The sequence below is a fragment of the Amblyraja radiata genome, chromosome 21 (genome assembly GCF_010909765.2).
Source record: "Amblyraja radiata isolate CabotCenter1 chromosome 21, sAmbRad1.1.pri, whole genome shotgun sequence".
Lineage (NCBI taxonomy): Eukaryota > Metazoa > Chordata > Chondrichthyes > Rajiformes > Rajidae > Amblyraja > Amblyraja radiata.
The window spans coordinates 964,983-1,037,071 of record NC_045976.1 but is presented as its reverse complement, the minus strand read 5'-3'; positions in this window follow the sequence as shown (position 1 = coordinate 1,037,071).

Here is a 72,089-nt window from a genome sequence, read left to right as displayed (position 1 = left end):
CTTATATTTTGAGCTGAATGACTCGCCGGACATAGCAAGAGGTATACTCTGGGAAGCTTCAAAAGCTTATATTAGGGGCCAACTTATCTCTTTTGTCTCCAACCTGAAAAGAGCCGAGACGTCCCAAATGGCAGACCTGTTACGAAAAATAAAGGACATTGATGATAAATACGCATCTGACCCAGACCCTAATTTTTTATAAAGAACGCTTTAGGTTACAAATAGACTTTGACCTCATGTCTACCAATAAAGCCAAGTTACGACTGATTAAATCTAGGCAACACTTTTTTGAATCTGGGGATAAAGCTGGGAAGCTTTTGGCCCATCAGGCCAGAACCGAGGCGACTTCACGGCTAATTCCAGCCATTAGATCCATCTTAGGGGAGATTCATACCGATCCTCTTAGAATTTGCTAAATTTTACGCTGAGCTATACGCTTCCGATTGTCCTCCCACTGCAGATGACATGTTCCGTAGTATGACGTTTCCCCGAATTGACGATGAAGCCACGAAAGTCTTGGGTGGTCCCATAACTGTCACTGAGGTCCAAGCAGCCATCACATCGCTGCAAAGCGGAAAGTCGCCCGGCCCTGACGGCTTCACTGTAGAATATTACAAAGCTTTCTCTGCTCTCCTCGCACCAGTCCTGAGAGATATGTACAATGAGGCGTTTTTACATCGTCGCCTACCGCCCACCGTGTCGTTGGCTACTATCTCCCTAATTCTTAAAAAGGAGAAAGATCCTCTGCTTTGTAGTAGCTATAGACCAATTTCACTCTTGAATGTGGACCTCAAAATCCTCTCTAAAGTTCTTGCGCTCCGTCTTCAACAAGTGATGCCCTTTATTATCTCATTAGATCAAACAGGGTTTATGCCAGGCCGACAGTCCTCCCACAATACTAGGCGTCTCCTTAACATCATCCATTCACCAAGTAGTGAGACCCCGGAGATAGTGGTCTCCCTCGACGCCGAAAAAGCTTTCGACAGGGTCGAGTGGAAGTACCTATACGAGGCGATGGACAGGTTTGGCCTCGGCAATAGTTTCATCCATTTGGTCAGTCTACTATACTCGTCCCCGGTGGCCTCAGTACAAACAAACGACACACTGTCGCCCCACTTCCCCCTTCGGAGAGGTACCAGACAGGGTTGCCCGTTATCACCACTTCTGTTTGCTGTCGCGATAGAACCCTTGGCGGTTTGGTTACGCTCAGAGAAGGGCTTTAAAGGTATCACACGGTTTGACACAATTCATAAAGTCTCATTGTATGCGGATGACCTGCTCCTGTACATCTCGAATCCAGTCAGCTCTCTCCCTGTGATTATGAATATTTTAGAACGGTTTGGGGTGTACTCTGGTTATAAGCTTAACTACCAAAAAAGTGAATTATTACCGATTAACTCATTGGCTAAACAGCTCCCTCGCTCTTTAACCTCATTCAAATGGGCGGAGGAAGGATTTCGCTACCTCGGCGTTTTTATCACAATAACTATATTTGATATGTTCCGCACAAACTTCCTGCCTCTGGTTGAGAAAGCTGAAAGAGACTTTGACCGCTGGTCAGTCTTACCGTTATCCCTCGCGGCCCGGATAAATCTGGTCAAGATGGTCGTCCTACCCAAATTCCTGTACTTTTTCCAGCATGTTACTATATTTATCACTAAATCTTTTTTTGATAAATTAGAAAGGAGAATATCTAAATTTTTATGGGGTAGCAAACCGGCCAGAATTCGAAAGACGCTACTACAGTCTCCTAAGAGTGACGGCGGTTTGGCACTTCCTGACTTTAGGCGATACTACTGGGCTGCTAACTTGCAAAAAATCCTGTACTGGATGAATGATGATTGCGACCACATACCGACCTGGGTACACATGGAAAAGGCGAGTTCACATCTCCCGTTGCGGTCTGTCCTATGCTCTCAACTCCCCCTTTCTATAACATCTGCGGGTGCAGGCCCAATTGCGTCCCTCTCGCTCAAGATATGGAGTCAATTTAGGAAAAACTTTGGTTTACAAGGCCCTTCCATCTTGACCCCACTGCTTAAAAATCACATCTTTAATCCTTCAAGTACAGACTCCGCATTCAAAACCTGGCATAGTAATGGCATCAGTAGTATCAAAAACCTATACAAGGATGGTATTTTTTCGTCTTTTGCGGAGCTTTCGTACAACTATAGCCTCCCAAACTCCCACCTTTTTCGTTTTTTCCAGATTAGGAATTTTGTGAAGAAGATATTCCCCCATTTCCCAAATCGTCCCCCTGAAACCCTGACCGATTCCATCCTAGCTCTAGATCCCAACCGGAAGAAATACATCTCTTTTTTGTACAACTTGTTAGGGTCGGTTATATTGAAACCTCATACCTCATTAAAAGCTGCGTGGGAGGGCGAGCTGAATATGAAACTAACAGACCAGCAATGGGACTCTGCCTTGGATTTGATCCATTCTTCCTCCATATGTGCCCGTCATGGCCTAATCCAATGCAAAGTCCTTCACAAAGTCCACTACACAAACGCAAGATTATCTAGAATATACCCCGCTGTTAAAGACACCTGCAACAGATGCAATCAATCCCCTGCCAACCATAGTCATATGTTTTGGTCTTGCCCTAAGCTAGCAACCTTTTGGAGGAGTGCTTTCGACGTGCTAAGCAGAGCCTATGGCCAGACTATTCCTCCAAACCCACTGTCAGCTATTTTTGGTATTCCCCCCAACACCAACCTCTCTGTTGCGTTGAAGCGGGTCCCGGCTTTTACAATCCTGTTAGCCCGGAGACTGATTTTGCTTAACTGGAGACTTACCTGTCCCCCGACACACGCCCGCTAGATCAAGGAGGTGCTCTACAACTTAAAGCTTGAAAAACTTAGGTTCTCTCTCAAAGGCTCGACCAAGACATTCCTAGATACATGGAACCCTTTCCTGGAACTTGTTAACTCTCTTAACTTGTTTCCGGACTCGGAAGAGGACTGAGTGTCCTCTATCACAGCTCTGTCTTATTGCAGCTGCTATCCCCTCAACCCCTCCCCCCCCTCCCTCCCCACAATTTAAAATTTTTTTTTTTATTTTTATTTATTTTTTATTTTATTCCTTTTTTCTTTTCTTTTTCTTCTTTTTTTTTAAATTTAAATTTTTATTTTTTTTATCGTATTTGTGTGGATGTGTACGTATGTGAGTGTTGTTTGTTCCCGGGTGGCGAGGGTGGGTAAGGGTAAGGGTAAGGGTTTTGAGGGTCGTTTACATACTGTTGTACAATTATGTCCTGATTATCACTGTCTGTTATCATTGTATGTATGCAAATTGCTGTTAAATTCAAAATTCAAATAAAAAGATTTAAACTGAAGAGTGACTGGGGGGGATAAATGAGGGAATTGAGATGTTGGGGGATCTGCACCGTTAGACTGCACAGTGGCGCAGCTGCCTTACAGTTCCAGAGACCCGGGTTCGTTCTTAACAACGGGTGCTGTCTCGCTGGAGTTTGTAAGCACTCCCTGTGACCGCGTGTGACTGAGGTGAAAAAACACTTTTTCACTCAAAGAGTTGTGAATTTGTGGAATTCCCTGCCACTGAGGGCAGTGGAGGCCAAATCACTGGATGGATTTAAGAGAAAGTTAGATAGAGCTCTAGGGGCTAGTGGAATCAAGGGATATGGGGAGAAGGCAGGCACGGGTTATTGATTGGGGACGATCAGCCATGATCACGAATGGCGGTGCTGGCTGGAAGGGCCGAATGGCCTCCTCCTGCATCTATTTTCTATGTTTCTATGTTTCCCTCCCTCCTCCCCCCCCTTCTTTCCTCCCTTCCTTCTATATCCCCGATATCCCCGATCACCCTATATCACCCAATATCCCCGTCGACGTCAAGCTCTCTCTTGACCAATGTCTGATTAGTCCCTGCTTTTCATGTGATTATTTCTGCACCAGACGTGCAACCATTTTAGTAATGGAGACTTGTAACCGAATTCAAACGCACAACTCGCTTTACTTTGTCAATACTGGTGTCATGTATTCAGTTCAAATCTCGCCGCACACTCCGGTTTCCTCCCACATTCCAAAGAAGTACAGGCTTGTTGGATAATTGGCTTCTGTAAATTGGCCCTACAGTGTAGGGTAGAACTTGTGTATCACCTATCATTTGTAGGCGCGGACCCGGTGGGCCGAAGAGCCCGGTTCCACGCTGTATCACTAAACTACATTGAACTAAATTAAAAACACATTAGAATAGGAGGTCGTGGTGTAGATCGGCCATGGTCATATTGAACGCACGGCGTTTTTTCCACCATTATTTCTACGCCGACGATGTTGCACCAAATATCGCCTGGATCTGATGAGTTCTGTCAATTTACTGATGGCTTGAGTTTGCTCAATTAGAGATTCAGCATTAACGTTACAACATGTAAATATATTTATTGTAGTATCGTATATTCAAAGTGCCATTCGTGACTATATTTGTGGCGTCATCAGTCAGACTGGCACACCGGCTACCCTTGACATCTTTAACACTGGGAGAGAGGGAGTAGTTTGGTGACGTCATGAATACGACTGTATTTTAATGCTAACTGTAATCGTTACACCAGGAAATGGTCAGGAGTTAACGAATTAGAGTGAACCATAAGAATCATTTGAAAAAAAATAAAATAATTTGAACCCTTCTTATTTTAACACATGAAGTGTTCTGAAAATATGTTGGGCATGTTGATGGCCCGACTACAGCTGAAATCTAATGACCCACTAACCATTACTAAGGCCCTGTGGGAAGGTGCAAATGGACAGGACAGAACCGAATATTTGGCTTTTTATAAACATGTCCAATGAAAAGACGAAAAGTGAAAATAGGTTGGACGGTTCAGCTGAAAATAGGACTGGTATATTGCAATATTGAAGGATTTAGGCTCGGAAATTCAAGGATCCAGAACATTTATTCAGTTGATATCAGGAATGCAGTGGCCATGTCTTGAAAATTGACGAGACAGTGAACAGGAAGGAAAAAGGGAGAATCTTAACCCTGTGTGAAGAAAACAACCTCTTCCTTAATGTCAGCAAGGCGAAAGAGTTCGTTATTGACTTTTGGAAGTGTGATGGTGTCAATACTCCACTTGGTATCAATGATGCCAAAGTGTAAATTTATGATAGGTTCACGTTCCCGGACGTATAACACACGTCTCTCCTGGACAAACGGCATTGGAAGGACAGCCACACAAGCAAGTCAACGTCTCTTCATCCCCAGGATTTGGCATGTCTCCAACGACTCTCGAATGCTTCTGCAGCGGCACGGTAGAAGGTGTACTATCAGATTGCATAATTTCTCGATTTATATACGATCGTTGTAGTGTCATATGTACACAAATGTTCGAGTAACGTTAGACACACATTGATCCAATTTAAAATTGTATACAGATTATATTATTCAAGAACAAAACTAAATAAAATCTTTCCAAATGTCTCTCACATCTGTGATAAATATTTAAATTAAGACTGGACCCAAATACAGAATTGATTATTTTCGGAGTAAGGGAAGCCTGTTCTGAACGAACTATATTTCAAAGATGTTTCCTAAACTATGGTTTGTTATTGGCAAAAAAACATACTTAAATTCTGTAAAAACGCTCCTATCCCAACGTTTAAAATGTGGATCACAAATATGTCGGAAATATTACATCTCGAGGAAATGAGACTCGTTCTAGCAGGAAAACAAGAACAATTCTTAAGAATATGGTCACCTTTTATTGATTTGTTACAAGTATAATATGGTGCAGCATAACCCCAGAAAGTTATTGTTTCAGAACTAGGCGATGGGTGTGAATCGTTATGAATTAGGCACATTCCCTCTCTTTTTTGTTTAGCTCTACCTTCTTTGGATTTTTTACTTATTTCCTTTCCCTTCTTAAGGCCCTCTTCTCATTTGGGGTCTGTTTTCTTTTCTTTTTCTGTTTCTATTTTTTCTCTCTCACATTCTCAAGCACGCAGTCATCATCATTCATTTAACGCCAACTACTGCGGACTACACTTCACTACTATCCTCATTCTTCTCTTCTTTCTCTTTTCTCTTTTTCTATTACAGCTTAAAGTTTAAAAAGAAGAGAAATTGTCCAAGAAATGTATTACGTTGCAAATCTGACATGTATGGTATCTCCGTTGGATATATGTGAGGAAAGTTTCTAAACAACAGGAACCCTACGATTAAAGTTAAATCTTGGGGAAGAAAAAAAAAGGAAGGTCCTTAGTTCTTGGTTCTTGGGTCCTCCAAAATATTCCAACTGGAATTTAAACTGGAGGTGGTGAAGGGAGGGATTAAGCCAGAAAGGGTATAAAGAACACACACTATAGAATTTGACATAAAACATCCCCACACAGCAGAATCAAAGTTTCCCACTGTGTGGGAAGGCACCAAAGTCAGTCTCTTCCTCCACTTCAGCGGCATGGACACCAGAGTCAGCCCCCTCCTACCGGAGTCGGCGGCTTCCAAAGTCCGCAGGCCGCGCCGGGTGGAGACTGCTGCTGAAGACCCGCTGCAAGGCGCCCCAGGACTCCACGATGTTGTTCAGCGCCGCCCGCGTTGGAAGCTCTCCGCACCAGAGCTCAACGATGTTGGAGCAGCGGCCCAACGCTCCGGAGCTCCAAACGGCGACCCAGGTAGGCATCGCCCGCTCCGCGGTGACTCCAGCGCTGCGCCGCCGCTGTAGCAGCTCAGGTCCGGTTCCCGGCAGGAAAGGCCGCTCCGATCCAGCTGGTAGGCCGCGAGGTGGGGGGCGAGGACGCGACTCAGAGAAATAGTCGCGTCCCCGCCAGGAAGAGACTGGGAAACGGTTTCCCCTTACCCTGCCCCCCTCCCCCACATAGAAAAGTTAAAATTTCCCCCAACACAAAACTTTAGACTAACTAAAAATTTAAAAAAAGATTGAAGCGCCCCCCTCCGTCAGGTAACAGAGAAATTGATCCATGGTGCATTTCACCCCCACAAGTAACCGTTGTATCATGAGGACATAGACATGCTCCGTACAAAAGCTTATTGAAGAAGTTTGTTCTTGCTCACAAGGTTTGCTAAGGCCTTTAATAAACTGGCTTGTTCCATAGACTCACCACTGATCTATGAACTATTTTATTTTTTGCCTATGCCTGGCTGAGTAAAGCCCGATATAGGGTTCGGGAATAGTACAACATTCCCTCCTTCCCTCCCTCCTTCCCCCTTCCCTCAACCTTCCCTCCCCCTTCCCTCCTGCCCTCCCTCCCTTCCTGTCCTCCCCTTTCTTTTTCTGCAGTTGTACAGGGCTCTGGTGAGACCACGTCTGGAGAATTGTGTACAGTTTTGGTTTCCTAATTTGAGGAAGGACATCCGTGTGATTGAGGCAGTGCAGCGTAGGTTCACGAGATTGATCCCTGGGATGGCGGGACTGTCATATGAGGAAAGATTGAAAAGACTAGGCTTGTATTCACTGGATTTTAGAAAGATGAGGGGAAATCTTATAGAAACATATAAAATTACTAGACTAAGTGGGCCCATGTTCACACAGAACGGCTGGTCCCCCAACGCAATATTCCACCTCTCCATCAATTCCAATCTTGGTAGCCAGTGGGGGGGGGGGGGGGGGGGGGGGGGAGGCTTCTGGAGCGCTGGTATGGGTTCTTGGGGTGGCAGCTCAGTCCCTCAAGCCTGATCTGCTGGCAGCTCAATCACGGCTGGTGGGCTGGCAGTTGACATATGGCTATTCCTTGAAATTCCATTTCAAGCAGGGTGCAAGGCCACCAAATTCAAATACATTTCCCTACCATTTCAAGCAGGGTGCAAGGCCACCAAATTCAAGTGCTGTTTCTTACCACTTTGGACAGGGTGCAAGGCCATCAATTTCAAGTGCAGTTTCCTACCACTTCAAGCAGGGTGCAAGGCCACCGAATTCAAGTGCAGTTTCCTACCACATCAAGCAGGGTGCAAGGCCACCGAATTCAGGTGCAGTTTCCAACCACTTCAGACAGGGTGCAAAGCCACCGAATTCAAGTGCAGTTTAATACCACTTCAAGCAGGGTGCAAGGCCACCAAATTCAAGTGCAGTTTCATACCACTTCAAACTGGATCCAAGGCCACCAAATTTAAGTGCAGTTTCATACTACTTTCAGCAGGGTCCAAGGCTGCCAAATTCAGTGCAGTTTCATACCACTTCAAGTAGGGTGCAAGGCTGCCAAATTCAAGTGCAGTTTCATTCCAGTTCAAGCAGGGTGCAAGGCCACCAAATTCAAGTGCAGTTTCATTCCATTTCAAGCAGGGTGCAAGGCCACCTAATTCAAATGCAGCTTCATACCATTTCATGCAGGGTGAAACCACCATAAAATTACCACAAAACCACACAAAGCACCAAACTCACAGTTCAGTAGACATTCAGTGTGTTCAGTTGATTCACAGCTAAGACAGTCGTGACCTCTCCCTCCCCCATCATGCAGAGACTGAGGCACACCCATACTTCCGGTTATTATAACCCCTCCCCCTCCCATCGGTAAAGGTGTGGCCTTCATGGCGTGATTGACAGGAGAGAGGTTCTCAACTGAGTAAAATGGCCAAAAGTCACAGCCGTAAGTGATAGCGTTTTATCTAAAACCAATATACAGTGCAAACAGGAAGTAAGTACATTTGCAGTAGTGCCTTTTAACTTCAAGCCAAAGCACCCAAACCACCATTTGCAGTAAGTAGTGCCTTTTAACTTCAAGCCAAAGCAACCAACCACCATTTGCATTAAGTGGTGCCTTTTAACTTCAACCCAAAGCACCCAAACCACCATTTGCAGTAAGTAGTGCATTTTAACTTCAAGCCAAAGCACCCAACCCACCATTTGCAGTAAGTAGTGACTTTTAACTTCAAGCCAAAGCACCCAACCCACCATTTGCAGTAAGTAGTGCTTTTTAAATTCATGCCAAAGCACCCAATCCACCATTTGCAGGCAGTGCCGTTTTACTTCAAACCAACCATATTTTCATTTTCAAACCAAATTAAAGCGACTCACAGTTGAGTAGACATGTGTTCAGTGTTATTCAGAGCTCAGAGAGACGTGACCCTCTGGCTTACTCCATCTTGCAGAGACTAAGTGAGGCACGCCACTTCCTGGTTTTATAGTCCCTCACCCTTCCTCCAACAGGGGCAACAGAGAGAATGGCGATTTTTATTTAAACATTAATATCTCTCTGATTTTTCATCCATGAGAAAAATATTCTGGTCCAGGAAGGCGGACGTGGGCTCTGAGTGAGGTGGCCAAAAATGACAGTAGTGGGTGGCGGCGTTCTCTCGGAAATCGAACCACAGTGGGCCAAAAGCGGCCAAGATGAGACTTTTAGTAATATAGATGAAAGGACTGGCCAAGCTAGATGCAGGAAAACATTTCCCAATGTTGGGCGAGTCCAGAACCTGGGGCCACAGTCTTAGAATAAATGGAAGGCAATTTAAGACTGAGGTGAGAAAACACTTTTTCACTCAAAGAGTTGTGAATTTGTGGAATTCCCTGCCACTGAGGGCAGTGGAGGCCAAATCACTGGATGGATTTAAGAGAAAGTTAGATAGAGCTCTAGGGGCTAGTGGAATCAAGGGATATGGGGAGAAGGCAGGCACGGGTTATTGATTGGGGACGATCAGCCATGATCACGAATGGCGGTGCTGGCTGGAAGGGCCGAATGGCCTCCTCCTGCATCTATTTTCTATGTTTCTATGTTTCCCTCCCTCCCCCCCCCCTTCTTTCCTCCCTTCCTTCTATATCCCCGATATCCCCGATCACCCTATATCACCCAATATCCCCGTCGACGTCAAGCTCTCTCTTGACCAATGTCTGATTAGTCCCTGCTTTTCATGTGATTATTTCTGCACCAGACGTGCAACCATTTTAGTAATGGAGACTTGCAACCGAATTCAAACGCACAACTCGCTTTACTTTGTCAATACTGGTGTCATGTATTCAGTTCAAATCTCGCCTACACCTCTGATGCATCAACGGTCTCTAAAGAACTCGAATGCTTCCAGGTTACTATTGTTACCTTGATATCCATAAAATTCCTTTGTATTTACCTTGATCCCGTTGTCCATGGATCCTCGCGACGCCTCTGGTCTTTTCTAAATTGATCTAATAGATAGCGACAGTAAATAGTGAACAGTGGAACCTGAGAACAATATTATCACGTGGCACTTTCATTTTCTGCTTCTAATTGGCAATTGGTCTGATTGCTTCATTTTAAATCATCATCGTAGGCACCAACAGAAGGAAGCGCCATATTGGCTCCAACATATATGTTAGATTGCAACCTTATTGCAAACACGTGAAGGAGATCATTTCCGTGACAGACTTCAAAGGAACCGAAAATTGGTGCACGCATCTATTTCCTATAATACATTTTACTGCTGTGCAAATTGTTCTGCCTTTTATCTTTAATTTTAAAGGAGAGTATCATTTCGAGTGCGGACTGTCCTGCATCGAGCAAAGTACTCACACGGGATGCCCTATTCGTTCTAAGATAGACTACAGTTGGGTTCCATCATTCGTTTCCAGGGCCGATATTGATCATCAAGCCTCCTTCTGCCATATTTAACGGACCTTCTCTTCACTGTGCATCTTCTCTGACCACCCTTCTCTTCGCGCCGATTCTCTGTAACCCATTTCTCTCTTCCTCTTCCACTCTGCCCATTTAGACAATAGACAACAAACAATAGACAATAGGTGCAGGAGTAGACCATTCGGTCCTTCGAACCGGCACCACCATTCACTGTAATCGTGGCTGATCATCCACAATTAGTACCCCGTTCCTGCCTATCCCCATATATCCCCATAGACTCCGCTATATTTAAAAGGTCAATCTAACTCTCTCTTGAAAACATCCAGAGAATCGACCTCCACGAGGCAGCTAATTTCACAGATTCATAACTCTCTGTGTGAAAATGCATTTCCTTATCTCCGTTCTAAATGGATTACCCCTTATTCTTAAATTGTGGCCCCTGGTTCTGGACTCCACCAACATCGGGAAAATTTCCTGCCAGTAGCATGTCCAAACCCTTAATAATCGTTTATGTTTCAATATGATATCCTCTCATCCTTCTAAATTCCAGCGTATACAAGCCCAGCCGCTCCATTCTATCAACATATGACTGGCCCGCTATCCTGTGAATTAACCTTGTGAAGCTACACTGCACCCCTTAATAGCAAAAATGTCCTCTCTCAAATTTGGAGACCAAAACTGCACACAATACGCCAGGTGTGGTCTCACTAGGGCCCTGTACAACTGCAGAAGGACCCATTTGCTCCTTTTCTCAACTCCTCTTGTTATCAATGCCATCATGCTATTTGCTTTTATTTCACTGACTGCTGTACCTGCAATGTTACTTTCATTGACTGATGAACAAGGACCCCCCAGATCCCGTTGTACTTCCCCTTTTCCCAACTTGACACCATTTAGATAATAATCTGCCTTCTTGTTTTTGCCATCAAAGTGGATAACCTCACATCTAATCACATTAAACTGCATCTGCCATGCATCTGCCCACTCACCCAACCTGTCTAAGTCACCCTGCATCGTCACAGAATCCTCCTCACAGTTCACACTGCCAACCAGATTTGTGTCATCTGCAAATTTGCCTATGTTACTTTCAATACATTCATCCAAATCATTAATATATATTGTATATAACTGCAGCCCCGGCACCAAGCCTTGTGGTACTGCCTGCCATTCTGAAAGGGACCCGTTAATCCCTACTCTTTGTTTCCTGTCTGTCAACCAATTTTCTGTACTCTACCCCCAATACCGTGTGCTCTAATTTTGCCCACTCCTATGTGTGACTTTATCAAATGCTTTCCAAAAAAGTCCAGGTACACTACATCCACTGGCTCTCCTTTGTCTATTTTCCCAGTTATATCCTCAAAAAAATCCAGACTAGTCAAGCATGATTTCCCCTTCGTAAATCCTTGCTGACTCGGACCGATCCTGATACTGCTATCCAAATGTGCCGCTATTTTATCTTTATAATTGACTCCAGCATCTTGCTAGCCACCGATGTCAGGCTAACTGGTCCATAATTCCCCGTTTTCTCTCTCCCGCCTTTCTTAAAAAGTGGGATAACATTAACTACCCTCCAATTCACAGGAAATGATCCTGAATCTATAGAACATTGGAAAATTATCTACATTGCGTCCATGACAGGCTAGATGCAGGAAGGACAGGCTAGATGCAGGAAGATTGCTCCCGATGTTGGGGAAGTCCAGGACAAGGGGTCACAGCTTAAGGATAAGGGGGAAATCCTTTAAAACCGAGATGAGAAGAACTTTTTTTCACACAGAGAGTGGTGAATCTCTGGAACTCTCTGCCACAGAGGGTCGTCGAGGCCAGTTCATTGGCTATATTTAAGAGGGAGTTAGATGTGGCCCTTGTGGCTAAGGGGATCAGAGGGTATGGAGAGAAGGCAGGTACGGGATACTGAGTTGGATGATCAGCCATGATCATATTGAATGGCGGTGCAGGCTCGAAGGGCCGAATGGCCTACTCCTGCACCTAATTTCTATGTTTCTATGTTTCTATGATTTATTTTCCTCTATGTCACTGTTCAGTACCTGCTGTCTACAATTCCCTTATCCGCCCTGTGATCTCTGCACCACTTTCCCTGATTCCCTTCCTTCTTTTCCCACCATTATTTGTCCCACGCCTCGATGCATCTTACATTCCTCTCTTCTCCGCTCCTTGTTAACCCTGCACCTGTTTGTGCCGTTCAATCGTGGATAATTGCTCCAACATGTTCTTTCTTCATTCAATGATCAATTATGGAATTTGGCGCCGAGATGAAAACGTTGAGTATTTTGAAGAGAGAGGCGTTTGTATCCAGACTCAACAGACCTCTGGTCATTAGGGGGAGAGAGCGGGAATTGTATAGTGGGATCGTGCACGGCAAATAGATATTTAAGGAGCAGACGTCGGAACAAGTCAAATCGCCAATGATTGTATATACATCTATGATCTGGTATAGTGCTGTTTATAATAATATCACACTGTGGTCACTAGGCTATCGTGTGCACAGAGATGTGTTCAGTGCTATTTGTTAGTCCGTTAAATATTCGTTATCATTCTTGTTCTTTAATTATAATCAACGCACCTGGGCAAAATCTGATTTACCACACGGGAGACGACACGAAGTGCTGGCGTAATTCAATGGTTCAGGTAGTATTATTGTGAGAGACGAATAAGTGATGTTGCGGGTCGGGACCCTTCCTCGGATCGATTGGCGTACGGGGGCGGGTGTGGAGAGGGGGGGGGGGGGGTGTTGGTGGGGCGGGGGGGACGTGCACGCCAAGAGGGGCTTGACAAAGCTTGGCGACTGGTAGATAGATATACGTCCGGGATTTTATTCAAAGGCATTTTGTTGGGTAATGGACAGAGACCAAAAGGTCGGGATAAGGAGAGAAGAGTTTGCAATTGGGAAGCCAGAGGAAGGGATGTAGGTGACCTGGAAGGAGGAAAGGAAATGTATGCGATTCCAGGTGGGGCATGGAGAAGTTTGTGGGGAATGTTGGAGAATTCAATGTTCATATCGTCAGATTGTACGCCACCCAGCGGAATAAGAGGTGCTGTTCCACCACCTAATGACATGTGGCCACACTTTCGTAATGGAGGGGACACAGCACAGGAAGGCGAGTACTGGAATGGGAAGATAATTTAAATAGGTTGCAATTCATAGTAATTGTTGCTCAATCTACGTTTGGTTTCGTCAATGTAGAGGGCGACGTACCTCGAGCACCGAATGGATATTATATGTGTTTGGCGCAGTGGTCAGCGTAGGAATGGGGAGGAGACGTAAAACGGTTAGTATCCGGGAGATCCAGTTGGTCTTGATGGACCTTGCCCAAGATCTCGCATTCATGCTTCCTTTAGCCTTCCCCCTCCCATTGTATTACTTCCGTTGCCTTCACAATTCTCACCTCTTCTATCGTTATCTTACATATTTTGTCGTTTCATCTTTGACCTTTTTCAAACCATATGGTCTTCAATCCCACCTCCCTCACCAGTCTCCAACTATCACTCGGAAGGTACACAAAATGCTGGAGAAACTCAGCGGGTGCAGCAGCATCTATGGAGCGAAGGAAATAGGCGACGTTTCGGGCCGAAACCCTTCTTCAGACCATTGTCCTGCCCCACCTCTTTTCCTGTTTAATCCTCCCACCGCCACAATCAGTCTCATGATTGGTCCGAACCCGAAAGGACACCTGTCAAAGTTCCACAGAGATGTTTCATGTTCTACCGAGATACTCCAGCACCTTGTAAACCAACATTTGCAGTTCGTTGTGTCTACATTTTACCAGGCGGCAGCCCCCTAGTGGGACATTTTCGTTCATTACCAGGACATGCTATATCATTGTCCAATTGACTACAAATTCCTCGGGGTACACATCTCGGAGGATCTGTCCTGGTCCCTCAACACCTCCAAGCTGATCAAAAAGGCGCAGTAGCGCCTTTACTTCCTGAGGAGGCTCAAGAAAGCTCACCTGTCCCCCTAGTTCCTGACCAACTTTTACCGCTGTACCATCGAAAGCATCCTGACCACCTGCTTCACGGTATGATACAGCAGTTGCACCGTAGCGGACAGGAAGGCACTACAACGGGTGGTGAAAACCGCGCAGTACATCATCGGTGCCCCGCTCCCTGCCATTGATGCCCTCCACCGAAAACGGTGTCTGAGACGGGCCGGAAAGATCATCAAATACCCCTCCCACCCCAACCATGGACTGTTTGCCCTCCTCCCATCAGGGAGGCGGTACAGGAGCCTCAGGTCTCGTACTAGTAGGATGAGGAACAGCTTCTACAACAATACTATCACGTTGCTGAACTCGGAGTCCCGCCGATAGATTTCTCCAGTCTCTCCGTCCACATTGTTTGCTTATTCTGTATTTTTATTTCTATATTGTACTATTACTACGGACTGACGCTAAACTGCATTTCGTTGTACCCATACTTGTATTTGTGCAATGACATTAAAGTTGAATTGAATTGAATTGAAAAAAAAGAGCTCCCTGGGAAGTATCACTAAGGAGCGTGTATTCAATTGTCAGTTATTGAGCGGAGGGAAACTTATGGTTCAGTTCTAGCGATCAAAGTGGGTTTTGGTCAAGAATGATTTCACCACTGCTCCTCATCGATATATCAGAGAATGAGCTGTATTTTATCACTAACTGTCCTGGACAACGAGATGTTTCACTGAGAATAGCAGAAGCTGTAGAATTGCATTCAATGTGTGTCACAAATTGCCGTCTATGACCAGAAATAATTGCTGTACCAGGATAATCTATCACCGTGTTATTGGAAATAAAATGTGCAACCAATCTGATATGAACTCCTAAGCAGAGAAGATAGATGTACGATTGTGATCGTCCGTCAATGTAAACGTGAATTAGATTTATGTCAATAGTATAACGGATGAACAAAATCAGTGCCCGTCACCAGTTCGATGTTGCACATTGGTGTTTTGTGTACGGCACTAGATACATTCCGAGAACCCCTCCCCAAATAGCGCGTATTAATGAAGGAATGGATATGTGGCGTTTCAGGCCGGGACCCTTCTTCAGACTGAAATGTCACGATCCGAAATGCTGCCTGACCATTCCCTCAGCAGATGCTGAATGGCCCGATATATTCCTCCAGCACTTTGCAGTTCGTTGTATCTCATATTTATTTACTATAGCTCTATCTTCAACACCACAACCCCATCCAACGGCTCTTTAAATCTATCTATCTGTCTGTCTGTCTGTCTGTCTGCCTGTCTGTCTGTCTGTCTGTCTGTCTGTCTGTCTGTCTGTCTGTCTGTCTGTCTGTCTGTCTGTCTGTCTGTCTGTCTGTCTGTCTGTCTGTCTGTCTGTCTGGTCGGTCGGTCGGTCGGTCGTTCGGTCGGTCGGTCGGTCGGTCGGTCGGTCTGTCGGTCTGTCTGTCTGTCTGTCTGTCTGTCTGTCTGTCTGTCTGTCTGTCTGTCTGTCTGTCTGTCTGTCTGTCTGTCTGTCTGTCTGTCTGTCTGTCTGTCTGTCTGTCTGTCTGTCTGTCTGTCCTACCACTTTCAGGAGACATTGCACCTTTTCCCTTCGGGTCCCCTGCCCTATAACACTCCCCATGGCCCTGCCACTCACTGTGAGGCTGTGCCCCAGTCTGATTTCGAACAGTGCAAATATCACACGTAACCGAATTTAATTACATTTACCTATGTGATTCCAAATAATGGTTTAACGTATCCTTTGAGTTCTCCATATTGTTTGTGGTTGCAGTCTAGCCTCCATTTCATTCAAATACCCCCTATTTCCGTCCTTGGCATCCTCCATTTCCAAAATAAGTTCACATCCAAAAAAGAGCAGCAGCACCTAGTTTACATTTTGGGTCGCATAAAAGCATAAAACTGCATGACGCTGAATTATCCAATCCCAAGTGGACCCCCGACTCCCTATCTTTCATGTATCCACCAGTCCAAACCGACTGTACACAAAATTGCTGGGGAAACTCAGCGGGTGCAGCAGCATCTATGGAGCGAAGGAAATAGGCGACGTTTCGGGCCGAAACCCTTCTTCAGACTGATAGGGGGTGGGGAAAGAAAGAAGGACAAAGGGAGGAGGAGGAGGAGCCCGAGGGCGGGCGGATGGGAGGGTGGGAGGAGACAGCTAGAGGGTGAAGGAAGGGGAGGGGACAGCACGGGTTAGCCAAATTGGGAGAATTCAATGTTGATGCCAAGGGGACGCAAGGACCCCAGACGGAATATGAGGCGCTGTTCCTCCAATTTCCGCTGTTGCATACCAGGGCATCGGAAATGTCCTCGTTCTTCAGGGAACGGGGATTCCCCTCCGCCACCATAGATGAGGCTCACACCAGGGTCTCATCCATACCCCGTCACACTGCTCTCTCTCCCCATCCCCGCACACGCAACAAGGGCAGAGTCCCTCTGGTCCTCACCTTTCACCCCACCAGCCGGCAAATACAACACATAATCCTCCGCCATTTCCGCCACCTCCAACGTGACCCCACCACTCGCCACATCTTCCCATCTCCCCCCATGTCTGCCTTCCGCAAAGACCGCTCCCTCCGCAACTCCCTCGTCAATTCTTCACTTCCCTCCCGCACCACCCCCTCCCCGGGCACTTTCCGTTGCAACCGCAAGAAATGCAACACCTGTCCCTTCACCTCCCCCCTCGACTCCATTCAAGGTCCCAAGCAGTCGTTCCAGGTGCGACAAAGGTTCACCTGTATCTCCTCCAACCTCATCTACTGCATCCGCTGCTCTAGATGTCAGCTGATTTACATCGGTGAGACCAAGCGTAGGTTGGGCGACCGTTTCGCCGAACACCTCCGCTCAGTCCGCAATAACCTACCTGACCTCCCGGTGGCTCAGCACTTCAACTCCCCCTCCCATTCCCAATCCGACCTCTCTGTCCTGGGTCTCCTCCATTGCCAGAGTGAGCAACAGCGGAAATTGGAGGAACAGCACCTCATATTCCGTCTGGGGTCCTTGCGTCCCCTTGGCATCAACATTGAATTCTCCCAATTTGGCTAGCCCGTGCTGTCCCCTCCCCTTCCTTCACCCTCTAGCCGTCTCCTCCCACCCTCCCATCCGCCCGCCCTCGGGCTCCTCCTCCTCCTCCCTTTGTCCTTCTTTCTTTCCCCACCCCCTATCAGTCTGAAGAAGGGTTTCGGCCCGAAACGTCGCCTATTTCCTTCGCTCCATAGATGCTGCTGCACCCGCTGAGTTTCCCCAGCAATTTTGTGTACCAGTCCAAACCGACTGCTCCCTAAGTTCTACCACCATCACTCAAACACCCCCTGTCACCATACCCTTTTCCCATTCTTGCTGCACTCAGCCCCTATCCCCCAGTCTGCATTTCTCCTTTATCTGGATTATGTCCCCTACCTCCTGCTCCCCTCTACCCATGTCCCGCCCTCGAACTTCACGTGTCACATTATCTCCTCTCCTTACCCGACAACATTCTGACTTTCTTTCAACTCCAGCCATTTCATTTGCTTAGCGCAGAGGCCAATGCAATCCCACTCGCCAGTACCCCACTATCACTTGCCAGGCTTTGTTCCGCTCACACGTTTCCCTGTTTTACGCCCCTAATCCAATCAATCTTGAGAAGGATCCCGAGGCAAAAACGTCGCCTGTCCATTCCTTCCCCAGTTCCTCCAGCACTTTGTATTTTGCTCAGTCTTGAGCGGACGCAGTACAACTGTGTGTGATTTTGTGTAAAATATATATTTAAATGTATAAATTATTATATCCCTCCTATACATTAGTATGAAGAAAGGTAATTCCCGAAACGCCACCTGTCCACCCCTCCCGGATTTAATTTTAGGTTTATGTTTATTCGAACCTTGTGTTCACAGGTACAGCGAAAATATTGTATTGAGTGAAATCCAATCTAATCAGATAATACTCTAATGAAATACCATCAAGGCAGTCTCAGGTGCAAAAGTTAGAGCGAACGGAAAGACAAAGCAAATGGTAGTGTACCTGAGTTCCTCCAGCAAATTGTATTTTCACCAAGAGTTAACCAGAGATGGAATGACAGAGCGCGGCAGTGAATCGCGGGACCAAGGTAAGAACTGCGATATTTTTATGAGAAAATCAGGAGGAGGCATGCACATCACATTATCTGTAGAGACCGGTGAAATTATTAAAGTTCACTTTGCTTCAAACAGATAACAACGCAAAAGTTAGTCACACAGTAACGTGTTTATTTCGCCAGGCGGATGTGGGAGGACAGCTCTCACAATATGTAAATACAGATTACAGATTCCCTATTTTTCCACACACAGAGATAATGTTTAATCATATTTATTTATACGCAAATAAACGGCAATTCAGCTACAGAGCATTGTCCAACCTTTTGCCTTGGCCATATATGGTTAAAATCAGAGGATTGACATGTTCTTCCGATAGAGGAAAGTTTAGCACATATATGGATGTGCTGAAGCTGCTATACTTTTGCAGATTCAAGCACGCTGTTTCTTTGACCTCGTAGATTAATTGTTTGTACATTACAGTCTGTAGAGTAGAGGGTAAGACCTTTGTTGTCTAAATATCTTTCTGATTGTTTATGTCATAGAGCAAAATGTCTAATGTGCTGTAATCTCGCTAGTGTTTATATTATTGGACAAGACACCTAGTGTTTTTCTGCAGAATTCTCGCTTGTGTAATAGGAGAAAGGGTAAGCATTCATTTTTTAACTTCTAAATCTACAGCAGAATACATTTTGTAACCTAAATCTTTAAACGTTTTTAAAACCACCGATCACCCTTTAGGCAGAAAACAAACGGGAACCATTGAATTTACTGTTTTTTACTAGGTTAACAATTTGCAGAAAGGGATATTTAACCGCACCTCTCAGCTGCGCTCGGAACTTACTCTGCGTCACGGCGTAAATCCCTGTGTTTGTGCAGCAACTGAGTAGCTGGAGCATGGATCCCAGTGGTCTGAGATAACCAGGAAAAACAACATTATAATAGCCCAAATACCACATTCTGGTATGAATGCAACTCACCATAAACGTTGACCACAACGCTATAAAATTCCCCGAAACTACAAACAGTAAAATAATAGATATCCTTCGACTCTCCATTTCTGGGTCTCTCTGACACTGGAGGTCGCAGCGATCCCGGAGTCTCCGCCGGGCTCTGCTGAGCACTACAATATTCCTGATGGTTAAAATATTGAGCAGCAGAATCAAGACAAATGGTACTCCGGGTGTGAGAATGTGATGGACGGTCTCTGCTGTCGCCCACATTGGGTTATGAATATTATACATCGGTACGATACAAAACCAAGGGATATTTGAAAGTAAGTATATAGGTGACATCATAAAATACCAGAACACATTGGACAGACAGCTGAGCACGGTCACCGTCCCCAGCACCAGCGCCGCTGTTCTCTCGGTGCAATATTTTGTCTTTAGATTCAGGGAGCAAATAGCCACAAATCGATCGAAGGTGAAAGAGACCGTGAACCAGACAGAACAGTCCGTCACTGCATAAACTACCACGGCGTGGATATTACAGACATGGATGGATCGCAGAAAATAAAAATGTTCCTTAAAAGCAATGGGAATGTGCCTCAAAATCAGGTCGAAAATTACAATCAGGAAGTCAGCCACCGCCATGGCCACCAGGTAACGAGTGACACATTTGGAAAGACCGCACTTTCCCCGGGAGAGGATCACAATCGTCACAAGAATAAATGGAAATAAGTAAATAAAAAAGCAAATTAATAGATTGATAGATATTCTCAATTTTCATACACGCGTTGAGTAAGATATTGTTAAACACAACACATGTAATTTAATATGCATCATCGCGTGATGAATGCAAAAGGTGCAACACAGGTACCAAAATATTTTACCGATGTACGACATTTACTCTGGACTTTCGGTGCCCTTTTCTTATGTCAAGGCTGAAGAAGGATAATACCCTCCGTGACTTTCGGCACTCATATCGTGCAACGGCGACCTTCTTAAAATACAGCCTGACAGCAGATACACCTTTCTGCAATAAAACCTGACAATGCTCCATGTGTTCGATATTTTCCCGATTAAATATCCGCCATTATTTTCTTTTCGTTTGACATCCCAGTAAATAACCTGAATAAGTGCGTTGTTCTTCATGGATATCCAATTGGCCGAATCCACAATGTCTAACCACTACATCTGCGGCAATTCCTCTCTATCTCTCTCTTCAAACCGCCTTATGAAGTCCTTCTGTACGGAATTCTATGGCTTTTTCATGTTGTAATACTTACGAAAGTGACGGAAGTCTTACCAGGAATAGACTCTATGGCGAGCAGCGGATAATACATCTTTTGAAAATCAAAGAGCCAAAGAAGTATCTGTAATCTCGATGTCCAATCTCTATCCATTCTCCCTTTCTCTGTAATATCAGAAATTGCCGTTTGACTGGATAAGCTGCTGCCGCGGACAACGTCAGCAGTAACACAGACTAATCCTGTCTTCTTAAAGGGTGCAGGGTGTCTGCGAAACTTGCATATTCAGTCCACTGGGACCGAGGTGATTGACGTCAGTAAGTGTCTGTGAACAAACAAGCGTAGATAATCCTTTTCACGCATGTTCCCTGCATCTTGTGTGTCCAATCGCTTGATAATTGTATATGTTTCTATAAGATCCCTTTTCAATTTACCACCATTGCTGGGGACTTCAATAGGGCAAACCTAAAGAAATCACTCCCTAACTTCCACCAACAAGTCTCCTGCTGCACCAGAGGACCAAACACCCTCGACCACTGCCACACCACCAGCAAGAATGCCGATCGCTCTATCCCTCGCCCTCACTTCGGTAAATCCAACCATACCGCGGTGCTGCTTCTTCCTGCCTACAGGCAGCAATTAAAGAGTGCACCCCCAGATGTGAGGACAGCACAGAGCTTGTCCGGGGGGGGGGGGGGGGGGGGGGGGGGGCGCGTGGTGGGGCAGAGGACCAACTCCAGGACTGTTTGGAGTCTGTAGACTGGGCAATGTTCAAGGACTCGGCAACGGACGTGAATGAATACGCCACAGTCGTTACAGACTTCATTAAAAAATGTGTGGTGGACTGCATCCCTACAAAAACCTCCCGAGTGTTTCCCAATCAGAAACCTTGGATGAACTTTGAGATCCGCACTCTTCTAAAGACCAGACACCGGGCATTCACTTCCAATGATACAGTGGTCTACAAGAAGTCCATATACGACCTTGGTAAGGCCATCGAAAAGGCCAAAAGGGACTTCAAGCTGGAGGATGAGACAGATGTTCGGCAGCTGGCGGGGCCTGAATGCAATCACCTCCTACAAGGCGCAATCAGGAGGCAGCTCGAATGTCGGCGAAACATCACTCCCTGACGAGCTCAATGCGTTTTACGCACGTTTTGTTCGGGAGAATACTGATGTGCCTTCCCGATCCCCCATTCGCCGTGATGGTATTTCAGTCTCAGTCACAGGGGCCTATGTCAGGAAATCCTTCCGAGGGGTAAACCGTCGAAAAGTGCACGGGCCTGATGGTATACCCGGTCGTGTTTTAAAAACCTATGCGGACCAACTGGCTGGAGTTTTTACCGACATTCTCAATCGCTCACTTCTGAGATCTGAAGTTCCCATCTGCTTTAAAAGGGCATCAATTATACCGGTGCCCAAGAAGAGTAAGGTGACGTCCCTCAATGACTATCGACCAGTGGCACTAACGCCGGTGGCGATGAAGTGCTTTGAGAGGTTGATCATGGCGCAAAGCAACTCCTACCTCGACAAAAACCTGGACCCACTGCAGTTTGCTTACCGCCACAGCAGATCAATGGTGGATGCGATCTCGCTGGCCCTCCACTCAGCTCTGGACCACTTGGACAACAAAAACTCATATGTCCGGCTGTTATTCATTGCCCGGCATTTAATACAATCATTCCCTCCAAGCGGGTTACCAAACTCACAGAACTCGGTCTCTTCGCATCCCTCTGCAATGGGATCCCCGACTTTCTCATTCACAGACCACAGTCTGTTCGAATTAGTGGAAAGGTGTAAGCCTCGATAACAATCAGCACGGGGGCACCTCAAGGCTGCGTGCTCAGCCCCCTGCTGTACTCACTCTATACTCATGACTGCGTAGCCGGTCATAGTGCGAACATCATCATCAAGTTCAATGATGACACCACTGTTGTAGGACGTATCACTGATGGGGACGAGTCAGAGTATAGAAGTGAGATCGACCGACTGACCAAATGGTGCCAGCACAATAACTTGGCCCTCAACACCAGCAAAACCAAGGAACTGATTGTGGACTTTGGAAGGGGTAGGATGGGGACCCACAGTCCCGTTTATATCAACGGGTCGATGGTAAAAATGGTCAAGAACTTCAAACTCCTGGGCGTGCACATCTCTGAAGATCTCTCCTGGTCCGAGAACACTGATGCAACTATAAAAAAAGCACATAATCGCCTCTACTTCCTGAGAAGTTTACGGAGAGTCGGTATGTCAAGAGGACTCTCTCTAACCTCTACTGGTGCACAGTAGAGAGCATGCTGACCGGTTGCATCGTGGCTTGGTTGGGCAATGGGGAAAATGGAGGAGGACTGGCCAAGCTCTGTGCCTTCCACCACAGTGATGAATGCTGTGGTGGATGTTTGTGTAAAAAATGTATTGTGGTTGTGTTCTTTATTATTGTACCGCTGCTGGCAACCCAAATTCCACCGACCTTGGTTGTGTGGCAATTAAATTATTTCAATTATTTCAATTTGAGCGCCCAGGAGCGGTAAAGACTACAAAAAGTAGTAAACACTGCCCAGTCCATCATCGGCTCTGACCTCCCTACCATCGAGGGGATTTATCGCAGTCGGTGCCTCAAAAAGGCTGATAGCTTCATCAAGGAACCACACCATCCTGGCCACACTCTCATCTCCCCGCTATCTTCAGGTAGAAGTTACAGGAGCCGAAAGACTGCAACGTCCAGGTTCAGGACTAGCTACTTCCATCGGGCTATGAAACTCAACTCAAACAAATCTTTGAACATTAATAGCCCATTATCTGTTTATTTGCACTTTATCTGTTTATTGATTCATGTGTGTATATATTTATAGAATGGTATATGGACACACTGATCTGTTCTGTATTCAAGCCTGCCATAATCTGTTGTGCTGAAGCAAAGCAAGAATTTCAGTGTCCTATCTGGGACACATGACAATAAACCCCTTTGAATCTTGATATAGGATCGGAAATTCAAGGATCCAGACATATTTATTCAGGAGATAACAAGAATGCAGTGTGCGTGTCTTGAAAATTGACGAGACAGAGAACATGAAGGAAAAAGAAAGAATTTTAACCCTGTGTGAAGAAAACAACCTCTTCCTTAATGTCAGCAAGCCGAAAGGGTTCGTTGTTGACATTTGGAAGCGTGGTGGTGTCCATACTCCAATCAGGATCAATTATGCCAAAGTGTATTGTCGATTGTCTCTTGCCTATTATCTATTGTATAAATTGTTGATAGGTTCAAGTTCCCGGACGTATGTACATCCGTCTCTCCTGGACAAACGGCATTGGTAGGACAGCCACACAAGCACCTTAACGTCTCTTCGTCCCCAGGATTTTAAGGATTTGGCATGTCTCCAACGACTCTCAAATACTTCTGCAGCTGCACGGTGGGAGGCCTACTAACAGATTGCATAATTTCTCGGTTTATACATTATCGTCGGAAATTGAGAATAGTTTTGGATGTAGCACATTCCAACATTCAGACTGGAATCCCCATTATTAACTGCATGTGGACTTCACGCGGCCCCGGAAACGCAGTGAACAAGGTTAAAGGTCCGTTTTCAAAGCATTAACTCATTTCCCCCTCCTATGAGGCAGAAAATGCAATAGTTTGAAAATGTGTACGATCAAACTCAGAAACAGTTTCATTCCTTCTGTTAGAAAATTCCTCCACAATCTTCCAACAGGCTTGTGTGTTGTCTCAATCTTCAACCTACCTCTTTGCGGTCTTTGGACATCTTCATCGGGAACTGGAATACTGCAATGGCAATAGACTATATTTTGTATTCATTAATGTTCCTATTTGCTCCACATGTTGCACCTGTGTATAGTTTGAATTTATTAATGTATGATCCGTTTTAAGACTAAATACTTCCTTGGAAAACAAAAAGTGATTTTAATTGGAAATGTAGGTGCAACATCAACAACGAAAATAAAATACTTCTGTGATTATATTGAACAGGAAGGAGATGGCTAAAATAATGTAGTGAGCATAGGGTATTACTAGCGGGATACAAGGCAAATGTGGATACACGAAACATGTTTTAATTGTAACAGGCATCACTATATTACAGATGTACAGAGTACAACAGATGGTTCTGTATCAAAATGTGGGGATCAATCCACAAAATCCCCATTCACGAGGAATAACTGGAGTCAGAAGATCATTCTTGAGGGTGAACCCATAGAAACTACCCAGCCCTGACGGAATACCTGGCCGTGTTGTTGCGACCAGCGGAGTCCAACTGGTTACGGTGTTTCGGAGATATCCATCCTCTCATTATTGAGGTCTAAGCTACAGGCATGGATGACTCATCATCCGTGGCATTATCTTCCGTGGCGATTAAGTGCTTTGAGACGTTGGTAATGATGCATATATATTCCTAACTCAGCCAGGACCTGGACCCACTGCAATTTACCTACCATCACAATAGCTCATGATTCTACACTGGATCACTCGCATGATAAGAACGTGCACGTCAGGCTGCTGATCATCGACCACAAATCAGCTTCCAACACCGACACCAACTATAGATATTACCAAACAGGGAACTGGGGTTCTGCTCATCCCCATGCATGTGTATCGACAGATATAATCAGTACAAATTGAAAACACACTTCGTCCTGGGTAACCACGAGGACAGGAGAAACTTTAATTTGTGTACAACACTCAGTTCTTACAAATGACACTGCAGCCAAACGGTGGTTCCAAATCCGTCTTTAGATTCGCCGACGATATCGCGATTGTTTGATAAATCACTGGGCAACAAGATGGTAATGGAGAATCTCTTCGCGTTGAGTCAGAGCTGTAATCTTGAATTTGAATTCGGCCGGAACTGAAAATGTCTGATTAGAAGCCGTGCGAACGTTTATTTCTGTCCGAACCTTGAATTATCCTTGTCTACATAAACATTTGTTAAAGTAACCTTGAAGCATTCTATCGGTTTAATTTAGTTTATTTAGTTTAGGTTATTGACAGATGTACCGAGGTATCGTGAACACCTTTTGTTGCGCGCTAATCGGTCAGCAGAGATACAATGCATGATTGCAGTCGAGCTATTTTGAGCGTAGAGGCACGTGGTAAGGGAATACCTCTTAGTGCAAGGTAAAGCCAGCCAAGTCCGACCAAAGATAATCCGTGACAAAAATGAGATAGATCGTAGTTCCGCGGTTCTTTCTGGTTATGATCGGATGATTCAATTCCCTGAGAATAGCCGGGAAGAAACTGTCCCCGAATCAGGAGGTTTGTGTTTTGAGACTTTTATACATTTGTCGTGTTGGATGTGTGGAGGCCAAGGCGCAATTCGTCCTTCATTATAACCATATAACAATTACAACACGGAAACAGGCCATCTCGACCCCTCTAGTCCGTGCCGAACACATAGTCTCCCCTAGTCCCATATACCTGCGCTCAGACCATAACCCTCCATTCCTTTCCCATCCATATAACTATCCAATTTATTTTTAAATGATAAAAACGAACCTGCCTCCACCACCTTCACTGGAAGCTCATTCCATACAGCTACCACTCTCTGAGTAAAGAAGTTCTCCCTCATGTTACCCCTAAACTTCAGTCCCTTAATTCTCAAGTCATGTCCCCTTGTTTGAATCTTCCCTACTCTCAGTGGGAAAAGCTTTTCCACGTCAACTCTGTCTATCCCTCTCATCATTTTAAAAACCTCTATCAAGTCCCCCCTTAACCTTCTGCGCTCCAAAGAATAAAGCCCTAACTTGTTCAACCTTTCTCTGTAACTTAGTTGCTGAAACCCAGGCAACATTCTAGTAAATCTCCTCTGTACTCTCTCTATTTTGTTGACATCCTTCCTATAATTAGGCGACCAAAATTGTACACCATACTCCAGAATTGGCCTCACCAATGCCTTGTACAATTTTAACATTACATCCCAACTTCTATACTCAATGCTCTGATTTATAAAGGCCAGCACACCAAAAGCTTTCTTTACCACCCTATCTACATGAGATTCCACTTTCATGGAACTGTGCACAGTTATTCCCAGATCCCTCTGTTCACCTACATTCTTCAATTCCCTACCATTTACCATGTACGTCCTATTTTGATTTGTCCTGCCAAGATGTAGCACCTCACACTTATCAGCATTAAACTCCATCTGCCATCTTTCAGCCCACTCTTCCAACTGGCATAAATCTCTCTGTAGACTTTGAAACTCTTCTTCATTACCCGCAACCCCTCCTATCTTAGTATCATCTGCATACTTACTAATCCAATTTACCACACCATCGTCCAGATCATTGATGTACATGACAAACAACAGTGGACCCAACACAGATCCCTGTGGCACCCCACTCGTCACTGGCCTCCAACCTGACAAACAACCATCCACCATTACTCTCTGGCATCTCCCATTCAGCCACTGTTGAATCCATCTTGCTACTCCACCATTAATACCCAACCATTGAACCTTCTTAACCAACCTTCCATGAGGAACCTTGTCAAAGGCCTTACTGAAGTCCATATACACAACATCCACTGCTTTACCCTCATCAATTTCCCGAGTAACATCTTCAAAAAATTCAAGAAGATTAGTTAAACATGACCTTCCAGGCACAAATCCATGTTGACTGTTCCTAATCAGACCCTGTTTATCCAGATGCTTATATATATTATCTCTAAGTATTCTTTCCATTAATTTGCCCACCACTGACGTCAAACTAATAGGTCTATAATTGCTAGGTTTACTCTTAGACCCCTTTTTAAACAATGGAACAACATGCGCAGTACGCCAATCCTCCGGCACTATTCCCGTTTCTAATGACATTTGAAATATTTCTGCCATAGCCCCTGCTATTTCTACACTAACTTCCCTCAATGTCCTAGGGAATATCCTGTCCGGACCTGGAGACTTATCCACTTTTATATTTCTCAAAAGTGTCAGTACTTCCTCTTCTTTGATCCTCATAGTTTCCATAGCTACTCTACTTGTTTCCCTTACCTCACATAATTCAATATCCTTCTCCTTGGTGAATACCGAAGAAAAGAAACTGTTCAATATCTCCCCCATCTCTTTTGGCTCTGCAGATAGTTGGCCACTCTGACTCTCTAATGGACCAATTTTATCCCTCGTTATCCTTTTGCTATTAATATAGCGGTAGAAACCCTTCGGATTTACTTTTACCTTACTTGCCAAAGCAACCTCATATCTTCTTTTAGCTTTTCTAATTTCTTTCTTAAGATTCTTTTTACATTCTTTATACTCCTCAAGCACCTCATTTACTCCATGCTGCCTATAACTATTGTAGATATCCCTCTTTTTCCGAACCAAGTGTCCAATTTCCCTTGAAAACCATGGCTCTTTACAATTTTTACGATTTCCTTTCAACCGAACAGGGACATAAAGATTCTGTACTCTTAAAATTTCACCTTTGAATGTACTCCATTTCTCTTCCACATCTTTCCCATAAAACAAACTGTCCCAATTTACTCCTTTTAAATCCTTTCGCATCTCCTCAAAGTTAGCCTTTCTCCAATCAAAAATCTCAACCCTAGGTCCAGTTTTGTCCCTCTCCATAATTATATTGAAACTAATGGTATTGTGATCACTGGACCCAAACTGTTCCCCAACGCATACCTCTGCCACCTGACCCATCTCATTTCCTAACAGGAGGTCCAGTACCGCCCCTTCTCTAGTAGGTACTTCTATGTATTGTTGCAAAAAACTATCCTGCACACATTTTACAAACTCCAACCCATCCAGCCCATTTACAGAATGTGTTTCCCAGTCTATGTGTGGAAAATTGAAATCTCCCACAATCACTACCTTGTGCTTACTACTAATATCTGCAATCTCCTTACATATTTGCTCTTCCAATTCTCGCTCCCCATTTGGCGGTCTATAATACACCCCTATAAGTGTTGCTACCCCTTTCCCATTTCTTAGTTCCACCCAAATAGCCTCCCTAGACGAGCCCTCTAATCTATCCTGCCAAAGCACTGCTGTAATATCTTCCCTGATAAGCAATGCAACACCTCCACCTCTTGCCCCTCCAATTCTATCACACCTGAAGCAACGAAATTATGCTGCTGGCATTACGGAAACAGCGTGAGGTTAAGGGTTAATAGAATGGTGGTTGGTTTGTGTTATGGTCTGGGTTGCGACCACAATTCGCTGCAATTTCCTGCGAACTTTGATGAAGCTGCTCCCAAACCAAGCTGTGATGCATCACGATAAAATGTTGTTTATGGTGCATCTATGTAGCAATGTTACAAAATTTTGAGATTTTAAAAATCAAGTCTGTAATTTATCCCATCAGATAAAGCATACAAATAAGTTTAATTTGACACCTAATTCACTTTCATATCTCAAGTATTTAAAAAGTTATGGCCATTTTCATACTGGGAAATGAGCATCTTGTTCCCTATTGATTTTCTATGGACATAACAAAAAAGCTGTGATCGTGAACAGTCAAAAGCCCATAACTTTCTTAAAAATTAAGAGAATTGAATGAAATTTTCAGTTATCATAGATTGAAGCATTCTGAAACAAATATAAAATAATCTTACTTGGATGACCTGAAATTAAAGCATATAATTAGTTAGTTACCTAATTGTAGCTAATTTCAGACTTCAATTACTAGATCTAAACATCTATCCATTTCTTAATAAATGATTACCATTTTTAAATAGCCTAAATGTCCAAATAATATTCACAAATAATTCACAATAAAACATGATTTTAAAATCTCATTTACATTAATTTATAGGCCAAATGGAAGGAATTTAGTGTTTAATTGCTGTAAATAAATGTCCATTTAAATCAGCTTTCCAGTGGGTCCCTGTGGAACGCGCTGGTTTAGAACGTTCACATTGCGGTAGATTTGTGCCCCAAATGCCGAGAAAAATACTGCGGGATATAATGGGCCCAAAATGAGCTTTCTCGCAATATTAAACTTTGTATAAAGGGATCTTTAGAAGCCCTTTTTAATGTAAAAATATACAGCCAACCTTCTGTGGTTTGCTTTATGAGACCCTGCGGTTGCTGGCGGTCGCGGGCTTAGAGATTGATTTTTAAACTACTATAACTATTATTCAAGGCCTTTAAACCTAATAATAGCTTTTGCGACGGGGTCTTTCAGCGATTTTTCGTTAATAATTAACTAGGCTGAACATTTTCGATTGGAACAGCTTAGAGAAAATCGCGTTTTAAACCCGCCCCCTCTAAACGGCGCCAAAATCGCGCACACCCGCAACGGCAGATTTTCACCGACGCTTCAGGTAGGCTTTGCAACATACCTAATCTATGGTGGAGTCGTTTCTGAATACAGCCAATGCTACAGGACGGTGGATACTTTAATCTGTAGTTAGGAAGTGTTGGTTTTGGTCCGGAGGTGTTCGGTTGTAGAGTTTCGCGGAAACGTAACTGAACAGACATCCAAATTCTGTACTGATTGGAGGGGTAGCTAATGGAACTGTGCATGGTTAGTCTCAATCTCATACACGACATGAATATGCTCAAATACGCCAAACAGATGCGCGGGGGGTGATTGACAAGGAAGTGTGACGGTGTGAAAACAGGGTAAAGGGAATGGAGATCAAGAAACATGTGGAATAGATCATTATGGACAAAGCAAATAGATAAAATGTAGTCAGAGACAGTAAGACTGGTCGGAGAACTGGGAAGAGGGATGGGGTGGAGAGAGAGGGAAAGCAAGGGTTACTTGAAGTTAGAGAAGTTAGTATTCATATCGCTGGGTGTAAGCTGCCCGTGTGAAATATGAGTTGCTGTTCCTCCAATTTGAGTTGGGCCTCACTCTGACAACGGAGGAGGCCCAGGACAGTAAGGTCAGGGTGAGAATGGGAGGGGGAGTTCAAGTGTCCAGCAACCAGGAGATCAGGGAAGTTTAGGCGGACTGAGCGGAGGTGTTCAGCGAAACGCTCGTTTGGTTTCACCGATATATAGGTCCACGCCTGGAATAGCGATTACAGTAGATGAGGTTGGAGGTGGTGCAAGTGAACCTCTGTCTCACCTGAAAAGACTGTCGGGGTCCTTGGATGGAGTTGAGGAGGAAGGTACAGTTACATCTCCTGTGTTCGCTGGGGAAGGTACCTGGGGAGGGGCGTTTTCGGTGGGGAGGGATGAGTTAACAAGGGAGTTGCGGAGGGGACAGACTCTGTGGAAACCGGAAAGGGGTGGAGATGGGAAGTTGTGACTAGTGGTGGGATCCCGTTGGAGGTGGCCAAAATGTCGGAGGATTGTGTGCTGTATGCGACGGCTGATGGGCTGGAAGGTGTGGACTAGGGGGACATTGTGCCTGTTACGACTATCCATGCCACTTATACATATTCTCCAAGGATGCTGCCTGACCCGCTGTTACTCCAGCATTTTGTGACGCACCTTGGTAAACCAGCATCTGCAGTTCCTTGTTTCTACAATGCTGTTAAGGGAGTTGCCATTAATTGTACATCTCCCCCTTACATTTGACCTCCCAAAGTGTAATACCTAACACTAGCTCGAATTAAATACCATCTGCCATTTTTCCTTTAAATGTTTTGCTCATTTCCTTTGAATTTCTTGCGAATACTGACCACGCATGCCGCTTTTCATGTGATTTGCCTTACACTTCACTACTCCTATCTGAAACACTCCATCTCAGGCAATGTCCTCTGCAGAGCAATCAGATGTATGGTGACTGGAACTCTACATAACATTGGACTCACCATTAAAGGACACAAAGATCATAAGTGATAGGAGAAGAATTAGGCCATTCGGCCCATCGTGTCTACTCCGTCATTCATTCATGGCTGATCTTTCTCTCCCTCTCAACCACATTGTCCTGCCTTCTCCTCGTAACCCCTGACACCTCTGACATCAGTACTAATCAAGAATCTATCTATCACTGCATTAACAATATCCATTGACTTGGCCTCCACAGCCATCTGTCCCCATTAAATCTTCCCCCCACCCTCACCTTAAACCTATGTTTCTCGATTCTTTTACACTGAGTAAAATACTTGTTACGTCTACCCTGTCTGTCTCAAGCAGAAACGTCATTATTATCTGAATGGTGGCCGATTAGGAAAAGGGGAGATGCAACGAGACCTGGGTGTCATTGTACACCAGTCATTAAAAGTAGACATGCAGGTGCAGCAGGCAGTGAAGAAGGCGAATGGTATGTTTGCATTCATAGCAAAAGGATTTGAGTATAGGAGCAGGGAGGTTCTACTGCAGTTGTACATGGTCTTGGTGAGACCACACCTGGAGTATTGCGTAAAGTTTTGGTCTCTTAAACTGAGGAAAGTCATTCTTGCCATAGAGGGAGTACATAGAAGGTTCACCAGACTGATTCCTGGGATGTCAGGACTTTCATATGAAGAAAGATTGGATAGACTCGGTTTGTACTCGCTAGAATTTAGAAGATTGAGGGGGGATCTTATAGAAACTTACAAAATTCTTAAGGGGTTGGACATGCTAGATGCAGGAAGATTGTTTCCGATGTTGGGGAAGTCCAGAACAAGGGGTCACAGTTTAAGGATAAGGGGTAAATCTTTTAGGACCGAGATGAGGAAAACATTTTTCACACAGAGAGTGGTGAATCTCTGAAATTCACCGCCACAGAAGGTAGTTGAGGCCAGTTCGTTGGCTATATTTAAGAGGGAGTTAGATGTGGCCCTTGTGGCTAAAGGGATCCGGGGGTATGGAGAGAAAGCAGGTACAGGATACTGAGGTGGATGATCAGCCATGATCATATTGAATGGCGGTGCAGGCTCGAAGGGCCGAATGGCCTACTCCTGCACCTATTTTCTATTTTTCTATGTTTCTATGTCACCTGTCCGCGTTCTCCAGAGATACTGCCTGTTCTGCTGAGTTACTCCAGCACTTTGTGACTTTCCGTGCATTAACCAACATCTGTAGTTCTTTGTTTCTACGTGAAAACCGCTCAATCAGCATATCATTTAGAGTCACAGAGTGATACAGTGTGGATACAGGCCCTTCGGCCCAACTTGCCCACAACCGGCCAACATGTCCCAGCAACACTGGGCCCACCTGCCTGATTTTGGCCCATATCCCTCTAAACCTGTCCTGTCCATTCACCTGTCAAAATGTTTCTAAAACGTTGCGATAGTCCCTGCCTCATTGTATTTAAGAGGGAGTTGGATATAGTTCTTAGGGCTAACGGAAACAAGGGATATGTTAGTCATAGTTCTGAGGTAATTCAGCAGGTCAGGCACAATCACTGCCTTCGTCACCTGTCCATGTTCTCCAGGACAGGTCTGAACAGCTGCATTACTCTAGCACTTTGATACAGTGCAGAAACAGGCCCTTTGGCCCACCGAGTCTGCACCGACCAGCGACCCCCCCCCCACATTAACATTATCCTACACACACTAGGGACAATTTACACATACACCAAGCCAATTAACCTACATACCTGTACGTCTTTGGAGTGCGGGAGGAAACAGAAGATCTCGGAGAAAACCCACGCGTTCACGAAGAGACCATAGAAACTCCGTACATACAGCACCCGTAGTCTGAATCGAACCCGGGTCTCCGGAGCTGCAAGTGCTGTAAGGCAGCAGCTCTACCACTGTGTCACCGTGTCCTTTTGTGTAAACCTGCATCTGCCATTCCTTGTTTCTACATTGGAGTAATATTGGGGTTTTTCCAATCTGAAGGTGGTGCAGCGGTAGTTGTTGCCTTACAGCGCCAGAGACCCAGGTTCGATCCAGACTACAAGTATTATATGCAAGGAGTTTGTACGTTCTCCCCATGACCTGCCTGGGTCTTCTCTGCGGGCTACGGTATCCTCCCACACTCCAAAGACGTACAGATTTGGAGGTTAGTTGGCTTTGGTAAAAGTGTAAATTGTCCCTAGTGTGTGTAGGATAGTGATAGTGTTCGGGGATCGCTGGCTGGTGCGGACTCGGTGGGCCGAAGGGCCGGTTTCCATGCTATATCTCTAAACTAAATTAAAAGGCCCCCCAACCCAAAATATGACTTACCATGACCTTCTGATTTACTCCAGCATTTTGCGTTCTACACAACATTGGACACCATTAAAGGACACAAAGTTCTACACAAAATTACAACATCTGCAGTTCCTTGTGTCTCCAAGTTATTCCAGAAACTCCCTAGCCTGAAATTCTGTTTTCTGTTGTCAGCAGCTCCCCGCGTTACAAATGACCTGAAATCCAACATCCTAAATGCCCCCATGCATTTGTCAAGCTAATACTAATTAATATAATGTTTCACAGTATTCTTTAATAACTGTGCATAATATATATACTTTGGTTTAGTTTTTACAAAGTCTTATGGTGCTTATACAATGAAATAAAAGAATTATAGCAAGTGTAAGTATAATTATATAATATGGGTTACTTTGGAAAAAGGATGTTCCTGACTTTTTAGACAGTTCTTGGGAAGATAACTTTATTGTTACCTGCACACGGCCTGTATTTTACAAACATTTTACTTCTTTACCTGTGCTGCCACCTTCAGGAATATTTGTTCATCCTATGTTCACATCCAATTTGTTAATGTACAGGACACACATCAAGGATCTCAGTGCCAACCCCAGTGATAGACAAAATATGTAGGAAGGAACTATACCGAAGATAGACACAAAATGCTGGGGCAGCTCAGCGGGTCAGGCAGCATCCCTGGAGAAAAAGAATAGGTGACGTTTCGGATCGAGTCTGAAGAAGGGTCTCGACCCAAAGCATCACCCATTCCTTTTCTCCAGAGATGTTTCCCGGCCCACTGAGTTACTCCAGTATTGTGTGTCTGTCGCCACTGGAAGACCTCTGGACTCAGGCTTCCAACCACCATTACTCTCTCTCCTTTCACCAAGATAGAACTGGATCCAATTTGCCAAACTTCTTCTTGGGATCCCATAGGTTGTAAAACGTTGAACCGGACGTCACTGAGGGACCTTGTCAGGTGCCTTCCTGAAGTCCATATAAACGACATCTCACGTGTACATGCCCTCAACAAGGGTATGTTGTCCCTTCAAAACATTCAGTTAAATTAGTTGGACAGGATATTCTCCCCAACAAAGTCTTGATGACCCCCTTCCCATCGACGTTCAAGATAATCCCTTCCCACCTTTGTCCAACTTCAATTCCTGCCCACCAACATCCAATGTCTTCCCACCTACCTCACCCGCACTTCAACTGTTTAATAACTTTCAGTTTCCAGGCCCCCATTCGCTTATCTTTCCATGGACATTCAGTTACTCTACTCCTCTATTCCCCCATCTGAAAGTCCTTAGGCCCTCTTTTTCTTCCTTGAACAAAGACACAACCAATTTCCCATTCTACTCCGCATAGCGGAACTTGGCCTCACCCTCAACATCCTCTCCTTGACACCATCCACTTTCTCCAAACCAAAGGCGTAGCTATGGGCACTCGCATGGAACAGCTGTGCCTAGCTCTATGTGGTGTAGTGTATGATGAACAATCCCAGTTGACGGCGTAGGGTGGCCCTGTCTCTGATCTCCTTTCCATTGACGACTGCATTGGGGCTGCCTCCTGCAGAACATTAACTTCACCACGAACTTCCATCCTGAAATAAATCTGTACTATCTTGGATACCTCCCTACCCTTTCTCGATCTCTGTCACCATTCTTGGTGATAGACTATTGACTGATGTCTATTGCAAACCTAATGACTTCCCTCCCTGCCTCTTGCAAAGATGCTACTCTTTTCTCTCAATTCCTCCGTCACCGACATATATGCTCCAAAAATGAGGTGTTCCATACTAGGAATGAAGTTTAGTTTAGTTTAGAGATACAGTGCGGAAACACTCCACATCGACCAGCGGCCACGCACATTAAGTTCAAGTTCAAGTTCAAGATCAAGCGAGTTTATTGTCATGTGTCCCTGTATAGGACAATGAAGTTCTTGCTTTGCTTCAGCACATGGAACATAGTAGGCATTTACTGCAAAACAGATAAATGTGTCCATATACCATAATATAAATATATACACACCTGAATAAGTAAACTGATAAAGTGCAAATAACAGAAAATGGGTTATTAATAATCAGATTTTTGTCCGAGCCAGGATTAATAGCCTGGTGGCTGTGGGGAAGTAGCTATTCCTGAACCTGGTTGTTGCAGTCTTCAGGCTCATGTACCTTCTACCTGAAGGTAGCAGGGAGATGAGTGTGTGGCCAGGATGGTGTGGGTCTTTGATGATACTGCCAGCCTTTTTGAGGCAGCGACTGTGATAAATCCCCTCGATGGAAGGAAGGTCAGAGCCGAGGATAGCATGGGCAGTGTTTACTACTTTTTGTAGTCTTTTCCACTCCAGGGCGCTCAAATTGCCGAACCAAGCCACGATGCAACCGGTCAGCATGCTCTCTACTGTGCACCTGTAGAAGTTAGAGAGAGTCTTCCTTGACAAACCGACTCTCCGGAATCTACTCAGGAAGTAGAGGCGCTGATGAGCTTTCTTGATAATTGCATTCGTGTTCTCGTACCAGAAAAGATCTTCAGAGATGTGCACGCCCAGGAATTTGAAGCTCTTGACCCTTTGAACCATCGACTCGTTGATATAAATGGGGCTGTGGGTCCCCCTCCTACTCCTTCCAAAGTCCACAATCAGTTCCTTGGTTTTGCTGGTGTTGAGGTCCAGGTTATTGCGCTGGCACCATATGGATAGTTGCTCGATCTATCTTCTATACTCTGACTCATCCCCATCAGTGATACGCCCCACAACAATGGTGTCGTCAGCGAACTTAATGATGGAGTTCGCATTGTGACTGGCTACGCAGTCATGAGTATAGAGTGAGTACAGCAGGGGGCTGAGCACGCAGCCTTGAGGTGCTGCCGTGCTGATTGTTATCGAGGCTGACACATTTCCACCAATACGAACAGACTGTGGTCTGTGAATGAGGAAGTCGAGGATCCAATTGCAGAGGGATGCGCAGAGGCCCAGTTCTGCGAGTTTGGTACCCAGCTTGGAGGGGATGATTGTGTTAAATGCCGAGCTGTAATCGATGAATAACAGCCTGACATATGTGTTTTTGTTGTCCAAGTGGTCCAGTGGAGTGGAGGGTCAGCGAGATAGCATGCACCGTTGATCTGTTGTGGCGGTAAGCGAACTGCAGTGGGTCTAGGTTTCTGTCGAGGTAGGAGTTGATTTGCTCCGTGATCTACCTCTCAAAGCACTTCATCACCACCGGCGTTAGTGCCACTGGTCGATAGTCATTGAGGCACGTCACCTTACTCTTCTTGGGCACTGGTATAATTGATGCCCTTTTAAAGCAGGTGGGGACCTCAGACCTCAGAAGTGAGAGGTTGAAAATGTCCGTAAAAACTCCAGCCAGTTGGTCCGCCCTGGTTTTTAGAACACGACCGGGTATACCATCAGGTCCAGGTGCTTTTCGGGGGTTCACCCCACTGAAGGATTTCCTGACGTCGGCCTCTGTGACTGAGACTGAAATGCCATCACAGCGAATGGGGGATCGGGAAGGCACATCAGTATTCTCCTTATCAAAGCGTGCGTAAAACGCATGGAGCTCGTCAGGAAGTTTCGCCGACCTTCGAGCTGCCTCCTGGTTTCGCCTTGTAGGAGGTGATTGCATTCAGGCCCCGCCACAGCTGCCGAACATCTGTCTCATCCTCCAGTTTGGAGCAGAAGTCCCTTATGGCCGTTTTGATGGCCATACCAAGGTCGTATCTGGACTTCATGTAGACCACTGTATCATCTGACATGAATGCTCTGTGTCTGGACTTCAGAAGAGTGCGGATCTCAAAGTTCATCCAAGGTTTCTGATTGGGAAACACTCGGAAGGTTTTTTGTAGGGACGCATTCCTCCACACATTTCTTTACGAAGTCTGTAACGACTGTGGCGTATTCGTTCAAGTCCGTTGCCGAGTCCTTGAACATTGCCCAGTCTACAGACTCCAAACCGTCCTGGAGTTGTTCCTCTGCCCCCCCCCCCCTCCCCACACCCCCCCCGACCCCCGACCAGCTCTGTACTGTCCTCACCTCTGGGGGTGCGCTCTTTAATTGCTGCCTGTGGGCAGGAAGAAGCAGCACCGCGGTATGGTTCTGATTTACCGAAGTGAGGGCGAGGGATAGAGCGATCGGCAGTCTTGATGGTGGTGTAGCAGTGGCCGAGGGTGTTTGGTCCTCTGGTGCAGCAGGTAACCTGTTGGTGGAAGTTAGGGAGTGATTTATTTAGGTTTGACTGTTTGAAGTCCCCAGCAATGGTGGTAAATGCCTCGGGGTAAGACGTCTGGTGTTTGTTGACCACGGCCTGCAGCTCCTCCAGTGCCAGACGGACGTCTGCCTTGGGTAGGATGTAGACCGCGGTTAGGATAATGGAGGTGAATTCCCCTGGGAGGTAGAAGTGACGGCACTTCACCGCCAGATGTTCGAGGTGTGGAGAGCAGGAGTTGGACAGGACTGCCACGTCTGAGCTGACCATGAGGCTCCTCTCTCCCTTTTCCAGATGCCTGCGTACGGTCCATACGGTGGATGGAGGACCCTTCAGGCTGGACCACTGAGTCCGGGGAGCTGGGGGTGAGCCTTGTGTCTGTGAAACAGAACACAGAGCATTCCCTCAGCTCCCTTTGATAAAGCAGCCTTGCCCTTAAGTCCTCCACTTTGTTTTCAAGGGACTGTACGTTGGCCAGTAGGATAGTAGGGAGAGGGGGCCGAAGTCCCCTGCGCTTTATTCTGACCCGAAATCCTGCCAGTCGGCCACGTTTTCGGACACAATGGAGGCTTTCACTTTGTTTCCAGGTACTGTGTTTACTGTGCTGGTTCTGCGGACCTGCGCTGGAACGGGGATTCCCTCACAGACGGCAGCTCCAGCTCCGCAACGAACGGGGGTTCCCTCAAAGTCGGCAGCTCCAGCTCCGTTGTTCCTTGGAGATCCAGCTCGCCGGCTCTGGGGCTCATCCCGGGGTCTCCAGGTACCGTACCTGGGTTCCTCAGTCGGGTCGGGTGATTTCCAGACAGCGTGGGAAAATTTAAAGTCCGTGCTGCCCATCTGCACCACCGTGTCTCTCATTCGTTAGTGAACGTGGGTCTCCCCCTCCTTTCATAGATGAGGCCCTCGCACGTGTTTCCTGTGTCCCGTAGATCTGCTCTTGCTCCCCCACCTCCACCCACCCCCCTCCCCTCAGTCACAACAGGGACAGTGCCCCGGTGGTTTTCACCTTTTACCCTCAGCATCCTCCAATATCTTCGCCAACTCCAGCGGGATCCCACCACTAATCACATCTTCCCTTCACCGCCCCTTTCCCCCTTCCTCAGAGACTGCTTCCTCCGCAACACCTTGGTTAACTCATCCCTTCCCACACAAACCACCCCCTCCCCAGCTACCTTTCCCTGAAACCGCAGGAGATGCAACACCTGTCCCTATACCTCCTCCCTCGACTCCATCCAGGGACCCCGACAGTTCTTCTAGATGAGACAAAGGTTCACATGTACCTTTTCTAATCTCGTCTAGACTCGACGACCGTTTAGCTGAACACTTATGTTCGGTCCACCAAAGCCTGCAGGATATCCCAGTTGTCCAACATCTGGGTACTTTATCTCAACATGTTATCCCAACATTTCAACTCCTCTTCCCATTCCCACACTGACCTTTCTGTCCTGGGCCTCCTCCATTGCCAGACTGAGGCCCAGAGCAAATTGGAGGAATATTTTGCTTGGGCAGTGGTTTGAACGTTGTCATCTCTAATTTTGAGTAAGTTCTACCAACACTGTCATTCCCCCTCCCACTTTTCCCCTTTCTTCCACCCTAGTTTAACCAGTTCCACAATTTACCACAGTGTAACCCTCTTGCGATCGCACCTTCCCTCGCCAACAATGGACCTACCAGGGCATCACCCTGCCTGAGGTCATTTGTTGGCGGCCCTAATTGGTCCTCGCCTCCAGCTCTTCATCCCCCCCCCCCATCCCCCTACTTTCATTCTGAAGAAGGGTCATGACCTGAAATGTTATCGATCCTTTTTCTCTAGAGTTGCTGCCTGACCCCCTGAGTTCCTCCAGCACTTTGTGTCAGTTCCTGATGATCATTCTTGATTCATTCTGTGCCTTTGGACTTGCCCACCAGGGGCGCCAAACGATTGGCCCCGTCAACAGTCTGTTTGTTTTATCGTCTTTTTTTAATTGTTATTGTTTTTAATAAGTTACTGTAAATGATTCTGCAAAGAGTAGGAGTAAATGGGTCCTTTTCAGAATGGCAGGCAGTGACTAGTGGGGTACAGCAAAGCTCAGTGCTGGGACCCCAGCTATTTACAATATATATAAATGATCTGGATGAGGGAATTGAATGCAACATCTCCAAGTTTACGGATGACACGAAGCTGGGGGGCAGTGTTAGCTGTGAGGAGGATGCTAGGATGCTGCAAGGTGACTTGGATAGGTTGGATGAGTGGGCAAATGCATGGTAGATGCAGTATAATGTGGATAAATGTGAGGTTATCCTCTTTGGTGGCCAAAACAGTAAAGTAGACCTATATCTGTATGGTGGCCGATTAGGAAAAGGGAAGATGCAACGAGACCTGGGTGTCATGGTACACCAGTCATTGAAAGTGGGCATGCAGGTGCAGCAGGCAGTGAAGAAAGCAAATGGTATGTTAGCATTCATAGCAAAAGGAGTTGAGTATAGGAGCAAGGAGGTTCTATTGCTGTTGTACACGGTCTCGGTGAGACCGCACCTGGAGTATTGCGTACAGTTTTGGTCTCCTAATCGGAGGAAATACATTCGTGCCATAGAGGGAGTGCAGAGAAGGTTCACTAGACTGATTCCTGGGATGTCAGGACTTTCATATGAAGAAAGACTGGATTGACTCGGCTTGTACTCGCTAGAATTTAGAAGATTGAGGGGGGATTTTATAGAAACTTGCAAAATTCTTAAGAGGTTGGACAGGCTAGATGCAGGAAGATTGTTCCCGATGTTGGGGAAGTCCAGAACAAGGGGTCACAGTTCAAGGATAAGGGGGAAGTCTTTTAGGACCGAGATGAGAAAAACATTTTTCACACAGAGAGTGGTGAATCTGTGGAATTCTCTGCCACAGAAGGTAGTGGAGGCCAGTTCATTGGCTATATTTAAGAGGGAGTTAGATGTGGCCCTTGTGGCAAAAGGGATCAGGCGGTATGGAGAGAAGGCAGGTACAGGATACTGAGTTGGATGATCAGCCATGATCATATTGAATGGCGGTGCAGGCTCGAAGGGTCGAATGGCCTACTCCTGCACCTATTTTCTATGTTTCTATGTTTCTATGTTTCTATTACCCCGCAGACGTGACTCGCATTTGAAATAAAGCTATGGGGAGTAATTTAATCCAACCAATTCTGGTCTCCGCCTTCAATTTAGCTCATTTAGTTATCAGGTCTGATTTTACCTTTCTACAAGTCCAGCAGACTGTGATCGATAAGCACAGCGTAATCGCTGCTGCATGCTCAGCTGTTCACAAAACTCTTTATTAACTTTCCCAATAAAATGTGGATCATTGTCTGAACTAAGTCGAATAGGCATGCCAAATCTAGAGACAATTTATTACATTAACACATTGACAACCGTAGCCGCTTTATTATCAAGAATTGGATAAGCTTCGATCCTCCTGCTGAATACATCGACTATGACAAGGACATGTATGTATCCCTGTCCCGTTTCTAACTCGATGTAATCCATTTGTAATGTATCAAAAGGACCCATGGGCAACGGTGTACTTCCATCCCCACAACCTATTACTTTTCCAGGATTGTATTTATGCAAACCACGCAACTACTACTTACTTTTTGAGCTAATGTTTGTAACCTTGGATGCAAGCAAGTAGCCGAAAGAGTGTCTCCAACTGCTCTTGCACCGCTATAGAAACATAGAAAAACATAGAAACATAGAAAATACGTGCAGGAGGAGGCCATTAGGCCCTTCGAGCCAGCACCGCCATTTATTGTGATCATGGCTGATCATCCCCTATCGACAACCCGTGCCTGCCTTCTCCCTATAACCCTTGACTCCACTAGCCCCTAGAGCTCTATCTAACTCTCTCTTAAATCCATCCAGTGATTTGGCCTCCACTGCCTTCTGTGGCAAGGAATTCCATAAATTCACAACTCTCCGGGGGAAAACGTTTTTTTCTCACCTCAGTCTTAAATGACCTCCCCTTTCTTCTAAGACTGTGGCCCCTGGTTCTGGACTCGCCCAAAATTGGGAAATTTTTTCCTGCCTCTATCTTGACCAGTCCTTTTATCATTGTATATGTTTCTATAAGATCCTCCCTCGTCCTTCTAAACTCCAGTGAATACAAGCCTAGTCTTTTCAATCTTCCCTCATATGACAGTCCCGTCATCCCAGGGATCAATACAATACAATACAATACAATACAATACAATTTTATTGTCATTTGAGCCTCAGTGAGGCTCAAACGAAGTTCTGTTTCCACAGCCATACAAACAAAGACAATTCCTAGACATACACACAATTAAGTTCACACAAACATCCATCACAGTGGACCCACTGTGATGGAAGGCAAAGTATTTTCTCTCCCCTGTTCTCCATGTCTCTCCCGATGTCGAAGCCCCAGGCGGGCGATGATAAGTCCCACGGCCATTTTAGGCCGTGCCGGGTGATTTACGGCCCCGCTCCCGGTCTAGAAGTCTCGAAGTTGGAGCCTCCGGCGGGCGCTGGAATGTCCCACGGCCATGAAGCCGTGCCGGGCGATGTATGACCCCGCTCCAGGTCGTTCCAACCCCGCGACACGGGCTGGAGAAGTCGCGGTGCGGGAGCTCCGGGAAGCGGTCTCTCTCTCCCCCCGGACCCGTGAGCTCCTGATGTCCCAGTCCACCGGACCTGCGGCTGCCTTGCTGGAGCCTCCGAGCCCCAGGAGTCGAGTCGCAGCAGCGAGTCACCACCGCTCCCCACGTTCCGAGGCCGGCCAGCCCCACGATGGTGATTAGTCCGCAGCTCCGCAGTCTCCCGAGACCCCGGGTCGTTCAGGTTGGAGGCCGCTCCACGGTGCTAGGCCCCAACGACAACGGAGACCCGACAGGGAAAAGGTCGGGTCTCCCATACAGGGAAGAGATTTAAACAGTTTCCCCCTGCCCCCCCCCCCGCCCCCCACATATACACATTTAAAACCATTATTAAAAAACACCAAACACTACATTTAACTAGACAAAAAATAAAAAAAAGACAGACAGGCTGTTGGGGCCGCTGCAACGGGTGAGTCGCGCCGCCAATCTCGTGAACCTACGCTGCACTGCCTCAATCACAAGAATGTCCTTCCTCAAATTAGGAGACCAAAACTGTACACAATACTCCAGATGTGGTCTCACCATTGTTCTATACAACTGCAGAAGATCCTCTCTACTCCTGTACTGAAATCCTCTTGTTATGAAGGCCAACATTCCATTAGCTTTCTTCACTGCCTGCTGTACCTGCACGCCGACTTTCAGTGACCGGTGTACAAGGACACACAGGTCTCGCTGTACATCCCCATTACCTAACCTAAACCCGTTGAGATAATAATCTGCCCCCTTGTTTTTGCTGCCAAAGTGGATAACCTCACATTTACCTATATTATACTGCATCTGCCACGCATCTGCCCACTCAACCTGTCCAGGTCACCCTGCAATCCCCTAACATCAAGATGGCGGCGCTGCCTTAGCAGCTGCGGCTCGCCTGCAGTCCGTCTTTTTTTTTTTTTTTTTGTGTTCTTTTGTCCTGTTTGAGTTCATTTTTGGTTTATTGTGTATGTGGGTGGGTGGGGGGAGTAAACATGGTTTTGGTCTCTTATTTCGGGGGGATGCGACTTCTCTTGTCGTATCCCCCGTCTCCGTCTCCGCCTGCGCCGAGGCCTAATAGTGGAGCTGGCGGCCTCGGAGCTGCGGCAGTGGCGACCCGACCCCGGTGCGGGCAGCGGCTGCGGCGACCCGACCCCGGTGCGGGCAGCGGCTGCGGCGACCCGACCCCGGCGCGGGCAGGGACAGTGACGACCCGACCCCGGCGCGGGCAGCGACTGCGGCAGCAGCCACCAGACCTCGGAGCGGGCAGCGGCAGCGGCAGCAGCGATCCGACCTCGGAGGACCGGCCGCGGGCCCGGTGGACGACATCGTCGGGAGCTCGCAGGTTGGTGACCTGTTCTGCGGAGCTCCCGCGACAACAGCTGTGTCCTCTGGACTGGAGGGCCGCAACTTCGGCGGCTTCGACCACCTCGGGCCGCGGAGCTGAACTGGCCCGTTCGCGGAGCTTGGATTCAGCCGCGGGACTGACATTACTTACCATCGCCCGGCGGGGTCATAACATCGGAAGCCTGGATCGCCTCGGCGCAGAGGGAGAATAAGAAGGAAAGAGACAAAAACTTAAGACTTTTGCCTTCCATCACAGTGAGGAGTATTCAACTCACTATGGTGGATGTTAATTTGAGTTTTTTTGTGTGTGTTTTTGCCATTTTTTACTATATGTAGGACTGCAAGGCAACACAATTTCGTTCAGACCACAAGCTCTGAATGACAATAAAGGCTACTTTACTTTACTTTACTTTACATCCTCTTCACAGTTCACACTGCCACCCAGCTTTGTGTCATCCGCAAACTTGCTAGTGTTACTTCTAATACCCTCTTCCAATTCATTAATATATATTGTAAACAGTTGCGGCCCCAACACCGAGCTTGCATAGTGCATGCACTCTACAACCCACACTGCCAGAGAATCTGTCATGTAAGTTTGCCCTGCCGGAGTGGCCCATGAGCCTGTCATACAATCCAGTGTACACCCAAATTGCTTCTATCGTTATTTATCTCTTTTAGTTGCCTCCTCCTGCAACTGAATAATCTCTTGGATGGTTGGCATCGGCTTCTCCAAGGGGGATTACTTAAACTTTTAGGCTGCCTCATCATCTTTGGTACCACCATCTTACGTTCTCGGGATATCCTTTTGCTACCTGATCGGCATTACGGTTACCAATGTATGTTGGAGTCTGTCCCGTTGTGTGTGCACTACATTTCATGACTGAAATTTGTCTGGGTAGCATCAGGGCCCTTAATAAATCTGTCCCCAATTGTTTGTTTGATATTTGAGTCCCCGCCGAGGTAGGAAATGCTCTATTTCTCCATAAAAGTCCGAAATCATGCACTACTCCAAATGCATATCTAGAATCTGTATATATGTTTGCCCTTAAAATGTTTCCCATAATGCAAGTCCTAATTAAAGCAAATACTTTAACCTGTTGTGCTGAATAAGGTGGCTCAAAGGCAGCTGCTTCTACTTTCTCCCCATCTTGCTTATTAATTGCATACCTCACCCCAGGGTCCAATGGATGCACTCCTATCTACATACAATGTCATGTCAAGGTCCTCTATAGGCGCGTCTCTTAAGTCCACCCTCACAGATGTCTCCTCCTCGATTATAAACAAACAGTCATGTCCCGCCTCTGACTGTTCCTCTGGGGGGAAACAAGGAAAGATGCCGGATTAATTGTTGTACAATACCTAAACTGAACCTTCGGGTTATTCAATAAGTTAATTTCATATTTATTCTGACGAGCCATTGTTAGGTGCTGAGTCTGGAGTTGCCATAACAAGGCTGCCACTGAATGCAAACTATATACTACTATCTCTTGCTGTAGGGTCAAATTTGCAGCAGACTGTAAATTATTCTAAATGGCGGTCAGAATGTGGGTGCATAATGTGTGTCCCCTTGCTACTGGGTCGAGGCTGGATGAATAATAGGCTTCTGGTAAAATAAAATAGGCGAATTGATGAATCGCTGAGGCAATCTGGTCCAGGTGTATTGCTGGTCCCGATATGTGAAAGCAAACACATATTTGCTGTTCTAATGGAGAGGCACATTTCCCTCTTTCTGCTTAACACCTTTCTCCTCCTCCAGGTGGCTGGCGCCTCTTCTCTATCCCCCTCCATCTCCTTATTATTTCCATCAATTTTACACTTACCACTCCAACTATCATTAATAACGCTTCCATGGCAAATATTAATTGTGCTCCCATCTCGCCAACCCATTTCTTTTTTAGAGATGAGTATGACAGAGATAGCTTATAACTTCCCTTGTCTTGCCAATTACCATTTAATTGATCAGATAGATTACCATAAAGATATACCGGACTATGGTCATCTCTGTACTTTTTCTTTTCCACAATTGCTGGCGATCCCAGTGGAACAATAGGATCTCTTACCTTTTCATGGTGTCGCTTGTGTTTTTTTTTAAATCACCTTTGCAGTGTTCTTTCTTATTTGCATCTTTTCCTCGTGGACCACCTGTTTCTTTGCCAAGCCTCCCTCTATCAGTAGAATCAGATTTCTCTGATCGACCACTGCTGCCTCTATATTCTTCTCTCAAGTCTGTAAAACAAAAGTTAGATTTCCGCAGACAATGTCTTATAATATTCTATTCACTGTTTGCGTGCATCGGTTTCACTCGTTCTGCAAACCTTGAAATCACCTTTCAATTTCTATAGCGCGTTTTCTAGCACCTGCTTGAATTTATCTTACATGCCCAGCGTGAATAAATTTATCTTCCCCGCATCTTGCCTCAACCCTAATAGATATCTTGGCTCAGCGTGAGTCACTGACCAGTAAGCTAGGTTGCCCAGGGCTCTCCCTTCTCTGGTAGCCCTCCTGTCCCTTTTTCAGTTAGGACTATTTTATCATTCCCTTTTATTTTCCCCTATATTCGTTCGAATCCAGATACAATTGAGATCCTGACGACTACGCCAATTCTGTCGAAGAAATTAATTTAGAGGGAAATGAAAGGTAAAAGGAAACGTTACAGACTTCGCAGGTTTGCTTCAAGAGACTTTATTGCAAGATATCATGGAAAGATGGCTGCAGTAAACTGCTCACAAGTTCTCTGACTTCCAAGCAGAATTAGACAATAGTTAAACTGTGAAATAAATAACTTTTGTTTACTTTTGTTAGATACTTTCTACAAGTAAGTAAGTAAGTAAGTAAGTAAGTAAGTAAGTAAGTAAGTAAGTAAGTAAGTAAGTAAGTAAGTAAGTAAGTAAGTAAGTAAGTAAGTAAGTAAGTAAGTAAGTAAGTAAGTAAGTAAGTAAGTAAGTAAGTAAGTAAGTAAGTAAGTAAGTAAGTAAGTATGTGTATTGGCCAAGTATTCACATACATGGAATTTACCTTGGTGCTCCGCCCACAAGTAACAACATGACATACAGTGATAGTTATGAATTACTCAGAAAGCACTAAACATTAATAATAATAATAAGACATTAATGATAAAATACAAAAATATTCTATCACCACATGGGTTCCAACTATTTCATAAGTCATAACATACTGTTCGCTTATGTTAATCTTATTCAACAACAGATGGTTAATACAAATCAAAAGCAAAACAAGGGAATCTTGACAATATTCTATCTCATCTTTCAAGCGGCCCACGTCACCATCCCCATTTCGAGCCAATCATAAAGCTCCCATTTACTGCAACATATCTATGCTACTAGCGGTAGGGGGCGCGGGTGATCCACTGTAACTTCTCAGAAATGTAAACAAGCTCAGTTATCTCTTCCCATTTCGTGTTTACATTTACCATCCATAATTCGTCACATTCCCAGACTGGAGGTAATACGTCTAATCTTACTTTGTCGATTCCCACAAATATCTGCACCTGGCCCAATGTAAAAAAAAAATAATAGCACGCGGGCTAAAGAATGGATGAAATACTATACTCTGAAATGTACGAATATATCTCGAATGAAGTCTTTTTTATTTTAATAAATTTTTCCATTCTTCTTTAACTATCTTTTTCCTTTTTTTTTTGTTTTTGTTTTTCTTCTCTTTCTTTTCTTTCTTTACTTCATCTATCTCTTTAGTTCTATCTAGTTTAAAAAAAAAAAAAGGCAAAAAGTATTGGAGACAATGTAATAATAATTGACAATATTATCAATTTAAAAATGTAAGACTGTAATGATGTAATTAGGTTATGTACCTATCTCCAATAAAAAATATTTTAAAAAAAAAAAAAAAAAAAAAAAAAAAAATAATAAAAATAGCACGTAAGAATGAAGGAATGTTCATGCGGCGTTTCAAGCCGGGACCCTTCTTCAGCCTGAAATATCACTATCCGAAATGCTGCCTGACCATTCCCTCAACAGAAGCCGCATGGCCCGATATATTCCTCCATCACGTTGCATTTCGTTGTATTTCATATTTATTCTCTACAGCTCCATCTTCAACATCATAACACCATCCAATGGCTCATTAAATTATCTATCTATCTATCTATCTATCTATCTATCTATCTATCTATCTATCTATCTATCTATCTATCTATCTATCTATCTATCTATCTATCTATCTATCTATCTATCTATCTATCTATCTATCTATCTATCTATCTATCTATCTATCTATCTATCTATCTATCTTGCAACTTTACCCTTCGGGTCCCCTACCCTATAACACTCCCCATGACCCTGCCACTCACTGTGCAGCGCTGCCCTAGTTTGATTGCCAACAGTGCAAATATCACACTTAACCGAATTTAAATTAATTTACCTGTCCCCAATTAACCATGTGATTCAACATAATGATTTAACATATCCTTTGAGTTTCCCATATTGTTTGTGGCTGCTGTCTAGCCTGCCTTTCATTCAAATACCCGTCTTTCCGTCCTTGGCCTCCTCCATTTCCAAAATAAGTTCACATCCAGCACCAATTTTACATTTTGGGTCGTGTGAAAGCATAAAACTGTGTGACGATGAATTATCCAATCCCACGTAGACCCCGACTCCCTATCTTCCATGTGTCCACCAGTCCAAACCGCCTGCTACCTAATTTCTCCCACCATCTCTCAAACACCCCCTGTCACCATACTCCTCTCCCATTCTTGCTGCACTCAGCCCCCATCTCCCAGTTCGCATTTCCCCTTTATCTGGATTATGTCCCCTACCTCCTGCTCCCCTCTACCCATGTCCCTCCCTCGAACTTCACGAGTCACATTATCTCCTCTCCTCACCCGACAACCTTCTGACCTTCTTTCAACTCCAGCCATTTCATTTGCTTAGCGCAGAGGCCAATGCAATCCCACTCGCCAGTACCCCATTATCACTTGTCAGGCTTTGTTCCGCTCACACGTTTCCCCGTTTTCCATCCTTAATCCAATCAATCTTAGACAGTAGGCACTAGACAATAGGTGCAGTAGGCCATTCAGCCCTTCGAGCCAGCACCGCCATTCAATGTGATCATGATTGATCATCCCCAGTCAGTACCCCGTTCCTGCCTTCTCCCCATAGCCCCTGACTCCGCTATTTTTAAGAGCCCTATCTAGCTCTCTCTTGAAACCATCCAGGGAACCTGCCTCCACCTGAGGCAGATAATTCCACAGACTCACAACTCTCTGTGATAAAAAGTGTTTCATCGTCTCCGTTATTAATGCCTTACTCCTTATTCTTAAACTGTGGCCCCTGGTTCTGGACTCCCCCAACATCGGGAACATGTTTCCTGTCTCGAGCGTGTCCAAACCCTTAACAATCTTATATGTTTCAACAAGATCACCTCTCATCCTGCTAAACTCCGAAGAGTACAAGCCCAGCTGCTCCTTTCTCTCAGAATATGACAGTCCCGCCACACCGGGAATCAACCTTGTAAACCTACGCTGCACTCCTTCAATAGCAAGAACGCCCTTCATCAAATTAGGGGACGGAAACTGCACACAATACTCCAGGTGTGGTCTCACTAGGGCTCTGTACAACTGCAGAGGACCTCTTTGCTCCTATATTCGATTTCTCTTGTTATAAATGCCAGCATGCCATTCGCTTTCTTCACTGCCAGCTGTACCTGTATGATTACTTTCATTGGCTGATATACAAGGACCCCCAGATCGCGTTGAACTTCCCCTTTTCCCAACTTGACGCCATTTAGATAGTAATCTGCCTTCCTGTTTTTGCTACCAAAGTGGATAACCTCACATTTATCCGCATAAATTTCATCTGCCATGCATCTGCCCACTCCGCAACCTGTCCAAGTCACCCTGCATTCTCATACCATCCTGCTCACAGGTCACACTGCCATCCAGCTTTGTGTCATCTGCAAATTTGTTATGTTACTTTGAATCCCTTCATCCAAATCATTGATGTATATTGTAAATAGCTGCTGTCTCAGCACCGAGCCTTGCGGTACCCCACTAGACACTGCCTGTCATTCTGAAAGGGACCCGTTAATCCCTACTCTTTGTTTCCTGTCTGCCCACCACTTCTCTATCCATGTCAGCACTCTACCCCCAATACCGTGTGCCCTAATTTTGCCCAATAATCTCCTTTGTGGGACCTTATCAAATGCTTTCTGAAAGTCCAGGTGCACTGCATCCAATGGCTCTCCCTTGTCCATTTTCCTAGTTACATCTTCAAAAAATTCCAGAAGATTAGTCATGCATGATTTTCCCTTCGTAAATCCATGCTTCGGACCGATCCTGTTACTGCTATCCAAATGTTTGACTATTTCATCTTTAATAATTGATTCCAGCAGCTTCCCCACCACCGATGTCAGGCTAACTGGTCTATAATTTCCTGTTTTCTCTCTCCCGCCTTTCTTAAAAAAGTGGGATAACATTAGCTACCCCCCAATCCACAGGAACTGATCCCAAGTCTGTAGAACATTGGACAATTATCACCAATGCATCCACGATTTCTAGAACCACTTCCCTAAGTACCCTGGGATGCAGACTATTAGGCACTGGGGATTTATCAGCCTTCAGTCCCATCAGTCTATCCAACACTATTTCCTGCCTAATGTGGATTTCCTTCAATTCCTCCGTCACCCTAGATCCTCTGACCACTACTATAGCAGGAAGTTTGTTTGTGTTCTCCTCAGTAAAGACAGATCCAAAGTACCTGTTCATTCATCTGCCATTTCCTTGTTCCCCATGATAAATTCACATTTTCCAGTCTCCAAGGGTCCAAATTATGTCTTAACTATTTTTTTCCTCTTCACATACCTAAAGAAGCTTTTACTATCCTGCTTTATATGCTTGGCTAGCTTACCTTCGTACCTCGTCTTTTCTCCCCTTATTAACCTTTTGGTTATCTTCTGTTGTTCTTTAAACATTACCCAATCCTCTTGCTTCCCACTCACCTTTGCTACGTTGTACTTCTTCGCTTTAATTTTTATACTGTCCCTGACGCCCCTTGTCAGCCATGGTCGCCCCTTTCTCCCCTTGGAATCTTTCTTCCTCCAAGGAATGAACTGATCCTGCACCTTCTATATTATCGCTAGAAATACCTGCCATTTTTGTTCCACTGTCGTCCCTGCTAATGCATTTTCCAGTCCACTTTGGCCAACTCCTCCCTCATGGCCCCATCGTCCCCTTTATTCAACTGTAACACTGACACCTCCGATCTACCCTTCTCTGTCTCCAATTGTAGATTAAACCTGACTATATTATGGTCACTTCCTCCAAATGGCTCATTAACTTCGAGGTCCTTTATCAAATCCGGTTCATTACATAACACTAAATCCCGAATTGCCTTCTCCCTGGTAGGCTCCAATACAAACAGTTCTAAGAATCCATCACCAAGGCAATCTAAAAAGTCCCTTTCTTGGGGTCCGGTACTAACCTGATTTTCCCAGTCTACCTGCATGTTGAAATCTCCCATAACAACCACAGCATTACTTTTGCTACATGCCAATTTTAACTTCTGATTCAACTTGCGCCCTATGTCCAGGCTACTGTTTGGAGTAAGTGTTGATTAGTCCCATTATGGTATTTTTACCCTTACAATTCCTTAGTTCTATCCATACTCACTCCACATCTCCAGTTTTAATGTCACCCCTTGCAAGGGACTCAATTTCGTTCCTTACCAACAGAGCAACACCACCCCCTCTGCCCACCTGTCTGTCTTTTCTATAGGAGGTATACCCCTGAATATTCAGTTTCCAGCCCTGGCCCTCTTGCAGCCATGTCTCAGTAATTCCCACAACATCATAGTTGCCAGTTTCTAACGGAGCCTCAAGCTCGTCCACTGTATTTATACTTGAGAAGGATCCCGACGCAAAATCGTCGCCTGTCCATTATCTCCCCAGTTCCCCGAGCACTGCTCAGTCTTGAGATGACGCAGTACAGCTTTGTGCGATTTAGAGTGTAAAAATATATCTTTTTTAAATGTATAAAATAATATTTCCCTCCTACACATCAGTATGAAGAAAGATACTCCCCGAAACGCCACCTGTCCACCCGCTCCACGGAATTAATGTTATGTTTATATTCATTCGAATCCTGTATTCAGAGGTACTGCGAAATTAATGTATTGCATAAAATCCAATGTAATCAGATAATGTTCTAATTATATACCATCAAGGCAGTCTCATGTACAAAAGTTAGAGCGAACGGAAAGACAAAGCAAAAGTTATTGCACCTGAGTTCCTCTAGCAAATTGTGTTTTGACCAAGAGTTAACCCGAGATGGAATGACAGAGCGCGGCAGTGAATCGCGGGGCCAAGGGAAGAACTGCGATATTGTCATGATAAAATCAGCAGGAGGCATGCACATCACATTATCTGTAGAGCCCGGTGTGAGAACTGATCACTCTTTACGCGGAAATAAACGGGCACAATTGAATTTACAATATTTTGGATACATTTATTAGCTTAACAATTTGCAGAAAGGGATATTTAACCGCATCTCTCAGCTGCTCTCGGAACTTACTCTGCGTCACGGCGTAAATCCCTGTATTTGTGGAGCAACTGAGGAGCTGGAGAATGGATCCCAGGGGTATGATAAAACCAGGAAAAACAACGTTATTATAGCCCAAAAACCACATTCTGGTATAAATGCAACCCACCATAAACATTGACCACAACGCTATAAAATTCCCCGAAATAACAAACAGTAAAATAATAGATTTCCTTCGACTCTCCATTTCTGGGTCTCTCTGAGACTGGCGGTCGCAGCGATCCCGGAGTCTCCGCCGGGCTCTGCTGAGCACTAAAATATTCTTGATGGTTAAAATATTGAGCAGCAGAATCAAGACAAATGATACTCCGGGTGTGAGAATGTGATGGACGGTCTCTGCTGTCGCCCACATTGGCTCACGTATATTATACATCGGTACGATACAAAACCAAGGGGTATTTGAAAGTAAGTATATAGGTGACATCATAAAGTACCAGAACACATTAGACAGACAGCTGAGCACGGTCACCGTCCCCAGCACCAGCGCCGCTATTCTCTCGGTGCAATATTTTGTCTTGAGCGTCAGGGAGCAAATAGCTACAAAACGATCGAATGTGAAAGAGACCGTGAACCAGACAGAACAGTCCGTCACTGCATAAACTACCACGGCGTGGATGTTACAGACAGGGATGGATCGCAGAAAATAAAAATGTTCTTTAAAAGCAATGGGAATGTGCCTCAAAATCACGTCGAAAATTACAATCAGGAAGTCAGCCACCGCCATGGCTACCAGGTAACGAGTGACACATTTGGAAAGACCGCACTTTCCCCGGGAGAGGATCACTATCGTCACCAGAATAACTGGAAATATGTAAATAAACAAGCAAATCAATAGAACGATAGATATTCTCAGTGTTCATACAAGCGTTGAGTAAAATATTGTTAAACATAACACATGTATTTTTAACATGCATCATCGTGTAACGAATGCAAAAGGTGCAACAAAGCTACGATATTTAATCTGGATTTTCGGTGTCGTTTCCTCTGTCAAGGCTGATCAAGGATAATACTCATCTGTGATCTTAGGCACTAATATCCTGCAACGGAGACCTTCTTAGAATAGAGCCTGACACCAGATCCACATTTCTGCATAAAACCCTGACAATACTCCATGTGTTCTATATTTTATTACCTGACAATACTTCACGTGTTCTATATTTTATTACCTGACAATGTTCCATGTGTTCTATATTTAATTACCTGACAATGTTCCATGTGTTCTACATTTTCCCGATTAAATATCCGCAATTATTTACTTTTGACTTTTAGTTTGACAGCCCAATAAATAACTTGAATAAGAGCGTTGGTCATCATAATCCCCATTGTTAGAAATCAGAATTGTCCCAATCCACAATGTCTTACCACTGCATCTGCGGCAACTCCTCTCTATCTCTCTCTTCAACCCGCCTTATGACGTCCTTCTGAACGTAATTTCGGAATTCATCGCCTTTTCCATGTTGTAACACTTACGAACCAAATAGTACCTGAACAGCAATCTCTACCACCAATCACCGGAACTGTATTATAGAAATATATGTTTTATTATTTTGCTACTTACCAGAAATAGAAACTATGGCGAGCAGCGGATAATATGTCTTTTCAAATTCAAAGAGCCAAAAAAGTATCTGGTGTTTCAATGACCAACCTCTATCCATTCTTTCCCTCTCGGTAATTTCAGAAATTGCTGTTTGACTGGATAAGCTGCTGCCGCGGACAACTACAGCAGTAACACAGACTAATCCTGTCTTCTTAAAGGGTGCAGGGAGTCTGCGAAACTTGCATGTTCAGTCCACTGGGACCGAGGTGATTGACGTCAGTAAGTGTCTGTGAACAAACAAGCGTAGATAAGACAGTCCCGATATCCCGGGAATTAACCTCGTGAACATACGCAGCATTCCCTCAATAGCAAGAACGTCCTACCTCAAATTAGGAGACCAAAACTGCACTACAATACTCCAGATGTGGTTTCACCAGGACCCTGTACAACTTTAGAAGGACCTCTTTGCTCCTATACTCAACACATCACGGTAGGAAGGCCAACATGCCATTAATTTTCATCGCAGCCTGTTGTACCTGTATGCTTACTTCCATAGACTGATGAACAAGGGCCCCCTGATCCCGTTGTACTTCCCCTTTTCCCAACTTGACGCCATCTAGATAATAATCTGCCTACCTGTTTTAGCTACCAAAGTGGATAACCTCACATTTATCCGCATTAAACTTAATCTGCCATGCATCTGCCCACTCCCCCAACCTGTCCAAGTCACCCTGCATTCTCACAGCATCCTCCTCACAGTTCACACTGCCACCCAGCTTTGTGTCATCTGCAAATTTGCTATCCCTTCATCCAAATCATTGATGTATATTGTAAATATCTGCGGTGTCAGCGCCGAGACTTGCGGTACCCCGCTAGTAACGGCCATTCTGAAAGGGACCGGTTAATTCCTACTCTTTGCTTCCTGTCTGCCAACCAAATGCCTATCCATGTCAGCACTCTACCCCCAATACCATGTGCCCTAATGTTGCCTACTAATCTCCGATGTGGGACCATATCAAATGATTTCTGAAATCTCCAGACAACGATTCGCTGTTTTTTTTTATTGACGGAAAGCCGAGTGGAACACTTTACACTGATCCGTTAGTGCCGCTTCCATAATTCTTTTTGTCGTCCAAGCCATGTGAGTATCGGGATATTCGTCATCTCTTGTAACATGAGCTGTAGCTGCCGACTGTGAGGGAATCCCCGTCCCAGCGCAGGTTCGAAGGTACAGTAAGTGCAGTTCCTGAAAACAACGGGGAGGCATACATTGTGTCCGGAAACGTGGCCGACGGGCAGGACATCAGGTCCGACTAAAGCGCAGGGGGCTTAGGGGCCCTCTCCCTACTATCCTACTGGCCAACGTACAGTCCCTTGAAAACAAAGTGGAGGACTTAAGGGCAAGGCTGCTTTATCAAAGGGAGCTGAGGGAATGCTCTGTGTTCTGTTTCACAGAGACATGGCTCACCCCCAGCTCCCCAGACTCGGCGGTCCAGCCTGGAGGGTTCTCCATCCATCGCATGGACCATACACAGGCATATGGGAAAGGGCGAGGAGGGGGAGTCTACCTCATGGTCAACTCTGCGTGGTGTTCAGATGTGAGAGTCCTATCCAACTCCTGCTCTCCAAACCTCGAACATCTGGCGGTGAAGTGCCTTCCCTTCTACCTTCATTATCCTGACCGCGGTCTACATGCCACCCCAGGCCGACGTCCGTCTGGCACTGGAGGAACTGCACGCCGTGATCAACAAACACCGGACGTCTTACCCCGAGGCGTTTACCACATTGCTGGGGACCTCAATAAAGCAAACCTTGCGAAATCGCTCCATAACTTCCACCAACACGTCTCCTGCTGCACCAGAGGACAAGACACCCACGGCCCATGCCGTACAACCATCAAGAATGCCTGTCGCTCTGTCCCTCGCCCTCACTTCGGTAAATCCGACCATACCGTGGTGCTGCTTCTTCCTGCCTATAGGCAGCAATTGAAGAGCGCACCTTCAGAGGTGAGGACAGTACAGAGCTGGTTGGGAGGGAAATGGGAGGGGGGAGGGGGGGGGGCAGAGGAACAACTCAAGACTGTTGCCAAAAGGGACTTCTGCTCCAATCTGGAGGATAAGACGGATGTTCGGCAGCTGTGGCGGGGCCTGAATGCAATCACCTCTTACAAGGTGAAACCAGGAGTCAGCTCGAATGTCGGAGTAGCATCACTCCCTGACGAACTCAATGCGTTTTACGCCCGTTTTGACAGGGAGAACATTGATGTGCCTTCTCGAGCTCCCATTCGCTGTGATGGTATTTCAGTCACAGTCACAGAGGCCGACGTCAGAAAATCCTTCAGAGGGATGAATCCTCGAAAAGCACCTGGTCCTGATGGTATACCCGGTCGTGTTCGGAAGACCTGTGCGGACCAACTGGCTGGAGTTTTCAACCTCTCACTTCTGAGGTCCGAGGTTCCCACCTGCTTTAAAAAGGCATCAATTATACCAGTGCCCAAGAAGAGTAAGGTGGCGTGCCTCAATGACTATCGACAAGTGGCACTAACGCCGGTGGTGAGGAAGTGCTTTGAGAGGTTGATCATTGCGCAAATCAACTCCTACCTCGACAAAAGCCTGGACCCACTGCAGTTTCCCTACCGCTGCAACAGATCAATGGTGGATGCGATCTCGCTGGCCCTCCGCTCCGCTCTGGACCACTTGGGCAACAATAACTCATATGTCAGGCTGTTATTTATCGATTACAGCTCGGCATTTAAGCGGGTTACCAAACTTACAGAACCGGCTCTCTTCGCATCCCTCTGCACTTGGATCCTCGACTTCTTCATTCACAGACCACAGACTGTTCGAATTAGTGGAAAGGTGTCTGCCTCGATAACAATCAGCACGGGAGCACCTCAAGGCTGCGTACTCAGCCCCCTGCTGTACTCACTCTCTGCTCATGACTGCGTAGCCGGTCATAGTGCGAACACCATCATCAAGTTCGCTGATGACACCAATGTGGGACGTATCACTGATGGGGACGAATCAGAGTATAGAAGTGAGATCGACCGACTGACCAAATGGTGCCAGCACAATAACTTGGCCCTCAACACCAAGGAACTGAATGTGGACTTTGGAAGGGGTAGGATGGGGACCCACAGTCCCGTTTATATCAACGGGTCGATGGTAGAAAGGGTCAAGAGCTTCAAACTCCTGGGCGTGCACATCTCTGAAGATCTCTCCTGGTCCGAGAACACTGATGCAATTATAAAGAAAGCACATCATCGCCTCTACTTCCTGAGAAGATTACGGAGAGTCGGTGTGTCAAGATGACTCTCTCTAACTTCTACAGGTGCACAGTAGAGAGCATGCTGACCGGTTGCATCGTGGCTTGGTTCGGCAACTTATGCGCCCAGGAGCGGAAAAGACTACAAAAAGTAGTAAACACTGCCCAGTCCATCATCGGCTCTGACCTCCCTACCATCGAGGGGAAACATCGAAGTCGGTGCCTCAAAAAGGCTGTTAGCTTCATCAAGGACCCACATTATCCTGGCCACACACTCATCTCCCCGCTATCTTCAGGTGGCAGATACACGAGCCGAAAGACTGCAATGTCCAGGTTCAGGAATAGTTACTTCCCACAGCCATCGGGCTATAAAACCCAACTCAAACAAATCTTTGAACATTAATAGCCCATTATCTGTTTATTTGCAAATTTTCTGTTTATTTATTCATGTGTGTATATATTTATATAATGGTATATGGACGCACTGATTTGTTCTATATTCATGCCAACCATATTCTGTTGTGCTGAAGCAAAGCAAGAATTTCAGTCCTATCTGGGACACATGATAATAAACCCCTTTGAATCTTGATATAAGCTCGGAAATTCAGGGATCCAGACATATTTATTCAGCAGATAACAGGAATGCAGTGTGCGTGTCTTGAACATTGACGAGAGAGAACATGAAGGAAAAAGAGAGAATTTTAACCCTTTGTGAAGAAAACAACCTCCGAAAGGGTTCGTTGTTGACATTTCGAAGCGTGGTGGTGTCCATGTCAATTATGCGAAAGCGTGTTGTCGATTGCCTGTTGTCTATTATCTATTGTGTAAATTGTTGATAGGTTCAAGTTCCCGGACGTAAGTACATCCGTCTCTCCTGGACAAACGGCATTGGTAGGACAGCCACATAAGCACGTTAACGTCTCTTTGTCCCCAGGATTTTAAGGATTTGGCATGTCTCCAACGACTCGCAAATACTTCTGCAACTGCACGGTGGGAGGCCTACTAACAGATTGCATAATTTCTCGGTTTATACATTATCGTCGGAAATTGAGAATAGTTTTGGATGTAGCACATTCCAACATTCAGACTGGAATCCCCATTATTAACTGCATGTGGACTTCACGCTGCCCCGGAAACGCAGTGAACAAGGTTAAGGGTCCGTTTTCAAAGCATTAACTCATTTCCCCCTCCTATAAGGCAGAAAATGCAATAGTTTGAAAATGTGTACGATCAAACTCAGAAACAGTTTCATTCCTTCTGTTATCAAATTCCTCCACGATCTTCCAACAGGCTTGGTGTTGTCCCAATCTTCAACCTACCTCTTTGCGGTCTTTGGACATCGTCATCAGGAGCTGAAATACTCCAATAGCAATAGACTATATTTTGTATTCATTAATGTCCCTATTTGCTCCACATGTTGCACATGTGTATGGTGGTGTCCATGTCAATTATGCGAAAGCGTGTTGTCGATTGTCTGTTGTCTATTATCTATTGTGTAAATTGTTGATAGGTTCAAGTTCCCGGACGTAAGTACATCCGTCTCTCCTGGACAAACGGCATTGGTAGGACAACCACATAAGCACGTTAACGTCTCTTTGTCCCCAGGATTTTAAGGATTTGGCATGTCTCCAACGACTCGCAAATACTTCTGCAACTGCACGGTGGGAGGCCTACTAACAGATTGCATAATTTCTCGGTTTATACATTATCGTCGGAAATTGAGAATAGTTTTGGATGTAGCACATTCCAACATTCAGACTGGAATCCCCATTATTAACTGCATGTGGACTTCACGCTGCCCCGGAAACGCAGTGAACAAGGTTAAGGGTCCGTTTTCAAAGCATTAACTCATTTCCCCCTCCTATAAGGCAGAAAATGCAATAGTTTGAAAATGTGTACGATCAAACTCAGAAACAGTTTCATTCCTTCTGTTATCAAATTCCTCCACGATCTTCCAACAGGCTTGGTGTTGTCCCAATCTTCAACCTACCTCTTTGCGGTCTTTGGACATCGTCATCAGGAGCTGAAATACTCCAATAGCAATAGACTATATTTTGTATTCATTAATGTCCCTATTTGCTCCACATGTTGCACATGTGTATGGTGGTGTCCATGTCAATTATGCGAAAGCGTGTTGTCGATTGTCTGTTGTCTATTATCTATTGTGTAAATTGTTGATAGGTTCAAGTTCCCGGACGTAAGTACATCCGTCTCTCCTGGACAAACGGCATTGGTAGGACAACCACATAAGCACGTTAACGTCTCTTTGTCCCCAGGATTTTAAGGATTTGGCATGTCTCCAACGACTCGCAAATACTTCTGCAACTGCACGGTGGGAGGCCTACTAACAGATTGCATAATTTCTCGGTTTATACATTATCGTCGGAAATTGAGAATAGTTTTGGATGTAGCACATTCCAACATTCAGACTGGAATCCCCATTATTAACTGCATGTGGACTTCACGCTGCCCCGGAAACGCAGTGAACAAGGTTAAGGGTCCGTTTTCAAAGCATTAACTCATTTCCCCCTCCTATAAGGCAGAAAATGCAATAGTTTGAAAATGTGTACGATCAAACTCAGAAACAGTTTCATTCCTTCTGTTATCAAATTCCTCCACGATCTTCCAACAGGCTTGGTGTTGTCCCAATCTTCAACCTACCTCTTTGCGGTCTTTGGACATCGTCATCAGGAGCTGAAATACTCCAATAGCAATAGACTATATTTTGTATTCATTAATGTCCCTATTTGCTCCACATGTTGCACATGTGTATGGTTTGCATTTATTAATTGATGATCCGTTTTAAGACTAAATACTTAATTGGAAAACTGAAACTGATTTTAATTGGAAATGTAGGTGCACCATCAACAACGAAAAGTCGATGCTTCTGTGATTATATTGAACAGGAAGGAGATGGCTAAAATAATGGACTGAGCATAGGGTATTATTAGCGGGAAACAAGGCAAAGGTGGATACACGAAACATGTTTTAAATGTAACAGGCATCACTATGTTGCAGATGTACAGAGCACAACAGATGGTTCTGTATTAAAGTGCGGGGATCAATCGACAACATCCCCATTCACGAAGAATGACTGGAGTCAGAAGATCATTCTTGAGGGTGAACCCATAGAAAATACCCAGCCCTGAAAGAATACCTGGCCGTGTTGTTGCGACCAGCGCAGACCAACTGGCTACGGTGTTTCGGAGATCTTCATCCTCTCATTATTGAGGTCTAAGCTACAGGCATGGATGACTCATCATCCGTGGCATTATCTTCCGTGACGATTAAGTGCTTTGAGACGTTGGTAATGATGCATATCTATTCCTAACTCAGCCAGGACCTGGACCCACTGCAATTTACCTACCATCACAATAGCTCATGACTCTGCACTGGATCACTCGCATGATAAGAACGTGCAAGTCAGGCTGCTGATCATCGACCACAAATCAGCTTCCAACACCGACACCAAATATAGATATTACCATACAGGGAACTGGGGTTCTGCTCATCCCCATGCATGTGTATCGACTTCCTCATCAACAGATATAATCAGTACAAATTGAAAACGCACTTCGTCCTGGGTAACCACGAGGACAGGAGAAACCTTAATTTGTGTACAACACTCAGTTCTTACAAATGACACTGCAGCCAAACGGTGGTTCCAAATCCGTCTTTAGATCCGCCAACGATATCGCGATTGTTTGATAAATCACTGGGAAACAAGATGGTAATGGAGAATCTCTTCGCGTTGAGTCAGAGCTGTAATCTTGAATTTGAATTCAGCCGGAACTGAAAATGTCTGATTGGAAGCCGTGCAAACGTTTATTTCTGTCCGAACCTTGAATTATCCTTGTGTACATAAACATTTGCTAAATTAACTTTGAAGCATTCTATCGGCTTATTTTAGTTAATTTAATTTAGGTTATTGACAGGTGTACCGAGGTATAGTGAACACCTTTTGTTGCGCGCTGATCAGTCAGTAGAAATACAATGCATGATTGCAGTCGAGCTATTTTGAGCGTAGAGACATATGGTAAGGGAATACCTCTTAGTGCAAGGTAAAGATAGCCAAGTCCGACCAAAGATAATCCGTAACAAAAATGAGTTAGATTGTAGTAACGCGGTACTTTCTGGTTATGATCGGATGATTCAATTCCCTGAGAATAGCCGGGGAGAAACTGTCCCCGAATCAGGAGGTTTGTGTTTTGAGACTTTTATACATTTGTCGTGATGGATGAGGGGAGGCCAAGGCGCAATTCGTCCTTGATTATGCTGCTGGCATTACCGAAACAGCGTGAGGTATAAATGGAGTTAATAGAATGGTGGTTGGTTTGTGTTATGGTCTGGGCTGCGACCACTATTCGCTGCAATTTCCTGCGAACTTTGATGAAGCTGCTCCCAAACCAAGCTATGATGCATCACGTTAAAATGTTGTTTATGGTGCATCTATGGTGGAGTCGTTTAAGAATACAGCCAATGCTAAAGGACGGAGGAAACTTTAAGCTGTAGTTAGGAAGTGTTGGTTTTGGTCCGGAGGTGTTCGGTTGTAGAGTTTCGCGGAAATTTAACTCAACAGATATCCAAATTCTGTATTAATTGCAGGGATAGCTAATGGAACTGTGCATGGTTAGTCTCAATCTCATACACGCCATGAATATGCTCAAATACGCCAAACAGATGCACTGTTCTGGTCGTAGTATACAGAGGCGCACCGGGGCTGCGACATTGAGAACTTCACAGAGATTCGGCATGTCACGAAATACTCCAAATATCCCTTGAAGCTAGAGATTATTCTGGCTGAGTTCATCATAGGCTGCACGGCAGACCCAACATTCAGGAATCTAGTGTATGCAGCCATGTATGCATTCAGCCTGGTCCATTGCAGGCACCACCCCTCCAGTCATCGAGCACAACAACACAATGCACTGCCTCAAAGAGGAGGAATCACCATCAAATGTCTTTCCATCCGGGCATGCCCTCTTCTCGCGTATTTCCTCCGGCAGAAAGAACAGAAATCCGAAGATTACACGTGTAAGAAGGAACTGCAGATGCTGGTTTAAACCGAATATAGACACAAATAGTTGGAGTAGCTCAACGAGACAGGCAGCATCTCTGGAGAGAAGGAATGGATGACGTTTCGTGTCGAGAACCTTCTTCAGACTGACATCGGGGGAGGAAGGGGGGGGGGGGGGGGGGGGGGGGGGGTGATTTAAAAGGAAGTGTGACGGTGTGAAAACAGGGTAAAGGGAATGGAGATCAAGAAAAATGTAGAATAGATCATTGTGGACAAAGCAAGTAGATAAAATGTAGTCAGAGACAGTAAGACTGGTCGGAGAACTGGGAAGAGGGATGGGGTGGAGAGAGAGGGAAAGCAAGGGTTACTTGAAGTTAGAGAAGTCAGTATTTATATCGCTGGGTGTAAGCTGCCCGTGTGAAATATGAGTTACTGTTCCTCCAATTTGCGTTGGGCCTCACTCTGACAATGGAGGAGGCCCAGGACAGTAAGGTCAGGGTGAGAATGGGAGGGGAGTTAAAGTGTCCAGCAACCACGAGATCAGGGAAGTTTAGGCGGACTGAGCGGAGGTGTTCAGCGGAACGATCGTTTGGTTTCACCGATATATAGGTCTACGCCTGGAATAGCGATTACAGTAGATGAGGTTGGAGGAGGTGCAAGTGAACCTCTGTCTCACCTGAAAAGACTGTCGGGGTCCTTGGATGGAGTTGAGGAGGAAGGTACAGGGACAGGTGTTGCATCTCCTGCGGTTGCTGGGGAAAGTACCTGGGCAGGGGGCGTTTTCGGTGGGGAGGGATGAGTTAACAAGGGAGTTGCGGAGGGGACAGACTCTGTGGAAACCGGAAAGGGGTGGAGATGGGAAAATGTGACTAGTGGTGGGGTCCCGTTGGGGGTGGCCAAAATGTCGGAGGATTGTGTGCTGTATGCGACGGCTGATGGGGTGGAAGGTGTGGACTAGGGGGACTTTGTCCCTGTTACGACTATCCATGCCACCTATACATATTCTCCAAGGATGCTGCCTGACCCGCTGTTACTCCAGCATTTTGTGACGCACCTTGGTAAACCAGCATCTGCAGTTCCTTGTTTCTACAATGCTGTTAAGGGAGTTGCCATTAATTGTACATCTCCCCCTTACGTTTCTCCTCCCAAAGTGCAATACCTAACACTAGCTCGAATTAAATACCATCTGCCATTTTTCCTTTAAATGTTTTGCTCATTTCCTTTGAATTTCTTGCTAATACTGACCACGCATGCCGCTTTTCATGTGATTTGCCTTACACTTCACTACTCCTATCTGAAACACTCCATCTCAGGCAATGTCCTCTGCAGAGCAATCAGATGTATGGTGACTGGAACTCTACATAACATTGGACTCACCATTAAAGGACATAAAGATCATAAGTGATAGGAGCAGAATTAGGTCATTCGGCCCATCGTGTCTACTCCGTCCTTCATTCATTGCTGATCTATCTCTGCCTCTCAACCACATTGTCCTGCCTTCTCCCCGTAACCCCTGACACCTCTGACGCCCGCACTAATCAAGAATCTATCTATCACTGCCTTAACAATATCCAATGACTTGGCCTCCACAGCCATCTGTCCCCATTAAATATCCCCCCCCCCCTTAAACCTATGTTTCTCGATTCTTTTACTCTGAGTAAAATACTTCTTACGTCTACCCTGTCTGTCTCAAGCAGAAACGTCATTATTATCTGAATGGTGGCCGATTAGGAAAAGGGGAGATGCAACGAGACCTGGGTGTCATGGTACACCAGTCATTAAAAGTAGGCATGCAGGTGCAGCAGGCAGTGAAGAAGGCGAATGGTATGTTAGCATTCATAGCAAAAGGATTTGAGTATAGGAGCAGGGAGGTTCTACTGCAGTTGTACAGGGTCTTGGTGAGACCACACTTGGAGTATTGCGTACAGTTTTGTTCTCTTAATCTGAGGAAAGTCATTCTTGCGATAGAGGGAGTACAGAGAAGGTTCACCAGACTGATTCCTGGGATGTCAGGACTTTCATATGAAGAAAGATTGGATAGACTCGGTTTGTACTCGCTAGAATTTAGAAGATTGAGGGGGGATCTTATAGAAACGTACAAAATTCTTAAGGGGTAGGACATGCTAGATGCAGGAAAATTGTTTCCGATGTTGGGGAAGTCCAGAACAAAGTGTCACAGTTTAAGGATAAGGGGGAAATGTTTTAGGACCGAGATGAGGAAAACATTTTTCACACAGAGAGTGGTGAATCTCTGGAATTCTCTGCCACAGAAGGTAGTTGAGGCCAGTTCGTTGGCTATATTTAAGAGGGAGTTAGATGTGGCCCTTGTGGCTAAAGGGATCAGGGGGTATGGAGAGAAGGTAGTGTCTCCAAGTTATTCCAGAAACTCCCTAGCGTGAAATTCTGTTTTCTGTTGTCAGCAGCTCCCCGCGTTACAAATGACCTGACGAACAGAAATCCAACAAGCTAAATGCCCCCATGCATTTATCAAGCTGAAACTAATTAATATACTGTTTCACAGTATTCTTTAATAACTGTGCATAATATATATACTTTGGCTTAGTTTTTACAAAGTGTTTTGGTGCTTATACAATGAAATAAAAGAATTATAGCAAGTGTAAGTATAATTATATAATATGGGTTATTTTGGAAAAAGGATGTTCCTGACTTTTTAGACAGTTCTCGGGAAGATAACTTTATTGTTACCTGCACACGGCCTGTATTTTACAAACATTTTACTTCTTTACCTGTGCTGCCACCTTCAGGAATATTTGTTCATCCTATGTTCACATCCAATTTGTTAATGTACAGGACACACATCAAGGATCTCAGTGCCAACCCCAGTGATAGACAAAATATGTAGGAAGGAACTATACCGAAGATAGACACAAAATGCTGGGGCAGCTCAGCGGGTCAGGCAGCATCCCTGGGGAAAAGGAATAGGTGACGTTTCGGATCGAGTCTGAAGAAGGGTCTCGACCCAAAGCATCACCCATTCCTTTTCTCCAGAGATGTTTCCCGGCCCACTGAGTTACTCCAGTATTGTGTGTCTGTCGCCACTGGAAGACCCCTGGACTCAGGCTTCCAACCACCATTACTCTCTCTCCGTTCACCAAGATAGAACTGGATCCAATTTGCCAAACTTCTTCTTGGGATCCCATAGGTTGTAAAACTTTGGACCACACGTCACTGAGGGACCTTGTCAGGTGACTTCCTGAAGTCCATATAAACGACATCGCACGTGCACATGTCCTCAACAAGGGTATTATGTTGTCCCTTCAAAACATTCAGTTAAATTAGTTGGACAGGATATTCTCCCCAACAAAGTCTTGATGACCCCCTTCCCATCGACGTTCAAGATAATCCCTTCCCACCTTTGTCCAACTTCAATTCCTGCCAACCAACACCCAATGTCTTCCCACCTACCTCACCCGCACTTCAACTCTTTAATAACTTTCAGTTTCCAGGACCCCATTCGCTTATCTTTCCATGGACATTCAGTCACTCTACTCCTCTATTCCCCCATCTGAAAGTCCTTAGGTCCTCTTTTTCTTCCTTGAACAAAAACACAACCAATTTCCCATTCTGCTCCGCATAGCGGAACTTGGCCTGACCCTCAACATCCTCTCCTTGACACCATCCACTTTCTCCAAATCAAAGGCGTAGCTATGGGCACTCGCATGAGACAGCTGTGCCTAGCTCTATGTGGATGAACAATCCCAGTTGACGGCGTAGGGTGGCCCTGTCTCTGATCTCCTTTCCATTGACGTCTGCATTGGGGCTGCCTCCTGCAGAACATTAACTTCACCACGAACTTCCATCCTGAAATAAATCTGTACTATCTTGGATACCTCCCTACCCTTTCTCGATCTCTGTCACCATTCTCGGTGATAGACTATTGACGGATGTCCATTGTACACCTAATGACTTCCCTCCCTGCCTCTTGCAAAGCTGCTACTCTTTTCTCTCAATTCCTCCGTCACCGACATATATGCTCCCAAAATGAGGTGTTCCATACTAGGAATGAAGTTTAGTTTAGTTTAGAGATACAGTACGGAAACAGTCCGCATCGACCAGCGGCCACGCACATTAAGTTCAAGTTCAAGTTCAAGTGAGTTTATTGCCATGTGTCCCTGTATAGGACAATGAAATTCTTGCTTTGCTTCAGCACATAGAACATAGTAGGCATTTACTACAAAACAGATAAATGTGTCCATATACCATGATATAAATATATACACACATGAATAAGTAAACTGATAAAGTGCAAATAACAGAAAATGGATTATTAATAATCAGATTTTTGTCCGAGCCAGGATTCATAGGCTGGTGGCTGTGGGGAAGTAGCTATTCCTGAACCTGGTTGTTGCAGTCTTCAGGCTCCTGTACCTTCTACCTGAAGGTAGCAGGGAGATGAGTGTGTGGCCAGGATGGTGTGGGTCTTTGATGATACTGCCAGACTTTTTGAGGCAGCGACTGCGATAAATCCCCTCGATGGAAGGAAGGTCAGAGCCGATGATGGACTGGGCAGTGTTTACTACTTTTCGTAGTCTTTTCCTCTCCAGGGCGCTCAAATTGCCGAACCAAGCCATGATGCAACCGGTCAGCATGCTCTCTACTGTGCACCTGTAGAAGTTAGAGAGAGTCTTCCTTGACTAACCGACTCGTTGATATAAATGGGGCTGTGGGTCCCCCTCCTACTCCTTCCAAAGTCCACAATCAGTTCCTTGGTTTTGCTGGCGTTGAGGGCCAGGTTATTGCGCTGACACCATATGGATGCTCGATCTCTCTTCTATACTCCGACTCATCAGTGATACACCCCACAACAATATTGTCGTCAGCGAACTTGATGATGGAGTTCGCACTGCGACTGGCTACGCAGTCATGAATATAGAGTGAGTACAGCAGGGGGCTGAGCACGCAGCCTTGAGGTGCTCCCGTGCTGATTGTTATCGAAGCTGACACATTTCCACCAATACGAACAGACTGTGGTCTGTGAATGAGGAAGTCGAGGATCCAATTGCAGAGGGATGCGCAGAGACCCAGTTCTGCGAGTTTGGTAAGCAGCTTGGAGGGGATGATTGTGTTAAATGCCGAGCTGTAATCGATGAATAACAGCCTGCCATATGTGTTTTTGTTGTCCAAGTGGTCCAGAGTGGTGTGGGGGGCCAGCGAGATCGCATCCACCGTCGATCTGTTGTGGCGGTAAGCGAACTGCAGTGGGTCTAGGTTTCTGTCGAGGTAGGAGTTGACTTGCTCCATGATCAGCCTCTCAAAGCACTTCATCAACACCGGCGTTAGTGCCACGGGTCGATAGTCATTGAGGCACGTCACCTTACTCTTCGTGGGCACTGGTATAATTGATGCCCTTTTAAAGCAGGTGGGGACCTCAGACTTCAGAAGTGAGAGGTTGAAAATGTCCGTAAAAACTCCAGCCAGTTGGTCCGCACTGGTTTTTAGAACACGACCGGGTATACCATCAGGTCCAGGTGCTTTTCGGGGGTTCACCCCTCTGAAGGATTTCCTGACGTCGGCCCCTGTGACTGAGACTGAAATGCCATCACAGCGAATGGGGGATCGGGAAGGCACATCAGTATTCTCCCTATCAAAGCGTGCGTAAAATGCATTGAGCTCGTCAGGGAGTTTCGCCGACATTCGAGCTGCCTCCTGGTTTCGCCTTGTAGGAGGTGATTGCTTTAGGGCCCCGCCACAGCTGCCGAACATCTGTCTCATCCTCCAGTTTGGAGCAGAAGTCCCTTATGGCCTTTTTGATGGCCATACCAAGGGCGTATCTGGACTTCATGACCACTGTATCATCTGACATGAATGCCCTGTGTCTGGACTTCAGAAGAGTGCGGATCTCAAAGTTCATCCAAGGTTTCTGATTGGGAAAGGTTTTTTGTAGGGACGCATTCCTCCACACATTTCTTTACGAAGTCTGTAACGACTGTGGCGTATTCGTTCAAGTCCGTTGCCGAGTCCTTGAACATTGCCCAGTCTACAGACTCCAAACCGTCCTGGATAATGAATTCCCCTGGGAGGCAGATGTGACGGCACTTCACCGCCAGATGTTCGAGGTGTGGAGAGCAGGAGTTGGACAGGACTGCCACTTCTGAGCTGACCATGAGGCAGACGCCCCCTTCTCTCCCTTTTCCAGATGCCTGCGTACGGTCCATACGGTGGATGGAGAACCCTTCAGGCTGGATCGCTGAGTCCGGGGAGCTGGGGGTGAGCCACGTCTCTGTGAAACAGAACACAGAGCATTCCCTCAGCTCCCTTTGATAAAGCAGCCTTGCCCTTAAGTCCTCCACTTTGTTTTTAGGGACTGTACGTTGGCCAGTAGGATAGTAGGGAGAGGGGGCCGAAGTCCCCTGCGCTTTATTCTGACCTGAAGTCCTGCCCGTCGGCCACGTTTTCGGACATAATGGAGGCTTCCCCTTTCTTTCCAGGTACTGTGTTTACTCTACCTGCTGGTTCTGCGGACCTGCGCTGGAACGGGGATTCCCTCACAGACGGAAGCTCCAGCTCCGTAACGAACGGCGGTTCCCTCAAAGTCGGCAGCTCCAGCTCCGTTGTTACATAGGTAGATACATAGACAATAGGTGCAGGAGTAGGCCATTCGGCCCTTCGAGCCTGCACCGCCATTCAATATGATCATGGCTGATCATCCAACTCAGTATCCCGTACCTGCCTTCTCTCCACACCCCCTGATCCCTTTAGCCACAAGGGCCACATCTAACTCCCTTAAATATAGCCAATGAACTGGCCTCAACTACCCTCTGTGGCAGAGAGTTCCAGAGATTCACCACTCTCTGTGTGAAAAAGTTTCTTCTCATCTCGGTCCTAAAGGATTTCCCCCTTATCCTTAAGCTGTGACCCCTTGTCCTGAACTTCCCCAACATCGGGAACAATCTTCCTGCATCTAGCCTGTCCAACCCCATAAGAATTTTGTACATTTCTATAAGATCCCCTCTCAATCTCCTAAATTCTAGCGAGTATAAGCCAAGTCTATCCAGTCTTTCTTCATATGAAAGCCCTGACATCCCAGGAATCAGTCTGGTGAACCTTCTCTGCACTCCCTCTATGGCTATAATGTCCTTCCTCAGATTTGGAGACCAAAACTGTACGCAATACTCCAGGTGTGGCCTCACCGAGACCATGTACAACTGCAGTAGAACCTCCCTGCTCCTATACTCAAATCCTTTTGCTATTAAAGCTAACATACCATTCGCTTTCTTCACTGCCTGCTGCACAGCATGCCTACTTTCAATGACTGGTGTACCATGACACCCAGGTCTCGCTGCATCTCCCCTTTTCCTAATCGGCCACCATTTAGATAATTGTCTGCTTTCCTGTTTTTGCCACCAAAGTGGATAACCTCACATTTATCCACATTATACTGCATCTGCCAAACATTTGCCCACTCACCCAGCCTATCCAAGTCACCTTGCAGTCTCCTAGCATCCTCCTCACAGCTAACACTGCCCCCCAGCTTAGTGTCATCCGCAAACTTGGAGATGTTGCCTTCAATTCCCTCATCCAGATCATTAATATAAATTGTAAATAGCTAGGGTCCCAGCTCTGAGCCTTGCGGTACCCCACTAGTCACTGCCTGCCATTGTGAAACGGACCCGTTTACTCCTACTCTTTGCTTCTTGTTTGCCAGCCAGTTCTCTATCCACATCAATACTGAACCCCCAATACCGTGTGCTTTAAGTTTGTATACTAATCTCTTATGTGGGACCTTGTCGAAAGCCTTCTAAAAGTCCAGATACAACACATCCACTGGTTCTCCCCTATCCACTCTACTTGTTCCTTGGAGATCCAGCTCGCCGGCTCTGGGGCTCATCCCGGGGTCTCCAGGTATCGTACCTGGGTTCCTCAGTCCGGTCGGGTGATTTCCAGCCAGCGTGGGAAAATTGGTAGCCAGCCAAAGTCCGTTCTGCCCATCTGCACCACCGTGTCTCTCATTCGTTAGTGAACGTGGGTCTCCCCCTTCTTTCATAGATGAGGCCCTCGCATGTGTTTCCTGTGTCCCGTAGATCTGCTCTTGCTCCCCCACCTCCACCCCCCCCCCCAGTCACATCAGGGACAGTGTCCCGGTGGTTTTCACCTTTTACCCTCAGCATCCTCCAATATCTTCGCCACCTCCAGCGGGATCCCACCGCTAGTCACATCTTCCCATCACCGCCCCTTTCAGCCTTCCTCAGAGACCGCTTCCTCCGCAACTCCTTGGTTAACTCATCCCTTCCCACGCAAACCACCCCCTCCCCAGGTACCTTTCCCTGAAACCGCAGGAGATGCAACACCTGTCCCTATACCTCCTCCCTCGACTCCATCCAGGGACCCCGACAGTCCTTCTAGATGAGACAAAGGTTCACATGTACCTCTTCTAAGCTCGTCTAGATTCGACGAGCGTTTAGTTGAACACTTATGTTCGGTCCGCCAAAGCCTGCAGGATATCCCAGTTGTCCAACATCTGGGTACGTTATCTCAACATGTTATCCCAACATTTCAACTCCTCTTCCCATTCCCACACTGACCTTTCTGTCCTAGTCCTCCTCCATTGCCAGAGTGAGGCCCAGTGCAAATTGGAGGAATATTTTGCTTGGGCAGCTTACACCCCAGTGGTTTGAACGTTGTCATCTCTAATTTTGAGTAAGTTCTACCAACACTGTCATTCCCCATCCCACTTTTCCCCTTTCTTCCACCCTAGTTTAACCAGTTCCACAATTCACCACAGTGTATCTCTCTTGCGATCGCACCTTCCCTCGCCAACAATGGACCTACCAGGGCATCACCCTGCCTGAGGTCATTTGTTGGCGGCCCTAATTGGTCCTCGCCTCCAGCTCTTCACCCCTCCCCCCCCTGTCCCCCTATTTTCAGTCTGAAGAATGGTCATGACCTGAAATGTTATCCATCCTTTTTCTCTAGAGATGCTGCCTGACCCCCTGAGTTGCTCCAGCACTTTGTGTCATTTCCTGATGATCATTCTTGATTCATTCTGTGCCTTTAGACTTTCCCACCAGGGGCGCCAAACGATTGGCAGCCCCGTCAACAGTCTCTTTGTTTTATCGTCTTTTTTATTTTTTTTTATTGTTTTTAATAAGTTTGTGTAAATGTTACTGCAAAGAGTAGGAGTAAATGGGTCCTTTTCAGAATGGCAGGCAGTGACTAGTGGGGTACAGCAAAGCTCAGTGCTGGGACCCCAGCTATTTACAATATATATACATGATCTGGATGAGGGAATTGAATGCAACATCTCCAAGTTTGCGGATGACACGAAGCTGGGGGGCAGTGTTAGCTGTGAGGAGGGTGCTAGGAGGCTGCAAGGTGACTTGGAAAGGTTGGGTGAGTGGGCAAATGCATGGCAGAAGCAGTATAATGTGGATAAATGTGAGGATATCCACTTTGGTGGCAAAAACAGGATAGTAGATTATTATCTGAATGGTGGCCGATTAGGAAAAGGGAAGATGCAACGAGACCTGGGTGTCATGGTACACCAGTCATTGAGAGTAGGCATCCAGGTGCAGCAGGCAGTGAAGAAAGCAAATGGTATGTTAGCATTCATAGCAAAAGTGGCGGCGCTGTTAACAGCTGCGGCTCGCCTGCAGTCCGTCTGTCTTTACTTTTTTCTGTTGTTTTTTTTGTCTTGTTTTGGTTAAGTTTTAGTTTGTTGGGTTGTGTTAGAGGGGGGGGGGGTGAAACATGTTCTCTGTCTCTTCCTTCGGGGGAATGCGACTTTTTCGTGTCGTATCCCCCTTCTCTGCCTCCGTCTGCGCTGAGGCCTAATGGCGGAGCTGGCGGCCTCCAGCCTGCGACTGACCCCGAGGCTCCGGAGGCAGAGCCAGCCAGGACTCACCAACGAGAGGCTGGCCGTCTTCGGGGCT